This window comes from Pagrus pagrus (assembly GCF_965226575.1).
Source record: "Pagrus pagrus genome assembly, chromosome: 1".
Lineage (NCBI taxonomy): Eukaryota > Metazoa > Chordata > Actinopteri > Spariformes > Sparidae > Pagrus > Pagrus pagrus.
Genome location: NC_140185.1, coordinates 10,091,123 through 10,158,567, shown reverse-complemented (window position 1 = coordinate 10,158,567; position 67,445 = coordinate 10,091,123). Strand labels below are relative to the sequence as shown.

Sequence of the window (67,445 nt, the reverse complement as noted above, 5' to 3'; positions counted from 1 at the left end):
AATATCAGAATTTTTTCTCAAAAACTGAATTTTTGAGAACATTTTGAATTCTGCTCTCATGGGAACAACTGGAGTCAATGGAAGAGTGGCATTTTTAAACATCAAATTTTCTCTTATGAAGCAAAACACTTTAAGTTAAAAACAAATCACCAACATTTCCATGCTGTCAAGATGCAATTTATGTATTATCAGATTTTTGTTCAGGTAACAGAATTTCTGACATTTTGACCATTTTTGAAATCTGCCTTGACAACAGCTGCCCGGACAGTGACTCCCTGAGTCGACAAATGAAGCCACACAGCAGGTCTCACTTCCAGCCAATTAGCTCAGTGAGTTAGGAGCTGGTGCTTGGTGTCAGGGGTTGTGGGTTCAAGACCCAGCAAGGATGATGATGATGACAGATCAAAATATCAGATGTCCTCAACATGAAACACAAGCCCATTGTCCTGACGGTGGCATCGCAGCAAGCCTCTAAATTAAATAAAAACAAATAGCTTGGACTGGACCATGGATGAAAGCTAACCAAATTTTGCACAAAGGTCCAGTCTCATGCCAGATTACCTCAGCTGTAAACCCAAGCCAATAGTCCTGATGGTGGTGCTACAGCAAGCGTCTAAAGTTCAAAACTTTGAAAAATCATAACAAATCAACCATACTTGCTGCAGCTTCAGAACTCAATATTGAAGAAACTTTTGTACATTTAAACCTATTAAAAATCATGAAGTACATCACTCAGTTTTTTTTCAAAAACTGTAAAACTTCTTAAACCTATTTCCTCTCTCCTCCTTTGATTTATGAAAAATTGAGCATCAAAAACTGAATTTTTCACAGCATTTTAAATTTTTCTTTCATGTGAACAATTGGAGTCAATGCAGTAATGACACAGCTAAACATCAGTTATTCACTTATGGAGCAAATCAATCATTTTTAAAAACAAATTACCAACATCTCCATGCTGTCTAGATGCAATATGTGTAGGAGACCGGATCAGTGATCTAGTTCAGTGAGTGGGAAAAATATATATAAAAAAATCACAGCAAAACAAAGATTAAATCAAGAGAGCAGTATTTCAAACCAATCTTTTTGGGGGGCATTTTTGCCTATATGGATAATACAGTGAAAGACAGGAAATGTGGAGGCAGAGATTTTTTTTAATTTTTACAGTGGTTACAAATATGCCTGCATGACAGTGTATAGCTTACTCACTTTGTGAAGCCTCACATGATCTGTCACTAGCCAGTTAACTAAGTGAGATAGAAGATGGACTTAGGTGTCAAAGGTTGTAAGTTCAAGCCTCAACTAATGCAAAATGAACATTATGATGTCAACTGTCTGTCTTCCTGTTCTACACTTTGTTGCTCAGCCTCAGAGTTGCCTAAATTTGCCAAAAATAGCCCGGACCCGACCCATCGCTGCGCAGCAGCTATAATTTCAACATGTTTCTCCCCGGTGTCCTCCTGTTAATCTAAACATGTACACACTGACTGTTTATAATCATATGGATGCTGTTATAATGTGTTGTGATGAGATCCTGACCCACCAAACATCCTGGAAAGTGACAAAGTTATGTTTTTCGCTTAATTACATAATTACATAATCGCCATCAGTAAACTGGACGCTGTCTGACTATTTTGCTCGCAGGGGGGGAGGCTGTTTTCTCTGGGGAAGTTCACTTAAGTCTCGGTGGAGGGCTGACGTCGTGCGACAAACAGTTGGTGAGTTAAAGTTTTTTGCTGGGGACAGACGCCGTTTTTCGGGCAGAAATGTGACGAAGAGTCGGTAGGACCGACAGGCTTTTTCCTGTAACGTTGCTTTGTGGGACATTTCTCTATATTTTGTTGAGTGATCTGTACAGTTATCAGACAGTGAACACCATCAGACTGACACGCCCTCGCTCCGCACCGCTGGCTTATCCATTCACACTGGTTCGGTTCACCAATAATGCACCTCTGATACTACCTCCGAAGGTGCATCAGAGGCGGAGGGAAATTTCACCCCTCACCGCATCTGAAACTTTGACACAGAGGCGGATGCGGAGAATTGGTGCAGGATCCCTGCATGCAAACGGCAGTGTGAATGGGGCTACTGTCACAAAAGCAACACACACTAATCACGGCGAGAGTTTTCACCGCCGCGGTCGTGGGAGAAATCGGGCAAGGAGGGGACGTGGGGGCGGCAGAGGGGGTCATCAAAATAGGGCTGTAATTGATGATGATGGCTGGGAATATTTGAGAAGTGAGGAGGTGTTCCATAAATGGATCAGGGACTTTGATGAGCCTGTGGGGTATCGTGGAGACAAGGATCTCACAGATGCTAGTGCATGTGATTTCCTGTCTGTTTTTGGATGAGGATTTCTGGAACCTCATCACAAATGAAACCAACAGATATGCTCACCAGTACCTTGACACACACCAAATTCAGCCGAACTCCAGATTTCATGGCTGGTATGATGTCACCATCCCTGAGATGAAAGCCTTTATCTCACTTCATTTGTGCATGGGGCTTGTTGAAAAACCTGAGATTGAGGACTACTGGGCAGGATTTGGCCAAGTTACACACCTGGCTTTGGCAAAGTGATGACAAGGAACAGATTTGAGATTATCCTTTCTTTCCTCCACTTTGCATGTAGCATCCCCGGCTAAATGATGGTCGAACTCTCAAACTGATGGTTTACACTCATTTATTCCTTGGACCGTATTCAATATAAACACACCGTAAGAGCTATGAAAGAAGAAAATAAAATACAGTTACCTTTAATTGAAATTACTTTTAACTTCTTTTATCCCATAAACAATCATGTAAGTTGACTCTCCTTTTATCTATTTTAATAAACTCATTGTAGACTCACAGGTTTTACTCCATGAATTTAAATATATATTTTAACTGCTACGATTGATGTTACAATCATGAAGGAAAATTCACATTTTAACTGAAGGACAACCTCCCATAGAGTGCAATATAAAACAATATTTAACATGAAATTAGCATTTTTTAACCGTTCGTTTTTAACTCAAACAGTTTTTAACCTTAGCAGACCTCACATAAAACAGACAAAATACATCTTGTTGCATTAATAAAACAACCTACGAGTTAGCTTATAGCTTCATCTCATTTCCAATACAGACCGGCAGCTTGGCCGTTGCTAATAGTAGTTACCGTTAACCACAACACGTTCTATACATAAAAAATATCTACGGCAACCAAACTCAAGCCGGACATAAATATGGCATGAAAAGGTAACAAAACAAACCTTGTGCCCCTTATTAGCCAGGTGCTAGGGCGTTTCATGTAAGTTAGGCACACTTTAGCATTGAAGACACTTTTCCTATTGCCGTTAAAGTCCGAAGCACCGGATGTGTACGAGTTCTAGGCGAGACGCTTTCAAAATAAAAGCACTGAATGTAACGTCTGCTTAATATATAAAAAATAAAAGCCTGGCTTTAAAGAATGTTAATAAGTAAACATAAAAACACATAGAAATACTACACTCATATTAAAGGTCATTTACATTGCAAATAATGATGAGCAAGTTGAGAGGGGTCAGCCAGGCTATGACAAATTATGCAAAGTGCGTCCAGTACTTGATACGGTCATCCCCCGTTTTTCAGCCATGCATGGTCCACTCAAGGAACTTTCCCTGGATGAAATGACCATGGCATTCAAGGGGAGGTCAACCTTGAAACTGTACAATCCAAAAAAAAAAAAAAAAAACATAAATATGGCTACAAGGCATTTGTATTGAGTGAAGCTAGCTCAGACTATGTTTTACAGTGGTCCATGTACACAGGACACACAGCAGATGAGGATGATCATCTCGGTGCGGCCCATTGTATTGTCCATCAGCTGATGGCTCCATACATTGGAAAAGGGCATGAGGTGTATATGGATAGCTACTACACATCACCAGCCTTAGCTAACGAGTTAGCAGCTAATGGAACTGGACTGTGTGGGACAGTGAACTGCAACAGGGAGGGGAGATGAGCCTGTGTTCATGCGGCATGGCAAATTGCTGGCTTGTGCATGGCATGACACAAAGTGTCTCACCATGCTGACATCAGTTCATGGGAACACGTGCTCAGAAACTATTCGTTCAAAGGCAAATGCGACTGGTTCTCACGACATCAAGAAACCAGAGTGCGTTGACAGTTACAACTCCTTTATGGGGGGAGTTGATACAGCTGATCAGCACATGAAAACATACCTCTTTCAACACCGATCCAGGAAATGGTACAACTGCATTATCAACGCGGTTCTTAGTATCAGTGTGGTCAATGCCCACATCATCTGCAGTCGGTGTAGTCCTGGCCCACACAAACCAATGAAGGCCTTCGTCCAGGACATTGTAACTGCTTTACTTGAGGGTTACTCCAAGAAGGAAGGCAAGAAGGGAGGAAGGCCTTCAATGGAAGAGGGAGAAATGCCACAGCGGCTCACTGATCGCACTGGCTCCACAATACTGATGATCGTCCAGATTGTGTAGTTTGCTCAGATCGCACCCGTCTTAAGGGGCGATGCCAGACACAGTTCAGGTGCAGTCAGTGTGGAGTAGGTCTGTGTGCCGTGCTTTGCAACGAGAGATACCACACACTGAAAAACCCCAAACAATGCCATCTTGATAGATGTATATATGTTCAAATTTACTCCTATTGACTTCCTGTTCATTTACTTTGATGTCTGTTGACATAACACATGTTTTAGATTTCATTTTGTTTTAGGGAGCAAGGAGCGAACGGAGGAGTTCATCAGGGTCAGAGGTCAGAACGACCACTTATTTACAGGGGCGAAGCATTCGGCCGCTGTTGGATGGAGGTAAGGCAATAATAAATAGCCCATTTGTCAGTGTCCTGATGTCACATTTTGTAAATCTTTGCATCCCTGTGTTAATGTGATCCTGTGTTTACCTTTTCTCTGGCTTCTCTCTGTGTTTAGAACAATTCTGGAAAAAATGGGCCTGCAGGGGAAGGTCGAGCCCCAACAGGCAAAAAAAATGGGACAATCTAAAAAAAAAATACAAAGTAGGTGCAGGTGTGAATGATGATGTGGAAACTACATTTTATTTGTTTTACCCATGCAAGTTAATAAATACTTTGCTGAGAATTGCTGACGTGATTGATTTCCACTGCCTTAAGATTGTAAATATCCAGGGACAGGAGAGGGGGTCAGCGGGAACTCCACCACTGCTACTTGGCCCCGGTTTGTCCTCATGGATGAGGTTTTAGGACAGAGGGCTTCCATCCCGCCCCCCCCCCCCTCCACCAGCCAAATTGCCTCCATGCCTGAGGACACACCAGGGCAAAGTGCCGCGGTTGACCAGACGGTTGACCGCGGTGACCAGGAGGATGAGGAGGAGAGCCAGCCACGGCCCAGTAGAAAGAGGAGGAAGGAGGATGAACTCCTTGAGCTCATCAGGGAGGATGTGAGGCTGCAGAGGGAGGCAGAGGAGAGGAGGGAGCGAGAGAGCAGAGAGAGGATGGACAGGCTGTTCTCTCTGCTCGAGAGGATGGCGGATCGCTTAATTTATTTTGTTTGGTCATCACTGTTCATTTATTTTGTTCATTTGAGTTCTATTTGTTCACTTCAATCATTGTTTATATGTTATTTCATTAATTAAAATATTGTCACTTGTCACACGTTGTCTATTCCATTTAGTATTCACAATGTTTATAATATGAACGTAATATTTACAAGTCAAAACATCAAACCTTTCTTCTTTCACTTTCTGTCCCATATTGCACCTTCAACATACTAAATATAGTTGTTATTCACCAATGGGTTAGTGTTAATTTTGTAATGCTGATAATTCAATAGATTTGACACACATTTTGTAGTAGACCGGATGGCTCCTATTGGTCAATTTCTTTTCAGTTTTGCAGGCGCTAGAGAGAATGGATTTATTTGGTTCCTTTTACTCTTCACATTGTGTAGGTCGTACTATTGGACCATAACCACCATCTAAATAATGTTAATAATAATGACAAATCTTTCAAATCGTAGACCATAGCTTTAATTGAAACTTAAACATAAAAACATTAAACAATTATCAACCAAATCATTTAGAGCAATAGGCTGAGCAGGAGTCCCTGGCAGTGATGCTGGGCTGGATGGGATGCCGCAATAAAGACCCTGGTGTCAGTGGGACATCATCTGGGGTGGTATTCAGGGTGTTTGGGGGTGTAGTCTCCACTGTCCACCACATCGTCCATCAACAGAGTTTGCAGGGCTGACTCGATCGATGGCTGCCATGTCACTAAGAATTTTTCCAAGAAAGAGGCAAGAATTATGATTTCATAATGTGATCATAATAATAATAATAATAATAAATAATTACAACAAACAAACTATCTACCAAACACTTTAAATGGGAATAATGCCTTTAAGATTATTTTACTTGTCAACTAAAGATAGTCGTGGTCGGGGATCACCTCCTCCAGGGCAGACACCTCCGCAGACAGCTGGTCCCGCCATGGAGCACCACTGGCTGCCTCCAACACGTTCTCCCCCTCATCCTCCGGCATGACGTCCTGCAGCTCATCTTCTGGGGGCATGATGTCACCTGCCCCCAGGCAGATGTTGTGCAGGACCGCACATGCTGTTATGACCTGAAATGAAAGAGAATATTCATCAATTTTGATTTAGTGTGCTGTACAATGTAGGAAATAATAAAAATAAAGAAAAACCATTGAATGAGAAGGTGTTTCCAAACTTTTGACTGGTATTGTATGTTTTTTCAAAATGACCAGAAACAGAGGTCCCCTCTTAGATAGTGGAGAAATTTAGTGCCCTGTTAGCAATATTGACGTGTACGTGTGTGTGTGAGTATACATTTGAAAATTGAATGCATTCACTGACGATAGTGAAGATAGTATAGACATAACATATTTATTTATGAATGAAACTACCAAAATTATAATTATTTTGGATTCAGGAGAAGCCAGACATTTAGGTGGACATCATGTGCAGCGCTGAAGACAGTTCCTGCAGTCTTGTCACCTTTGTATGTAGTGACACATATTTAATGCCATATTTGGTAATTTAATTAATTGCCAAACGTGTTTATAATTATTGTATGCTCCACCAAATCCCAATATAAAATGAAATGGGACCAAAGGAACACTTGTATTATAACCCAATTTTGAGACTTTATATTGTAGAAGGCCCCTAATTTAAAGGGCTTTATTTGTTTCTTTCTTTAAGTCCAAAAAAATGAAACTATACAATGCATAATAAGAAAGAGTGTGAATGAGAATTGCCTGAAAACCATCCATTGGCTTGAAAAGTTGCATTCTCCAGGCAGTGATTACAAGAAATAGAAGCAGTTATATATATATAAATTAAATTCAGAACAGAGTAAAAGACTGGGACAGTATTTGTCAATAATTCATCCCATAAACACCCTGATTATGAATCGGACAACATCACACTCACACACTCATTAATTTGCACAAACACTGTTGTGAACAGTGTAAGAACATACTCTCTGGCGATATGATTTAAAGATAACCCAAGACAGGAAAGAAAACTGAAAACAAACAAACAAATAATTACACAAAAGGAAAACAAGCAATATTCATAAAAAGGTCTTTAGACTTGAGGTTGAGAGAAGATGCAGACAGGACCTAATTTATGTTGGAAAACCATATGGAAAGTATTGTCTGGATAGAAGAAGTGATATATTGGTTTAATATAGTGTATTTTACTAAATAAACTTGTGCTTAATAAAGTTATTACAAGTGATTGATTACTAACTTATTAAAAGCTGGCCCAGGAGTTTGGACTGTTACCAGATATCTACTTTCTGTTAACTGTACTGACCTCATAAAACAACACTCCCTCACTATCAGGCTATGATTAAAGGTCCTTAGGTTCAAGACTGAGCTACTAGTTAACTCACTTTTCTTGTGTGACACATAATGAAGTGAGATCCTTTCACGTTGGGTGGAAACATTTAGCAGGTCTCTGTGACCACTAACCACTGCATGTGACATCTGGAGCCAGTGCTGCTAAATGCAGCATGACTTTAGTTGCCGTCTGCGTGAGAGGAACCTGGTTAACAGTCTCATGACCGACCATGCATAAAAATAACGTGTTTATGATTATCGCCACATGGTAACAGCTATAAAAGATATGAGGGATTTTCCCACCGTGGGATATCAGTGTCATAAAGTAAATGAGGACCTGACTGTTTATATACTAAACAGAGATTTTCCATATATACATTTTAATCATCTTGACACCAGTCGCACAAACAAAACACTGACCTTTATTTTTAGAATGTAAAGGAAGAATAAAATCAGGGTGATGCGGTTATGCTAAAAAAAGACAGACTTAGATATTGAAAGTAAAGCAGAAACAATATATTTTGATCTTCTTACACTCCATCAACAGTTTGTTGAAGGGTATTATTTAATTGCTCTGAGGATTTCTTTTTCAAAGGTACATTTTTCACTTCAAAATCATGTTTTGACCCTTATGATCAGATTTTGAATGCTTAAAGTAGATCCTGGCACGTTTGAGAATACATAGCTGCTATATGTTTTTCCATTGGCTGCAAACTCGTTTTGATTTTATGTGTTTGGTTACAACAATTATTAAATTGTGAACGTCTTATTTGCAGTACATTGGTGTTTTCTTTGTAGGACAATGACGCCACCAAGCATAAATGATTTCTTCTGCAGGACGACATGCAATAAAATCCATTTTATCTGATCTTTTTTTCTAAATGGTTTGATGAAGATCTGAGTATTATGATCAGATATGAGCCGGCAGCCTGCAGCAGGTCAGTCAATCATTGCAGAATTGTAAATGAAAGACCATAAATGAACAACAAGATGAATCCGAGATGAAGGTACACGATGACCAATATGTGAACTCTGACAGTACTCTTCTCGTTATGCATTCATTACTGGAGCTGCTGGAAATTCTCCCTGCCGGCTGTCCTTGTCATCTGTGCATGTCTGTGTACTGTTTATGATTATTCAGAGGAACGCAGAATTAATTCCCTGAAGTTGTTTTCTCCTTTTTTAATCACTCTGTCAGGACATTAAAACCATGTGACTACTTATAGAAACAGTGCTGGCTGTGGAAAGCAATGATGGTACATGTATCATTAACATAATGTGTCATTTTCATGTAGTGTTGGTGAAAGATAGTAATATTTAATTTAATTAGGACACAAAGGCTGCAGGTGCTACTTTGGGATGCACCTCCATGAAATCTAACTCCCTGAGGAACAAATACTGCGACGCAACAAGTGGATTCATGATCTCTGAATGATTCATTTATTCAGTTGCTCTCTCTTGGTTATAGATGATGCTGCAGTAATCTCACTGTCTTACATTTTCTAATGGAAATCAGGTCATTAAACCTATGAGTACAAAGAGAGATCAGGAGGAGGGAGCTCAACTCATTAAATAAACATGATGCTCTCCATGTGAGATGATACTCTTTTAGATTGAACTGCAAATCAGGTCATTATTTATGTTGTATTGTCTTCACATCATTGGTCTTCACTTGTCGACGCCAGTGGGTAGAAGTCTGCCTATGTTAAGCTAAAACTGCTGCTTTTTACTGACGAGAAAGACATCGAACAAATCTGAAGTCTTCTCAAAAGTTTTTTAAAATCTATAGCTACGCTGAGTTCCTGGGATCGAAACTACAACAGGAGAGTGCATCAGCAGACTGACCTACATGAAGAGTCAGTTTACTTCACTTTCATCTCCACCCTTTCTCTTCCAGGAAAAAACAAACCCAGGAAACTAAGTGGGAGGACAAGCACCAACACCGTGAGTCATCTGTCACAACGTTACCATGACGACAGTCTCCCGGGTCCAACTGCACCCACAGGTCGTGGGAGAGAAGATACCAAAATTTGTTTATTTCCCTTAAAGGGTAAGTTCCCCCAAAACTGACGATTCAGTCATTAAGTACGCCAGATGGAAAGTCGGGTGAAGTTTTGTTAGTGCACAAAACATTCCTGGAGCTTCACAGCAGAATAGCGTTGCAGCATTCTCCTAAACAACTGAAGTAGCTGGGGACTTGTTTTAAAACACAAAAAACAAAAGAAATTCATTTGAAATGGCTCCATACAATTCATCTGGCGTCTTCAGAGGCCCCAAGATCCCAAATTGATTTTAAAAGACATCATTTACACCCTCGGTGTGCGATCGAGCTGGCGCACCCACTAAAGTTGGCATGCGTGCTCGAAATGTTTTCTGGACAACAAAACTTCCCCTGACTTTCCATCAGCATGTGGGACACTGAATTTTCATTTTCATTTTTGGGTGAACTGTTCCTTTAAGGAGGCTAAGGTAAGGTAAGGTAAGGTAGCATAGTGAAACATCCTCTTTGGGACAGTTTTGGATTGGAATTGGCATTATTTTCATAATTGGATGATATTGATGTTTATGCTTCCATCATGTGTAGTATTAGTGTAAAATGGATATTAGTTGCATATACTGTAAATGTCACTCCCCTTTCCTGTCTGCCTCCTCGCCTTGATTCCAGGAACCCAAAGGAACTATGTTGTCCGACTTTATTGCAATATCCTGATGAAATAAACAATAAATATCTGCGCACAGCCCAAAATTATACTAAAAGACTACACCTACCCCAACCACAGGCTGCTGCCGTACAGTACCACCAGACTACAGAGCAGCTTCATTCCTGAAGCTGTGAAACTCCTCAGTTCATGCTAAGCACTCCTGAGCATGAAAATTGATTTCTGATTATTTCTTATGTAGCATAAAGGGACTTCAACACATTTAGTTCTACAACCCTGTTGTTATAAAATGACTATTAAATGAACCTGTTAATCTCTGAACTTTTTAATTAGACAACTGTATGCATATTTGTGTACTATATTTGAATGTATCCAATACAATTAATATATCAAGCAGGCAGTAAAAGACATGTGGCGAAGCCTGCTGTCTATGGATTACAATAAAATGAAATGTATCAAAACATATGGAGGGACCACAAGAGTTATGGGAATAATAATAAAGTATCCCATCACTAAATAAAAATAAGCATTAAGTAATTAATTTGCAAACACATTTCTTGATTCTGAATGTGCAATTAGTTATTAATTAGTCAGATAACTGACTCTTGTGATCCTCCATGGAGGTAAACTATCTGCAAAACATGATCACCATGAGACACACACAGGACCTCTTCCTCTCTCTGATGTCTAGTATCAGTCAGGAGTTTCTGCCCCCTATTGGCTTTTCTTTGTTATTGCACTTGTCCCAAATCACTGATATTTTCAAACACCAGGTGGTGCCACTCACTCACCAGTCAATCCCCCTTAATCAACTCTTTGACACACATTCATGACTTTAAATGTGCTCTGCTTGATAAGTTGATGCTTTACAGAACTTGTACATGTATCTTTCAGAGATATATGTACATTATGATAATATTTGGAAGAACAGGAGCCTCTTTACTGAAGAGAACCGGTTGGTTGGTTTGGTTTGATCTTGTTATACAGTACACAGCCTCTGTTTTGAATAGTTGTTTATCCATAAATATTTACTAACCAGATCCATTATGAAAGACTAATTAACCACCACATCTCCAGTAATCACAGTACGGCACCACAGAGAGCATTTCAAAGCCCGCCATTGTTTTCGCAGCGCTTCTAATAATTATTTTTCCACTCCGAACAGGGATTGCACTGGCAGACTCACTTGGCAGAATGTGTTTGACATTATGAGGCTGAGACAACTTACTATTTTTAACACTAAAGGAAGGGAAATTAATGCTGCAGTGCTGCTTTGGCTGCTCTGAAATAGAGATGGCTGTTATTTCTGTTAAGCTGCGATGCACATTTAATACATTAGGGCTGTTCATGGCTCGTTATACATCTTCCCTTATCTCAAATTTGAGAGAAGTAACAATACACCATCACTGATCTGTCAGCTTTTGGAGATAATAAGACCAGAGGTTCAGTCTAAGAAGGATTAAATCAAACAGGCTGTCACAGACTCACTTCTTCTCAAGGTTTGTTTTCTGTCCAGGGCGATTACATCAGCCGGTCAGGTATGAGACTGTGTGTGGAGGTCACTGTCATTACTCTTCTTCTCCTGATAACATGTCTGCCCTCACCTTGAGAGGCTCCAGCAGAGGGAGGATAGCAGGGCAGTGAGTTCAGCTGAATATTACTGAGGACCAAGGGCGTCACTTTGTTGTTGGGAAGTGGTGGTGACATGAGGGCTCGGATGAAAAACAAGGCGGTCTTCAACGTACAGTATGTAATTTATGGACAGTATGAAGTCAGAGTATATATTTATACTGAGGGAAAAAATGCATAGTGCCACGTTAAAATTCATTTTGTCTGTTAACATTTCTCGGTGCAAGCTATTTTGTCTGCGGACATGCAGTGTCCCGAGTGTAAATGATACCAATGCTGAGGACTTTTATTTCTTTCTTCCTTAAAGCTTCTACAGAAACTTTTAGTTTTGGTTGATCCTAGCAGAAACCTTTGCACAGAAGTAGTGGTGTCACGATATTTGCAATATTCACAATGATGTCAAAAAGTTCAATATTGACATCGTTAATAATAAACATACGATAATATCATCTGAATAATCCAGCGGAGATGTTCAACCTTGTGTATCATTTGTTTTTGAGTTCATCTGTTTGCCTTTTCACAAGTAGTTGAGTGTAATTGTTCTTTTCTGTACACTTTATTATTTTAAGTTATGGTTTCAGACTCTCTCCACCTCCCTACACTCATATTCTGACTGTAATGTATTTGCCAGAAAAGAGACAAAACACACAATAAGATTAGATTAGATAGATCTATAGATATTCTTATTGTGAATTTGTTTGGCGATGATAATCATGAAAATCTGATATTGTGACAAGAAAAGATGACGATGGTGAAAAACAGTTAGCAACGTTATTTTTTAATGCTGTAGCAGCAGACTACAGAGCAGCTTTTTAATCTGATGATTTATCCAGCCTGGATAAGTTTGAATCCGACCCTGTGACATGTATGAAGGATAACTATTATGAGAATAAGAATGAGAATAACAAAACCTTCATCGTCATTGTACATGTACCATGAGATTCAGCGTGCCGTACCAAAGCTAGAAGAAGGAATAAATATAAAATACAGAGAATAGAAAATATGAATATGAACAGAACGGTCTTGTTTGAGACTGTGTGATAACCAGTTAAAAGTTCCTTTTAGTACGTTTATAATGAGGGCGTTCCCTCTAAAATAAACACATAAGCAGAGGCATAGTGTCGTATCAGATGAATGATTTACTCACACCCTTTGCTTGGCTGTTTGTGAATTCAGTACAAGGGCCCTTCTCTTTTTCTCCTCTCTCTTGTAATCTGTGAGCCTTTGTTTACCAAGCATGAGGTCATAACAGCGAAGGACTGCAGAGAGCTCCGTTCAGAGCAGCACTGACTCACAGTGAGACTGAGGTGAGCTTACCTGTTCACAGAACAAAGCCCCTGTGTAACAGCTGGCAGCGTCCAGAGAGATGGTGTTTGGGAGATAAACACTGATATGTAACCATGGTGACTTCACAGATAAATATGTCAGTGCAAACATTTTCCTTTGTTCTTTTTTGTAAAAGGGATGAGTTCATATCAGTGAATGTTCAACATCTGCTGCCTGTTTTTGCATCACGTCCCGTTCATGTGGAGGCAAGTCGACTCTGCTGTTGGAGTTGGTCCAGAGATGTTTAATCCTCGTCTGCATCCCCGCAGGGACAGGACTACAGCTAATCCCACCTCCTGACCAGCAGCTGCTTCACATCACAGCTGATCGGACCGTCCACGCCAAAGTGCAGAGGAGAGTATCATCCATGTCTTATTCAGTTACCGGTAGATATGATGTTTTGTTTATTATGTGCTGGTGCTTTTGCTTTAACAGGCTGCTTGATGTTATAAATAACTAGGCTCAGTGTTTGTAGCATGTGAGCTAGGTTTGAGATGCTCCAAGAATATCTCCTTTAAAGGAACAGTACACCCAAAAGGGAAAATTTAGGCATTATCTACGCACCCTGGAAAGTCAGGTGAAGTTTCATAAGCATTTCTGGAGCTTCGCAACAAAACAGCATTGCAGCATTCTCCTAAACAACTGCAGTAGATGGGGACTTGTTTTAAAATGTAAACAAAAACAAACTGAAATATAACATAAAATGGCTCCGTACAGTTTACAAGTTTCTGTAAAGCCCTGAGATCCCAAATTGATTTGAAAAGACATTATTTACACACGTTATAAGGTTAAAATTAAATGAAAAGTGCCTTTTTAATAAGTTTAGATCACATCCACGCTCACAATTTGCACCTATTTAACAATATATGCCAACAAAATGCACAAAAAATTAATTTGTTTGTATTCATATGTCATATTTTAAGGACACTGTGTTCTCTGGTTTTGCCTCTGATGTCCTCTGGCTGCTCTGCCTGAACCTCTGTGATTCTCCTGATGGACAGATGGCTTTACATGTTGCTAAAGTCGCTGCTAACTGTAGCAGTCCTATTGCTGACTGGGCCCCCGGGTTTCCAGGAGCCAAACCCAGTTAGAAAACCACCCTAGTACTGTATTCCCTGTCATGAAATTGTCAGCCGTTGGTCTTGGATGCTGCGTTAGATCTCGCTCGTGTTTGGCCAGCCCTCTGATCACGTAATCGTTCATGTTCACTCAGAACTCCCAGTGGTTCAGGTCAAACACGACCTGACCGTTTTTTTAGGGAGACACGTTAATATGCAGAAGCAAAGTTCACTCTTTAAACTTTAAAGATCTAAGGGTTTCTGGAGACTTGGATTATGCAGGACGAGCTGCATGGAGCCATTTTGCTTGCTTGTTTACATTTTAAAACAAGTCCCCATCTACTTCAGTTGTTAAGGAGAATGCTGCAACGCTGTTTTGTTGTGAGGTTGTGAAACTTCACCTGAATTTCCATCCACAGGCGTGAAAAGACAATGAACACATGTAGATTTTGGGTGAACTGTTCCTTTAAGGCTTCATGGCTTACCAGAGACTCCCCTTGTTTCTTAAAGCTAAACATAACATCCTATTTATGACTCTGGACATCACCCTTTAATAAAGACCTGCACTATAAGCTGTTATAGTCCATTTTTTGTGCCTGCGGAGGCGTAGAGTTTATTATTAGTGCTGGTCTGAGGGAACAGTCAGACTGTACTAACATGAGCACATAGTTTACTGTCAGATAATGACTCTACGTTTGGATTCTCCTTTGAAATGAAATGACGCCTTTTAGTGATTAGCAGAGATGACAAAAACCTGCTGTTCTTGTCTCCCTATTCTCGTAGAGTGGAAACACTTGAGTCATTCACACACACACACACACACACACACACACACACACACACACACACACAACCCCCCTCTGCCAGCAGTGCAGAGTTTTCTCTGACAGCAGCTCACCGCAGCGCTCTGGCACAGGAAGCCCAGAGAGGGATGGAGTCATATCGTTACATCATCTCTCAGGCATGTGCAAACAATCTGAAAAACTGGATCTCATTAAAGGGTGCATACGTACACCAGCGAGAGCACCTCCCAAACCAAAGAGGCCTGTCTATCATACATTAAGATACTGTTTGAACTTAAGATGCAGCCAGAACCAGATTTAAATCTGCACTGCAGGAGTTACACACAGTTTTTTTTACCTCATGCTCAGTCGACCACCTTGGTCCAGACTGAAATGTCTTGTGGGTTCATGGTCTTGGGGATGAAGCCTGCTGACTCTGGTAATCCTCTGACTTTTCCTCTTGCGTCATCTTTAGGTCGCATTTTTAATTTGTTCCGTACTTTGGTTTATGACCAGACACTCATAAAACTAATGTATCTGCAACAGCCTATTTTATTTCTTCATAACTATCTAGTGGCCACTGTAAATGAACTTTAAACTTCTAATGAGCTAAGATAGTGAACTGAACATTCGGCCTAGAGCTCACCTGCTGAACCTCAGCAGTCAGGACCTCGATGTAAACGTCAGCGTGGCTGCAGACTCAAGTCTGTTCTTGTTTTAAACTCTCTCACCCTGTCAGACCTTCTGGGGGAACATCATCAGCTGTGAATGTTTGCTATGCAGAGAAGAAGAGTTCAAATCTATTATACTGTCAGCAACTCCTGAGCCTGTTCTTCAGGTGCAGATGAGACACTCTGCTGTAGCAATCTAGCAGATGCACCGGGCCGAAGTTTGCTTCTCATTTCCTTGAGTGTCTGCAGGCGTGGCACAAAACTCTCTGTGGGCTTCTCTCCAAATCCATTTATTCTAGCATCTTCACATGAGCACCCAGTCCTCCATTTCCCCCAGTGTGACGCCCCTGTCTGCAAGATACACCCCTCACCTTATTTAAGGGAGGATAGTGATCAGATGTTGTAGTTATTGGTCAAATACAACTGTATACTGTCAATAAACTGTAAACGGCCTTGTGTTTATTTTGTCTTTATCTTATACTTCATGTCCTTTTTGCCTCCTATATAAATTAATATTAAGATACACTGTTGTGCTCTCAGATCAGATGGAGTCAGCTCCAGTAAATATCTTATAATTTCACTGATATTTCTTTCTGAGCTTTGTGATCTCACAGAAATCCCACCTCAGAACCGCCCCTACGATCTCTCCTTCAGTACCAGGAGCTGACTGTGTGATGAGTTGCTGTTTTAGTGAACCAGATGCTAAAATACAGACTGCAGCCGCAGACTCAATGAAAAACCTCACATCTGCACAAGTGAACATCAACCAAAGTGTCAGGCAGAGTTATGAATACGCCCAGAAACAACTGAAATATTGAAGCTAGCTAGATAGCTTGAAATTTCATTACAAAATTGCATGACAAAAACTTCTCAGCACGAGGTCCACTTAGTTACATCTTTATGGAGCCTTCAGTCACATTTGCTGGAGCGATGTTTGCTACTTTGTCAACAACTGAGGAGAGGAAACTGGTTCAATAGTCTATATGAACATATAAATAAGTTTAAAGGATTAAATTTACAAACAAAACAAAGAGAAATCCAAAGAGTATGTAAAAACATTTATTGTTGAGGATGTTTTATATTCAGCAGTGCATTTTACCAGTTTATTGTGATTTTACATATTCCTTATGTGGAGTATACACCTGGGTTTTGAGTTAAGGTACAAAAAAACATCTCAGCGACGACCTGTGCAGATTTATGTGGTACACAAGTCAAAGTGTGTGTTCTGTGTGCACTTTGAATTTGAGATGGCATTTTACAATTAATATACATACAGTATTATGAATCACAGAATATTCTCAATAACAAGCCCGAGCACAGAAGCAGTTTTCCACTTTAGCTGACCGTCACAGGAATGTAAAAACAAAAAGGAATACTCGCAGATGGCAGAAGTACACAGATATAAAAACCCCAAAGTACTGAACTCAGCCGTACAGCTCTTGTCCGGAGGAATGTGAGGCTGTTAAGATGAAAGAGCATTTTTTGGTCGACAGAAACATGATGCTCACAAGCGAAGACTTCATGCCAGTATATTGTTCCTATTACACATAAACAGTATTTACAAGTTTCAAGTAACTCCTGAATAAGTCCTTTTACACGTTTCTCGAGCAGGTTAGTGTACCTATGGAAGTTCAGTTTGAGGCACACACAGCATGTTGTCATCTGTTACATAATGAATGACATGCTACCGCTGAAAGCCTAGTGAAAGTGTTGGTGTGAGGGAGTGAAGGAAAGTAACATGTACAATCTGTAAATGACTTTCTATCTGGGAGAGGTCGCTCATAGAAACATTTCACAAGTAACTGCAACCGCAGAAGTTTCACACAAACTGTTTGCCAACTCTTCCTCACATCTCAGTGAACGACTTTTTGCTATAAACGGCCCACAATAATGAAGCAAAATTTTACGTCATGATGTAAAAAATGTCTAGATCACTGTCGTCCTTGACCAGATCTGTACTATGAGGAAGCTAAAACCTGAATCAATAACCACAAAGTTCAATAGTGATGCTGCAAGCTCTGCATTTGTTAGTCTTTGGCATGGTAAAGAATCAGAGAAATCACTTATAAGAGCAGATCACAGCCTCTTCAGTCTACACTGGGGTTTATATCCTGTTCCTTTTTACAGCAATAATCCCACTTTTACTTGAAACCGGATATAAGTAATCAGAATAACCAAAATCTGAATTTAAACTTTATGAAAACAAGATATTTAAACAGTAAAGTAATATAAAACATTATGCACTGATACTTACAGCAATAAATTCATAAAAGGGCGTGAGCCAGCATCTGGTCTTGAGCTGACTACGGCATGAGATCAGCACACATTTAACTGTTAGACACACCAGGCAGACAGTCAGCCGGGCTTTTACAAGGCAACTCCAATAAACAACACCTGCAAACCAACATGCAGATGGAATGTACAACAGTGATCAGGAGCCTCATGACAAGATACTTTGTATGTCTGAAAATCTTATCTCAGTTAAGGTTACATTTAGGAACTTATCTTATAGGATCTCATCCCATCTGATTTTAGCTATTACAGAACCGTCCTAAGTGAATAATTAGTTTGGATGGCACAGACCAAGTCCTAAATTTAAAATAACTGCCAAAAATGGCAGCACTGACAGTGAAGACGGGGAACAACAGAACACTAAAATATTATAATTGAAAGGCTATTTAAACCGTAACTGTTGGAGAAGCTGACACTGTTGTTACGCTGTCGGGAAAGCTAACTGTGATGTCTGCCTGTTGTAGAAGCTAACACTGATGTTAGCCTGTTAGCTTCCAATTTCCAGGGTAAGATAGGACAAGCCGTTAGGGTTTTGTCTGTAATGAGGCCCCTGATCAGCAACATTAGAAACGAGGGTTAGCGGGTTATTAAACGGTGACTTATGTTACCTTTTGTTATCTTACAGTCAGACAAGTTTTACTGGCTAGTAGTTGTGGCTGTATGCTATCCCCATTTTTCAAATCACATATTCTGCTGGGTCAATACAGGAACTCCTCTGGAAGCTTCAGCCTCAACAGCAAACTATCATGGTCGAGGGTACAGGTGTTTATCAACGTTAGTTACTGTTTTACACAAAGCTGTTATTGTTGTTTCTGATACTTGGTAATGTTCGTGTTTACGTCACAGGATTATAGCATAGTACAAAAGGAAAAAAAGCAAGTAAAAAGTCTGGACAGATCAAATAAAGGCTCAAAAAAAGGAAAAAGGAGCAGCTGAAATGAAATGACTAAAAACTAATCAGATTTACACCTTCAATAAACAACAACATAATAATAATAAACATAAGTATGGACATGTGTATGGGAGAGGGCTATTCCAGTTATTTCCCTTCTTCTCAGATGTATGTTCTGGTTGAGCGCGCCTTGCCCCATAGTTTGGCACAAGACTAAAGTTTCCACACAGTGAGATGAGACCAGGGCATTGGCTGAAATTATTCCACACGTTGAGATGAAACAACAGGATTGGCTGGGAGACGTGTCGGGCTCCGTCCCTACAGGTCGCCTTCCACTCGCCTCTTGCGGACTAGAGAAGAAACAAAGGATTAAAGAGAGCCAAAAGCACAAATTCTGGCAGAGTGAAGACTTGAAGAATGAACTGCAAACATGCTACACAGCCTTCAACCTGCACAGGCTTGTTAGTTCAACATGAAAACACTACGTGAGTCATCATGAGCTGTGCGGTCAAAGTTTAGATCCATTTCAACAGCATGTGTCAGCGTGAACAGAAAACAAGAAGTGAGATGTCGTCACTCTCACACTGTGTCAATCCCAATACTGTTAATGCAGTGAATCCTTCATTCAAACACTGACACACTCGTAGTCACACCCATGCATCACACCTGTGCTACCGCGACTCTGACAGGACGAGGAGCTAAAAGAGAGGAGAGGTCGTCACTGTGGACTGACGTCTTACGGAAAATGTCATGATTCACTCTCCCAAAGAGGCAGATATCAGGTGGAAGGAAATGTGATGGGCAAATAATCATCCAGTGTGTGTGTATGTGTGTGTGTGTGTGTCATACCCAGGTCGTTGTTCTTGGTGATAGCTGCAGCAGCTCTGGAGCGAGGTCCTTGCTGGGTGAAGTGGTAGCCAAACTTCACTATGCTGTTGTTCTCTTCCAACATTTTGGCTATCTCCATCTCTATGGTGGTGCCCAGCTGCTGCCTCTGAAACACACACAAACACACAGGTCAACATCTGAACATCAGAGTCACGGCTTCACTGTGATTTGTAGGAAGAACTCTATAACACTCGGGCTTGGACCACAGATGTCAGGTTTCATTTCTTTTCCACTACTGGAAACGCTCAGCTGGTCTTTTATGTTTTCATTCAGGCAGTGGTTTGTGTTGGTTGGCATTTTCTTCAGCTGCACGTTGCACAAACATTTTCTGCTACTTTAGGCAGCGTGAAACCACTTTATTTAAAGGTGCAAAGACTTCCCCAGACATTACTTCCCTGTCATCATCTACAGTGACCCTGAATCATGACAGGAATTACAAAAAAAACAAAACAAGTGAAAACAGTGAAAAAAACCCCACTTATTATTATTTCATCATAATCATTATTTTCACAGGACTGTTTCTGAACTATGAAACCTCTGATCCAGGGCTCCAGAACCATCCCAATTAACCTCCAAACTGTACTCAGCTAAAGTACTTCAGTCATTTATTTATGTTAACACTTTAAAATTCAGTTAATTGTTTTAACGCTTCATGTTGCTCGGAACAGATACTCTCAGTCCTGTTATCTTTTAATAAAAATCAAAAATTGTAAGCCCTCGATGTTGTGTTTTCCCAGAGGTATTGAACATGGTAACAAATAGGTAGTCTTCAAAGTAGTTAGAAATTCCAGTATCCTGACAACTGTAGTAACTACAGCCTGCATTCACTACGCAATAGTTATTCACACTGTACAAACATACAGACATTTCGTCCCGGGTGAAGATCTCTATCTGTCCCAAACACATTTTCTATCACGGAATAACAGGGGAACGATGGCTTATCTGATTATTTCAGATCGTGGCGTGTGTCACAAATCATCTGGTACCTGGTTGTCAATCTTGATCTCTGTGAGCATGTCGTTGTCTCTCAATGCGTCGACCAAAGCCTGAACCCCCGCCCCGGTGATGAAGTTGGACTCCAGGTTCAAACTTCGCACTGTCTTGTTGGCCCGCAGCATGTCACTGAATGCCTGGGAGGAGGAACGAGGAAAGAAAGCAAAGATTTAAAAACGCAAAGATGTAAGTTATGAACAGAGCTATTAAAAAGCACATGAGCCACACTGTCTCACCACAGCGACTGGGTCGTTACTCCGTGTTGCTGCCATGCTGAACTTCTTGACGTGCGTGTTGCTCTCCATGGCTTTGGCGATGTCCTTCAGCGTGGGAATTGGAATGTTCTGAAAAAGCAACAGACACACTGCCATTGGTCCGGAGATACACACCAGCATATACACACACTCTATACACACTTGTGTTTCCGTGTACCTTGATGTTGTTGAGGTTGACCTCTGTTAAGGAGCTGTCGTTGCTCTTTATCCTCTGCAGAGTGTCTTCTACGTTGGTGGGATTTGGAGGCTCATCAAACACTGGGTTCATCTTCTCCCCTTTGATCACATCTAGGAAACACACACCGGCAGACATCAAGCCGTTGATCCTTTTGGGACATTTGAATGAACAGATTTATTTCTGTGATTGTACTTACTGTTGTAACCCTCTTTACTTCCAGTCCCATCGTATGTCTGAGTACTGGTGACCAGCGTGTGAACACCCAGGATCGCTGCAAGATAAAGCAAACCACAAACTGAGTAGCTGAATCATACGTTTGTTCTCCAAGGTAAAAAAAAATAAAAAAATACACCATTAAGTGAAAGAATAACTAAATCTAGAGGTCGAGGAGACAAGGGGTGTTATTTGTCCTCCTCATCATCACACACAGTAAAGGACGGAGCCTTGTGAAAGACACCAGGAATCAGTGGTGTGTTTGTGTTTTACACTGACTACATTTACATCCACTGTTGTTTTCTACTATTATTCAGAGTAAGACAGTCGTCCTCCTGGATTTACATTCTTCACTTATATTTTATATAATCTACTTGTATCAGGTATCCTGTCAATGAAATCTGTATACTCTGTGATTTTGTTGTTCTCTTCTGTAGACGCAACATTTACTGAATGTCTGTCAGTCCTGGGAGAGGGATCCCTCCTCTGTGGCTCTTCCTGAGGTTTCTTCCATTGTTTTTCCTGCTACAAGGTTTTTTTTTTCTGTGGAGAGTGTGACGAGGGTTTAAGGATGTAAGATCTAAGGACAGAGGATGTGGTTTACTGTACAAAATTCTGCAAAATTGCAGAAGAGGCTCCAGCTGTTCCACTTTTCCGTATTTTGACGTGATAAACATGTAAGGACATGTTAATCTAAACATATATGGCTGCATGTACACAGGAATATTAGTGGAGCATTTATTTTCATTAGCCAAGTGAGCCAAGTGAAGAATACTGTCTTTTTTATGAATAAGGGCAAGAAACTGAATATTTTGTGCATGTCAACGCAGTCATCGTGTGTACAGCAGACACAGAAACTCTCATACAGAGTTGTGTTTTTAAGCCTTCCTTCATTCTTACCTGCTAGATCACACAGTTCTGTATCTGTGGCGCTGGACAGGGCTTCCTCCAACTCTGGATCGAGGGTTGTGACTTCGTCCTGGCGTGCTTCTATTGGTTTCTGCTTTGGAACAAATACTTTACCTGTGGAGGCAGAAGGAACAGACGATGAGGAAAGGAGCGAAGGGGATGATTCAGCCCTCATAAAACGGGAAGGCAATACTTCATCAGCACAGACAGAAGAAACAGGTACATGCAAGCCGAGTGAAGGTTTTATGAGATGTTACACAACCCCCACCTTCTATAAAAAATGTCCAACTGTTGGTTAATGTGACTCGTTATTCTCACATTAAGACCATTTCTATTCTGTGCTTGTGCCACAGTCATAAGACTGCATCACTGCCAAGTGCTGTGTGACTGCGTGTGTGCCTACAAGCAAATGGAGCCATCCCAAGACAAAGCAGCTGTATCATTAATATTCACACGTAGGTTTGGAAATAACACCAACACTTATCAGGGCTCCAGTCACAACACACTTAAATGTATTTTTGACATCAGACGACTCACTTCACAGCAGGACCTTGAGATAGTCATCACTCTCCTTTACTCTACAGCTTTCATCTCTTGTTTTCAGTGATTTCTACAGTGTGTGACTTGGCTTGTTTACTTAAACCCATTAAATGATTGTAATTGTAATGCACAGGGAATCAGAGCATATTAAGTTGTAGAAGCGCATTTTCACTTTTACTGTATTTACTCTCGTTAGTCAGTGTTGCATAGGGCTACAACTTAATATTTCAATTATCAATTAATCTGCTGATTAGTTTCACGCTTAATCGTTTAATCTAGAGCTCGACCAAAACTACATTTTTGAGGCCAATGCTGATCCTGATATTAGGAAGTAAAAAACTGTCAGTAACGATGTATCGGGTGATACGCACACATTTTTAGCAGAGATCCCTCAAATGTGGTTATCAAACACACTGTAAAATATCCTGTTACATTTTTTTGTCAGTTTAACAATAAAATCTATCAGTGCACTGAAACAGTAAACTTTGCTCTGAGTTTAACAGTTACAAACGATCCCAAGCATCTTTTTCTACATTATAATCTCTACAAAAAAGTTCTCATATTGGACAACATATAGGCCAACACCGATATATCTGTGATAGGGGGCGACCGATATGTTTTTTTCAGGGCCAATATAATATATATAACTGGAACTGATATACATTTACAGGAAATATACAAATCGTAATAGAGAATAACCAGTAATGGAGCATCACCAACTACAATTTACTCAAATTGTTTACCTCAAAATGTATTTGATTACTTTAGCTACTAGTTACTTAACATTCAGATTATCCAGTGCTGATTGGCTATTACTCGTGACATCAGATAGTGTTGGTGACCACTAACAGGGAGAGGATGCTGCATCAGAGCCAAAGTACTGCATTTTAAATGTATTTATTTTAACGGGAACCAGACACAAAAACACCAAAATGCTGAAGATCAGCCCTTATAATCACTCTACCCCTAATCTGTGACAGGCCAAGATTGGCCAATAATATTGGCTGGCTGATATACCGATCAGACTCTAGAAATGACGTAAAGAATGTATTGATTATTGAAATTAATTTTCTTCGATGAACTAATTGTCTTAGCTCTAGTGTCCACCCATTGTGTGTGAATGTTGTTAAAAAAACAAAATATTTTGAAATTCTTATCTTAAAATGATGTTAATGTTTCTAACAATGTGGTGACATCTGAACAACAGGCACATGCTGTTTAAATACGTCTGGGCCTCCTGCTATTTTACACAACATTCCCCAACCATCAGCGGCTCAGACTAGCTGATCTCAGTCCAGACGTGACTGTCTGACAACTATGGTATTTCCATGGTAACCCATCTGAAGGAAGAAACGGAAAGAGCGAAGGAAGTCACGGAACAATGACTGGAGTCTAATCTAAACTGCACTGCTGGGGCAACAAACACTGGCACTGGACGGGTCGACGATCCAGTGGGTGCCATTCACTGCCTCTCTGATGCTGCCTGTCTGCTGCAACAAAAACACCCTGAGAGCTGGCCCTGCCTCCTTCCCTCCTTCTAACTCAGTGAAGCCAGTCAAATTGTTCAAACTGGTCCCTAGTGGGGGGCTCTGGCACTTCCTGAAAGCCAGTAAACAGTAAATACAGTCATCAGGCAGCATCCTGTGCCTGCCAGTCCCTCTGGAGCGACATTTAGCCCCTCAGAAGGAAAGAGAAGTCAGAGCCAAAGTCCTGTCTGTATGATCCGAGAGGGGCATAAATCATGGACTAAATGAGGAAAACACATTAGGGTACAACAATGTAGAAACGCTGACGGAAAACGGGCACGTCAGTCGCGCAGTGCCTGCCTGTAACACGAGTATCAGATGCAGAAAACGCTGAGTGTGAAGGGTTTTAACTTGACACTCATGATTTCCAGGAGAAGCCTGAACATATTTCATGCAAGCAACGCCTTGAGCGTGTTTAATTCAATGTGACAAATCATTCATCATCTGCATTCGTCTGATGCGGCTTTAGATAACATATTAAATGGCGTAATGAGGCAATGCATGCTGATAGTACTGTGAAGGACTTGGGAGTGGGATCATGGGAGTTGCGGTCTTCAGTGCTAAACGACCACTGGCGATGAAAATCTCTCTAAGTGACTAAGGTAGAAATGTTAATGCACAAGGTATGTTTAAAGTTTTATGTTATGTTCAGTCACGTTCATTGACTTCCTTCCTCACTCTGATGTTTTCTGTCTGGCGTTAACACGGAAGTTATAGACGACCAAATGAAACCCACTGCTGCCCTGAATAGTATTTTGGATTTCTCTGGGTTTGAACTTTGAACAAAGTTGGAAACATTTGAGATAATTTAAGTACACAACTCAAAATATACAACTAGAACACCACTCATTAGAGCACACACCTCTGCCAAAAATCTAACTTTGGTGTGCAATGTGAATGTGTTATCAGGATTTACTCCCAGGCTCATTAACTCTGCAGGAGTCACAGGTATTTATCGTCTCCTGCTCGGCTCGGCTGTGATGTGAACACGCTACTATAATCTCCTTTTTTCAGGTGTGATGCTGTGATGTGTGTTGAAATTAAGACTGCTGGCTTTTTTGTATCTTTCTATCCGTTTCTGTCGAGCAGCGCTTAAACATCATTCAGTTGGCGCCAAGTTTGAAAGAGAAACTGATTAAGACCTTTTCAAAACAAGTTTACCATCCTCTGGATGTAGTCTGATGAAGTGTATGATTTGCTGCCGTTTTTCTAGTGCGTACGTGACAACAAACGAAACACACAAGGGGAAAAAACAGAAAGACAAACTCATCAACTGGCAATGTCAAAAAAGTTAACTGTCGATTATTAGCAGGTTCAGAATAATTCCGGTGTAAAAGTGGTATTTAGATATCAGCCACCTAAATAATTGTTTTTCATCAAGATTCATGCAACAACAACAACAACAACAGACACGGGTGAAAACATAACCTCCTTGTCTTTAGGCATTTCAATGCAAAAAGGTTACATGCTATATGTTTTATGGTATGTTTAAATTGTTAAAGCACTTCATATACTGAATACTGGAGTTGGGTGGTACAGACCTGCTGCTTGTTTGTATGTTTTCATGCAACAGCCTCACCCTCCACTGTTAACCTTAAGAAACATGTTCAGACTTCAACTGAAGCACGGCCTTGAACGCTCCAACGAGAGTAATAATTTATTCTCTGCTCTGTGCCCATTTCAAACCTCAACTGAACCCCACTGAACATGCCAGCAATACTGTGCACCTCTAACAATACTAACATCACCACCGTCTTCTTTCTAGACCTTCTTAATGTTGACAACCCCTGAAGGAAAAGATACAAAAGATGGATTATAGAAAAGTAATAAGACAGACTGGCCCAATATGAGAGTATTTAAAGTGGTTAAAAGGCTGCAGTGGTTGCCAGGGCAGCAGGTTGTTTTCCTCTGAGAGGAGACACACACACTCATGACCACATTATCTGTCAGCAGGGGGTGAATATAACAAGGGGAGAACCAGCTACATTCCACAGAACCACCATAGTGAGTAGAGTTTTCCATGTTGTCACAGGGCACACACACACACACACACACACACACACACACACACACACACACACACACACACACACACACACACACACACTCGCATGCAGACGCAGAGGGAGTATAATTTCTAACAGGCCAGGGCTGGGTCAGAGGGAAGATGTCAGTTCCATATTTCCTCTGTAGTGAGGGAGCAGCTTTCAGTTCTCTGGAGATCACAACAATAGGAATTTCCCTGGATGCAGTAATGTTTCTACTCCACTCACTTTTATTTTTTTCTGTCCTGCTGTCACATAAAGCATCTCCCTTTTCTCTCTTCTCGAAAGGGATTAAGATAACCACAAGTACAGTATGCTTTAAACCCTGTTTCAACAAAACTGGTTTCTCTCAAGAAGATCGGGTCATTTCAGTTTGACAGCAACATTAATCCGATCTGGATCATCAGTGGGAGTTTATCAAATGTGGAATGTAAAATAAATAGGAAGGCTAGTTATCTGTGAGTGCTGGAGTCTTGTTAATTTTTTATTTCACATTCCTGCCACCATCAGCTGTGTTGTGACAAGAATCCCCTGACAATTTTATTCCCCTTTGGTTTGACAACTCTGTGATATCACAGACTGTTGTAATGGTGATCCATCCCACACTACACTCCTTCAATGCCAATACTACAGGCACAGCTGCTGAAAGCTTGATTATATAACTGTGTGAGTATCACACACAACCACGTTTATTTTTATAGCATGAGGCCTTCTTTGTGTAGACAAAAGGTCTACAGCTGGACTCAGATGGACACATCTTTAACACGTGGACCGTCAGGATATTTGTTGATTGACATTTCATTCAATGAGCAAAGCCAAACAAGAAAACATCTATGCCAATTTGAGAATTCACTTCCATTCAAATAAGGCACATGTGCACTGATTTGCATAGTTTTGTCTAAGAAAAACTTCAACCTTGAACTCAGTCAGTCAGCCATTGTTCATTTACTGTGTGTACTGTTATAAGCAACATTTAAATCATATAACTACGTTTCATTTTACTTATTCTACTTCATCTTCATATTGTGAATATTTTTGGAAGATATTTCAATTGCTATATGATTCACAGTTAGTGGGAATGATAATTTTTGCATCACAATTCACTGAAAAAACTATTAAAATCCCGATGGTGTGACAATAGTTTGGGTCTATACCGAACAAACATGTTTTCTTACATCTGATTTGTAGGGTATTGCTCTTGTCCATATAGTAATTTCAATAACATTTTGATTAATTGTTCAGCTCTATTACAGTTTCAAAACGTATTAAAACATAGGAGAAAAAAACAAAATCACAGCATTAGACCCTGTGTAATATGCAGTTTTGTGGCAGCTAATGACATTATGGTTACCGGTTGTCACAGCAACACAACACGCTCACTGGAAGTTTTTCAAGAGCTCAGGAGTCAGAAAAATAGTATCTGTCAGAGCGAGACGTGGAAAGATTTGACACAATCTTTTTTTACTCGGTATTTCGACAAAAAAGGCCTGGAGCACACCGACTGACTTGCAGCCTTTTGTTACGCAACAGTACTTGTTTCACTCGTTTCAAATCCTGATACAGCCATCATCAATACGGTCTGACAGGACCCACACTGAGCCGACCAACAAAACTAAAATCCGACTCAAAAACTACGTGGCTAATGGCTAAATGTAAAGGTTTTGGCTGCTTGTGGAAGACAGATATCCATCACTGTCTGATAGCACATTCACTGTGGTACTGCATGTTTCCAGCATCATATATGTATGACTGATCTGGCTCACTAACCGACAAGAAACTTAAATCCACCAAACGTCAATACACAAATTACAAACAAATAGATTCAAGACAGTTAATCCTGACTTTGCCTGCTGCTTTGACTCCCTGCCTCCTCTCCCCTGGTACAAACACACCTCCCCCTCACTGCTGTATGTTGCATAAGAGCAGACATGCATTAATAATATGTGCAAAGACAGCGGAGTGGTAATTACTGCTGTGTGTGTGAACTGCTGAGACACACTCAAACACACACAGACACACCTCGGTTCTTCATCCCCTGAGAAATGCATTACTAACATGTGATAGCAACACTTTAAACATTCTTATTGGAGTTTCCTTTCCAGCATTTTAATGGCAATATTTTACCTTACTGGGTTTTCTCAGTTGGAAAGCACTTTGTGACATCGCCTGTGTTGATCTGTGTTGATCTGTGTTTCACCTCGAAGAACTGAGGTTAATTTAAGCTCAAAAACCCTAAGGTTAATAGGCAATGGAGAACTGTTATCCTTCTACTTTTTCCATTGTGATTTGAAGTCATGAGAAGTTTTAAATATAGTTAATATTCAAGTTTGAATGACTCTCTGTTTGGTGCTCTATCATGGACAGTTGTAGACAAACACACTCACCTTTTTTCTCTCCAGTGAAGGGCACTACATCCTCTCTGTCCTTGTACTCCATGGCTTCCTTCTCCAGGTATTTGAGGAGGCCATCCCTGTTGAATGATCCTGTTGCTTGCTTAGTTGTCTGGTCCTTCTGACGTAAACCCGCTGGGAGAAGAGCATTCTGAGGAGATGAGTTGAGGAGACTTGTTAGACCTGTCAGTATTTGTGTACTTGTACTTGTGTACTACAGTCTAAAAAAGCTGCCTGTATACTCCAAATGTTGGCAAATTTTCAAACCTTCCAGTGCCGCCAGTAAATGCCAGAATATTGCTTGTACATGAACATGAACTAGTTTAAGTGGAAACATGTAAATCAAAACCTCATGGCTTAAAAGACCTGACAAAAAAAGTAACCAACTTTGCACCAGTTGTTACAGGTGGGACGTAGTGAATGAGGACGCGTGAAAAGATATCTATACGGAAATATTAATATGTCTGATCCCAAACATTTCTGTTCAAGGATTGATTCCAATATCAAAAGATCGACATCTTAACTCAGTAATTTGGGGTAAATGTGTGTTTTATCACCGGGATGTAGTCTAAATAATACCTAGTTGATAGGAACTACTTCTCCTTCCACCTGACGTAGTATGGCGCCACAGAGAGTTGGCATTTATGTTGGCTAACCACAAACGCAGTCATGTGTGGAGCTTTTACAGTTCTAAGAACAGCAGCGACACTGTATGTGATCTGTGGGAGGACTGTTAGGTACTGTGGCAACACCACAAACCTTGTTGAGAGTCTGAGATTTAATCACAATACAGAATGTGATGAGGTTATGCAGCGAAGGTCTAAAGAAGAGGAGAAGAAAGGTTCTGCTAACCTTGAATCGCCGAGTATTTTGGACTGGCAGGCATTATGCAGGTACAGAGAGATTGTAGGTACAACTAGGTAAGACTACAAAATGCAGTTTTGTTAAGCTTTAATTCAAAGTATCAGTATTATCTTGGTATCGGCGATACAAGCCTGGGTTTTACTTGGTATCGGAAGGAAACTCGTGGCAGCACACATCACTAGCGAACAACAGCTATTGACGCAATATGCTTCTTTTTTGTGGACAAATTAAATTTTACTTCATCTATTAAATGACTTGGGATCCAGAAATGACTAGTTCTCCCACTGTTGCTGCACGTATCCTGTGGGTCACCATGTAGAGTTATTTGTCTCGCTTGGTTGAGATGGAATTTAAATAAAACACCCAGGCGCCTGGAGGGGAGGTGGGGGTTCATTATTCTCTTTAGCTCTACTCACAAATAAACACACAAACACTTGGCAGCCTGCTGACAGAGTTACTGCAGCTCAGACTCCCCCTGTTTCCCCAATCACAGAGGCTGGGGACTGGGAGGTGTGGTTGAGGGGTACAAAGGAAAAATCCACCCTTGGATCTGAACTTGTTCCATTCAGTGCATTCCAGGAAGTTCAGCTGATGTGATGACGTGGTACAATATTATTTTTCATGGATTCATTTCCCTTAATCTGCCTCAACTGTGTCCACTTTCTACAAATCACTGGACTTGCTACAACCTCGACAGGAAGCATGAGCAGGTGTCAGTATGCAGGTTAAACTAGGTGTATTTTTTGCGAAAACTGTGTAAGATTGTGGTTCTCTTTTGCAAAATATTACAATGTCACAGTGCACTTAACCTCTGACCTTTTGGATATCAAATGTCAAAATATCAGCATTTTATCATATTAGACATTCGTATCGTCTTTGAGTCATAGTAGACATTTGTATCGTGCCTCCAGAGGAAGCATGTAAGTAGGTAATCTGATCGATTACCTCCAAGGACTTTATATTACATCTGGACACAACTTTGGAGGCGGAGCCTTATTCAATCCTGTGAAAGCTGCTCAGTGGCGTTTTGAATGCAAAAAAACTTGACTTCCCGGCTATGAAAATACCCGGATCTTCCATGTTGTAAGGCCCATAGAACATGCGTCTTTTTGGGCTGCAGTGCATCATGTGACAATGTAATTACCCAGTTTGGCCACTATGAAAACTGGCTTCAAAGCCGGGTGCTCTTCTAAGTTTCTAGTTTCTTTCTTAGTTCTTAGTGGCTAAGAGGCATTATGGGTGATGTAGGCACATAGTTTTGAAAAGGAGGCCACTGGTCTAGCATTGCACTCCTTTAACACTGTTGGACTCATGATGGACACTTTAAAGAAGTATTTATTAAAATCGATACAGAAGAACCTGATATATCACACTTCTTATTCCTTTCTTAAAAGCTGTTGCCTACATTACCCACAATGCAACTTTGCAGCTTCCTCTGGAGCCACAAAAGGCTTTATACTACTTTTTACACATATGCAGTAGTACTCCCCAAGATCTGTAAACACACTTTAATGTGTAACGAGTTACCCTTTAAGGAAATTAACTGCAAAGACTTAATGACTTTCCATGAGTGCATTAGATGCATAGACTCTCTTATTTTTAAATTAGAAATTTTCCAGTGAATCCTTTTTCCACAGGAACTGCCTCCCACTAAAGAGCCCAGCCCTCACTGAGTACTGACCTCAGGGTCCATCTCCTCGAGGGCCGTCTCCAGCTGTTTGAGCTCCTCCGCCGACAGCTTGTTGAGGATTTCATCTTCGTCGAGATCCTTGTACTTGTCCAGGTCCTTCTTGTACGACAACGCCATGGTGCTGGCTATAGCTCGCTAAGCAACACTGAACAGCAGACCACAGCCACAGTTTCTTCTCGTGCTCACTGCTCCAGACCAGGGAGAGGCTACCTGAAGGCACAGAAACATAAATACATAAATAAACACTCGTGATGATGGGGCATGAGATTCCTTTTTCATGTAGCTGAATAAAACAGTCAGGTTATTACATCTAAACTCAGATTAGACAATGTTTATCTCATCCCTGGGAAACAATAGTCGATCACAGCTGGGCTGGATAATGGGGGCTTGCAATGATGCAACACACACACACACACACACACACACACACACACACACACACACAGCTGGAACAAAGAAAGAACTTTCTCAGGCTCAGATAAATCATCTGACCGCTCCCTTGAGGATCACCGACAGCTCTTTGCGAACGTCAACTTTGTAATACATGAAGAACTTTTAAAATGAAACAAAAGAAGCATTTTTTAAAAGGCCTGAAAATAAAGCAAACTATAACAGTGGCAGGAAATACTCCTGGGTAAACTATTAGGTAGATGTATATGTAAGAAAACAACACCAGAGTTAAGATTAAATAAAGCTCAGATTAGTGAATGAGTTAGAGAGTGTGTGTGTCCTGTCAAACTAAATGAAGAGCTTCAGCCTTCAGTTCCCGCTCCCACGCCACAGTCCGAACACAGAATGACCTCATGATTTCCAGATTCCCTGCAGGACTCCACAGATGGTCTCAGTCCTAATCACACACACACACTTAAAACTCTCCTTTCCTTGAATGGCTTGCTCACACTATTCTCAACAAAAGCTCATTCGCAGGAAAGACAAAAAGCTGAATGTTTGTGAAAGACAAAATAGGAACAAATATCACATCATTCGAATCAGAGTCATGTCAGTTGTAAAATACGGCACCATCTCTAAACTTGTTAACAGCAGTGTTTAATTTCTCCAGACAAAGATTCTTTAAACATTTAGTGCCCTCTCCCCGGTGCTGCCTGACTGATTTCTCCAGTTCAGAGGAATTCCCTGAAGAGTCTGACAGTGTCTCTCACACTGTTCAGCTCTTTCTCTCCACAATCCAGGCTCTGTCCTGGACTAATTCTTTCCTTCACCTCCTCCATTAGTGGAGTTTAACTACTCACATTTATTTCTGAGATGATGATGAGAGTCACAGCAGGGACATTCACAAGCCTGAGTGCCCGCAATGAAGCCTGACTCAAATGTCAGCATGAACGACTTTAATAAAAGCGTATGAATATAATTGATCTACAATAATAATATCACTCGTAATGTTCTACTGTACAGTAACTCAATCAGATACTGGAAAACAGAGGCAGTGCAGTAAAGTCTAGTGTAGTGACACTGCAGGGTATTATCACAGCTAACTGGGTGGAAAGTAGATCAGCCATTTAAGCTAAATCGATTAGTTGTCAACTATTTAATTGACATTAACACTAATTAATGTTACATCACTATGGATGTATGAGCATTTTTAGTCAGGCTTCATTGTATTTTGTGACCACAGCATTCTTTACTGGCTTTTTATTTAAGAGTTGCTGCTGTTTGAAATAGAAATTATACTAATTAATATTTAAAAAATCAACAGAAAGTCAGGTCAAAATGCAGTTTTTATTTAAAAAGAAATATATTGAAAACTCTCAATTAAATGAACGTTAATTTATATGTAAATGGTGTAATGCTCCCTGTCCCACTTTTACTGTAGATTAGTCCATCGCCACTTTGGAAAAATAAACTCTTTTGAGAGTAAGAACAGAAACACTGAGTGTAGTGGAGTTTTTAAGGTTACAAAGCCGTGACATTTCAAACAGCTGTTAATAGTGAAATCAGTTAAATGCCGCATCCCTGGTTTGGCCATTATAATAGACCCAACAACTAATCCAATAATTGAGAAAATTGACCATTAATCGACATGTAAATAAGTGTCAGTTGCTACTATTTACATGCTAGACATGTAAGGTGGTGAGGCAATACAAATGGACATCAAAATCTGGCCTTTAAATAGGAAAGGAAAGAGGAAAATCCTAAAAATCACATAGAGGTGAAATCAATATTTGGAAGGAAGCATGAACAGAGCATTAAACTGGAGAACCAAAACAGTTGTGGTATCATCGTACTTCTGCTCTTGAATAAACAATAAAACAATCAATCAGTAGGGTAGCTCCCCCTTTGTTGGTGGTCTGACACATTCAGACTCATTAAAGTTATTGTTTTTTCTGTTAGCCTCATCATTAACAGGAAGGTAGCTTAGTGTGTGCCCTCCAAAATATATAAATAATCAAATTAAAATCACAAACGTGCGACATCTAGTCAACTAACGGCTTGAACTAACAACTACTTGTCAACTTGGAAAGACTGTAGTCGGGGCAGTCCTACACAATAGGTCCAAATAAGTTTCGACTTAAACAACATTATATCTGAGAGATTGAAAAAGTCCCATGAATCTGTATCATATGGAAGTCATTCTGTGTGTTGTGTCCACAACAGCAATCTGGAACGGCACCAGGATTATTTTCTCATGATGTCATTACAAGCCCTTACTTGCATGTTTTTGGAAAGGGAGATCTTTGATCATCAACAACTGAGATGTTCAAGGACATACAAAACATCTGATGGCGTTACTGTGATTGTGACGGTAACCAGGCTTTACAGCCTGCCAGGTTTCCACAACCTTGAAACATCATAGAAAATTAACTTTGATGTATTCTGCCAAAAAACTTGCATGTCTAGGCTGAACTTTACTTCAACACCAGTCAAATATTTGCTAGCCAGTCAGAACATATGGAAATATATGAAGTTTGATGTATGTCTTTCTTTGTCCTAATTAAGGTGAAATTACCCACACTAATTATATGATGTCCTGCAGGCAACAGGATGACATTTCTGGACAGGATTTTGAAAAAGCTGAGACCCCATTCTGGGATAAGCCTTAAGTCACTCACACACACACACACACACACATACAGTATAATGCTCTTATGACAAGATAAGCTCAAAATAACACCATTCATCACCATTATGAATCATCCTACTTTCTCAAAAACATTTTATAATTGAGCACATCTTAAACAACAACCACTGTTCAGAGTCAGTGAGGTCTTCAGTACTTGAGTTTGCAGACAGGAGAGTAATGGGGCATGCAGACAGGGATAATGATGGCGATGGGTGGGCTCAGGCCGGAGCAGAGACACTGAGAGGATCCATTAGTCCAATCTGATTGATTCCTTTCTCCTTCTCCTCTCTGCTAATCCTTCAAGACAACAACAGATGGCTCAGAGCCAATAATACTGCAAACCTGTCGGCACGCTACACTCACCTTACACTTTCCTGCCCTGACCCCTGCACTCAGGCTACTGTTGGGCACATAAACATATTATTGAGGACTGCACAAGGACAGATTTAAGATCACCTGACAGGCTACATGTTTACCACTTAGTTTCCAGTCTGAAAGATCAAGTGATAAACACTTGGCTGATTAAGCCAAGGCTGTAAGATGTAAGACCACATTTAAACCAAGCCTTAATAGAAAAATATCATTATCATTACTATTACTAATACTGTTTAAATCTGAGCATTTGGACACAGTTGGCCAACTTTCTTATCTTAGATTTTACAGTCGTCTTTTTATGCTTATATTTATCACTAAAATAATTTGATTGCCGTTTTATTTTCTGCCTTTTCTCCCTTGGATTTTATTATCACTAAATCAAATTGTATTCTTCAGAGTGTGCATAACCTCAAATTATTTTTAATGCGGACTACTGTGCTCATCGCTGAACAGATCATTTACAACTAGATCACAAGAAAGACGTTGAACACAGTTACACTGTGGATACGTTTATGAACAGCTTCCTTTCTGTTATATAGGGGGAGGGGGGTAGTAGTAGTAGTTAAAATAGGCCTAAAAACTCTTAAAATGGCACTGAACATAATTGATTACTTTACGTTACACTATGTTGACAAACAAATATTGTTATTTCATCACAGATAGGACAAACATCTTCTATTACTGGACATACTTTGTGTGAAGAAGATTCAAACAACCTTAAACATCATAAATCATAGGGTCCCCCGATATAAAGGATAAATAAATGGTGGGCATCTGATCTCCTTGTTCTTCAGTTGGGAATCCATTGTATCTACATCTGACTTTGGCTTTTTTTTTGTGGGTGATACAATAGGCAAGCCAAGCCTTCAGTCATGGCGACAGGCTTAAGATTTTGTTGCAATTCAAAACAAATCAGGAAATCATTATAGAACTGCACAACATCTGGCTTTTTCAAGTCACTCGTGAGGAAATTCATGATAATCCCAATTCACAACTAACCCAATAATCTAAATTCACCATGATCAATTTATCCTGCGTGTTTTTCTCCTGATCTGTAATGAAATCTTGTACCCTTCCATCCCTTGATGTGACATCTGCTGGGGTCTTTACCAAACAAACATGTTTTCTTACATCTGGAGAACAAGATTCATAGGCCAGGACGTCTCTGCAGCACTACAGTACCTCATTATGACGCTGTTTGTCACGCATTTTAAGTCTCAAAAATACTGTAGCTTCTGCGATTTGCATATTGCAATTATGATAGTATTTTGATTAATTGTGCCTCCTTAAGGGGAAGTGAAACATAAAATATCAGTTTCTATATGAGCCACCATTACCCGTATTAAACCGTCGCCCTGTTTTGAAATGTCAAATGTCAAATGGTGAGGCTTCATCTTCTCTCAAAAAAGAAAATGATGCTGTAAGACAAAATGCAAGACTTTCCCAGCCATTATGTATACGATGCAAAATCAGACGCCATCCCAGATATCTCTGACTGCTATTATATAACTCTCAGCAGCTGGAAAAAAAACATAGTAAGTTTATCTCCAGTTGTTAGTATCCAGGTTGCCTGGTGCTATTTCAGATCTCACAGGCAGAACCTGGATGAATAGTAACTTGCAGCTCAGACATGAACAGGAAGCCCTGATGGTTATTACATTATTATAGAGCACCACCCACAAAAAAGACTATAGTTAGAATGACCCAGCTGGGCTACCCATGGGACAAGTCTGCACTTCCTCCTCCCACCTACTCTGCTTCACTTGTATTCTACCATTATGCTTCTCCACCCTGTTATTACTCAGTTCTCCTTCATCCTTTTTGAGTTTAGCCTCCTAAGGTGCCTGTAGGTGTCGGAAATGATAGAAAACAGATGGAAGGAGACGGAGATAGCAACGGAAGCCCTGATCATTCTGTCACTATGATATTTTCATTGTAATATAAACAGGTCAAAGAGAGGAAAGAAGTGTCAGTGTGTTTAAGTAGTTATGGTGCGGATGCTTGACTTTGTATGCGTGCATTAAATTAGACCGAAAGTCAAAATAGAACTGTGTCTGAAAAAGAAAACAATCAACAGTTATTCTGTTCATTCACTCAAATATTTCTGTACCTCCCTCAGAGACCTGGCCAGGGTCGTACAGGAAGTGGGGTGTTTCTCAAACAAACATGCATGATTTGTACACTCCCCCGTTTTAGCCGCACACTCCATTATTATATAATGGGAAGCGCTTTCAAGGAGTGACTTTCAGCTCAGCAAGGGCTATATTGTGAAAAGTACAGGTTCAAGAAAGGCTCCTACTTTCCCCTCTTCGTAAAACAGAAAAGAAGTAATGACAAGTCACCATTCGCAGAGGGTGAAACCTGGCACTCACAGCCAGGTTTCACTCTCCAGTGGAAAGGTATGCAGGTTAAACAAATCAAGAGCCTGTTTATCTGCAATACGGTACTGCAGTAGGTGCTACAGTCTGCCGTATCACCAAAAATGCCTTGTCAGCCATCACCACATCACTGCTCTCGGTTGCAATACCTGCTTTACAGCTTCAGGAGGGCCACCTGAAAAACACACTTCCCTGAGCAGAAGCAGACGTCCTCCTTAGTACTTGGACCACACCCTTCATTCACCACTGAGCCCTTTGTGAACACACACACACACACACACACACACACACACACACACAAACAAACTCTAAGATTAGCTCTTGAACAAGGAGTGTGTCCATAGATTTACTGATAAAATGACCTTGCACCTATCTCACAAACTAGTACTGCTGCTCAAACCACAGCCTTTCCCCCTAGACCTGCAACCACACTGCTGTGAGTCATCCAACAAAAATACGTCCTTAAAAACAATGAATCTCTTGTGTTAGAGCAAACAGACAATCACTGACGGGGTTGATGGACTGTTTTTGTGAGATGTGCTGTCAGACTGACAGGGATGGGCAGATGAGATTAAATCAGACCCGCATTGTAAATACAATTAGCAACACCCATACACAATAAAACAAGAACCATTGACCTAACAGGTAATCAAAAGGTATGTAGCACTACCATAAAGTAACACATGATATTGTACTCATACTCTTATATATATTAAGGTCCTTTGGTGTTACTCAGCTGTCCTGACTGAAGGAGTTTCATCCATCTCCTGTGTGGTCATAGCGGGCTACGGAACGGCGTTAGCTAACTCGCTCATGACATGTTTATGATTACCACGCTGACAGTAAACAGCCTGATAATGATTATCGTAGCCCAGCGAAAGATAGCATACTCTAGCTACGAAATAGTTAAAGCCAGACCAAGAGGTTTACGGGACCACACTTTAGCAACTTAGCTACATTTGTCGGATGCAGTAACACCATGCGAAATAGCCTGATGACATGTAGCAGCTAACATGCTAACCTTTGCAGGTGACTCAAGTTGCTAGCCGTTTAAGCTAAACCAGCACATATGGAAGTGACAGTGTGTAAAACAGTACGGCTAACGTGAACTGAATTGACAAACTAGTTCCAACCCGCCCCAAAAAACAAGTTTCTTACCTGAGGCTAACGGGACCTAACTAAGGAAGCTCCAAATATCGCCAGTCCTCCCAATGAATGCGATGTCTTCACTGCTTGATTTCTCACTCAGCCCAAGGGCGGTAACACAGGAAGAGCGAGCTAGTGCGCTCTCTGAGTGACGTCTGGTTGAACCAATAGACGGAGGGTCTGCCAGGCGAGAGCCAATGGCGTTAATTGGTCCACCCCTTTCAGCGAGAAGAGCCAATCAGATGAGATATAGGGAAGGAAAAATAAAATAGAATAAGATAAGATGAGATAAGATAAGATGAAATAAAATAAAATAAAATAAAATAAAATAAAATAAAATGAAATAAAATAAAATAAAATAAAATATGTATTGCATTAATATAATATATTATTGTTTATAATCAGTACATATTTTACAATATAAAATATCATAATTATTATAACAAAATATAACATTTTTACTTATGTTTTACTTATTTATTTATTATTGTTTTTTATTGATGCTTCCGTTTTTTGCTATCCCTTTAGTTGCTGTAATAATGCAAATTTCTCTATTGTGGAACTAATGAAGGACAACCTAATTTCTTATTTTTAAAAATAAAATGTATCTACTGGTCACTAAATAAATAAAATAAAATAAAGCAAAAATATATATTGCCATAATATAATGTACTATTTTTCATAATTAGTACATATTTTATCATATAAAAAGTATAATCATAATATTCTAATAAAATATACTTTTTTAACTTATCTATTATTATTGTTTTCTATTGAAGCTTCTCTTTTTTTGCTATTCCCTTTGCTGTTGTAATAATGTAAATGTCCCTGTTGTGGGACTAATAAAGGATAACCTTATCTCTTATTTTAATAGAATAAATCAAAATGTATCTACTGGTCACTAGTTTCGTCCAATATATTTTCACTGTCTAAGAAATAGCCTTATCTGCACCCTGGGCAAATCTATTGCCAACAACACTTATTCAGGTCATTGACATAGAGCTGAATGATTACATCACTCCTACTAATCATGATAAATATGTATGACATCTCCATGAGCAAACTCCATCTGCTGTTGGAGGAAATGAGGGCCACTTGAAAGCCCCTGTAAAAGCCGGGAAGTGGACCTTGAGCTTAGATTATTTTTCTGTCAAACTACTGCAGCTATACAGTTTGATTTACATCAAAGCAAAGCTTAAGAGCACACTATGGATAAGTCAAGTCTAGTGAGGTTGTTTTAGACTTTATAGCACAAAAAACAGATATGCCTCAGAGCAACAGCACAGGGATGGACAGGGTGTATACAGATGAGACAGAAATGGCAAAGGTAGAATTTTATGAACCATGAGAAATAAAAATATATAAGAAATAGGATGATAGTAATTAAGAATTAAGTGCAAACATTGTATTGTTATATTGATAAAAATGTTAAGTGCATTAAGTTGAGCTGTTTCGGGCAAAATGTAAAAGTGTTTGTAGTGAAGTCTTTGGATCAATGAAGCTCACAGAAATATATCATGGAGACCTGGACAGACTCACAAAGACAGATTTGTCTGTCTTGTGTCTCCGGCACACACAAAGCACATTCTGTACAGTGAAAACCTTACCTTGCCCTGGACTGTATAGAGAAAGGAGAAAGCTCATCCTCCCTTTACTACACTGTGTTACACAATAGTGGAGGTTGAATTTCATGTCTCTCTGGGTTCACACAATATGTGCACTGTAACGAGATGCCCTGCACGTAACACTGAAACTTTGGCGAGAGAGGTGGCTGCTGAAACATACAACATGTCAGCAGCCTGTTGCTGAAATCAGATGAATGATAGTAATCAGCTGAAGTCTAAAGGCTGAAATGTACCGAGAGGATGACGACTTTTCTGCTGTTTTAACCAGTTTCACACAGTAGATATACGTCCACACATCAATACATATCTACTGAAGGTTAAGGTATACTGCAGGGTGAGAGCACTTCTAAATCAACATGGTGTATCTTCTGTGGTGTCTGGAGATAAACCAGGTCCTGCAAACCTCAAGAATAAACAGGCATAGCTAATGGATGTATGGCTGGTAGCTGGTTCAGGGGGCTGTTTAGAGACAAACGCACTGGAATATGGTGGGCATATGACGGACATTTACAGCTCGGTCTTCCATGCCTGTAGGAAAAAGGAGACTCATTTTATTAGTAGCTGCCATGTGAAACACCAGTAAAAGCTGAGCTTACATCCACAGTCATATGGCTCCCAGAACTGACACTTGACGAGTGGAAAGATTTAAGAATATACCAAGGAAAGACAGGAAGACATTTACAATAAATCTACAGTGGCTATGATTTGCAATAAAAGACTCAAAAACTGTAATATTCCTGTTGGAACGGTTGTACTTTAAGCACAATATGACTTAATGAGGGAGGATGGAGCACTCAGACCCTTTACTTCAGTAAAAGTAGGGATATCATAGTCTAAGAATACTTGATTACAAGTAAAAGTCTAGAAATTAAAATGTCATCTAAAATCTGCATTAAAACCCTCGAAAAATGTAATATTCTTGTTTGAACAGTTATACTTGCAAGAAGAAGTACTGTGTACTTTGCTTCAGTAAAATTGGGGATACCATAGTCTAAAAATACACAATTACAATTGAAAGTCCAGAAATAAAAATGTTACTTATGTGAAAAAATACAGAAGTATTTAAGTACTTATTGCATTAAATATAAAAGTACTCATTATACAGAATGGCTACTTTCACCAAGTTGTTTTTATAGAATATTAAATTGTTCTTCTGTTTTTATTTTTGTTTTTATTTTTATCACAAAAAAACATGTTTTTGTTTTCATGTTGTCAATGTGGAGCCAATTTTAGATGCATTGTATGCTACTGGGCAGTTTAGTTATAAAGTAATACATAAGTAACTAGTAACTTAAAGTGTAGTAAAAAGTACAATATTCAACTTTGAAATAAGCGGAAGAGGCATAAAATGGAAATACTCAAGTCAAGTACAAGTATGTCAAAATTGTACTTAAGTGCAGTTCTTGAGTAAATGTACTTAGTTACTTTCTACCACTTCTTGTTAAGTTTAGCCTTCTTGCAAGTCTGTCATCAGGAACTCATTTATAGATTATCTTTTTTTAAATATCAAAGATTGTTTCACACATGGGACACAAGATGTTTATCTTTATAACTTTATTTCTCCTATTACATCTGAGCAGCTACATTTGGCTACTTAATTATTTTGCATTAAAAATAACCTATTAAAACAAGATATAATGTATCAAACATAAAATAATTAATCAGTAGTATTTTGTGTTGAGACACCCAGAGCTCCAGACGCCACACACCCTGAGTTAACGTGGTGTACAGCGCCTCCTTGTGGCCGACAGCGCTCACTGCAGCAGCGTGTCAGCCTCGACTTGAACCCGGAAACAAAGCTTCTCCTTCCTGTCGTCACATTTTACTACAGTTTGGAAGAAATGGCGGACATGGATGAATTGTTCGGGAGTGATGGGGACAGCGACAATGAACAGCGAGGTAATGTTGTCGCTCTGCCGCCGAAAGCCTCATTTGTTTATGATTTAAGTTAAGTTAGCTTGCCCATTAGTTAGCTTGTCCTGATGTGAAGGGCTTAAAATTAGCTTAGCCCGACCGGTGATCGGGAAAAGTGGACCCTGCACGTTATGTTCCACTGATTTATTTTCCTCAAAAGCATGAACAGGATGTTTTCCAGCTTTGTTAGAAACTAGTTTAAGTTTGCTCTATTCTTCATTTAGTTAATACTTAGTATTTGTGTTAGCTAGCTAGTGTAAACAAGCTAACGTTAGCTAAAACTGCATGCCCATGAAAGCGATGAAACTCTTTGTTTTTGATCGGTTAGCTGAGCTGGAAGTCGGTTTAGTCAGTGATTGCAATAACACGAGTGTTTCCAAGCACATGTTCTCATCAGACAGGCGGTTAAAAAAAATACTCGAAGTGATTAACTTGCGTTTTGAGATTTTATTTAGCTGTTCACCAACCTCTGCATCATTGTCACAGCATGAAATTGCTTTAATTTTACACAACCAAGCAGCTAAAAAGCATCTATTCATTCAAACATTCTCTCTGCAGCCATCCTAAAGTATCAATCAAATCTCATCCTATAGAAAAAACAGTTTCAGCTGTAAAGTGTTAATTCAGTAGTCTCTTAATGTGCACTTTCACAATATTTAAGTCATTCACGGTGTGCATTGGGGTGGACCACATGGGCAAAATCATTTGTCACAGTATATGTAGTGTTTAGCATTGATATACACACTCAGTGGCCAGTGTATTAGATGCATGTGTAAAATCTAAAGCAATGCAATACTACAGCTTCTACAAGATGAAAATGTTCAGTATTGATTAGCACCATCAGAGAGGTATTAATGTGACTGTATGTGTGTCAGTAAGGTTGTATTTTGCAGTGATGTTGTCAATATAATGCAGGACAAGAACGTGTAATGTGAGAACAAATCTAAACCTCATCCACAAACTCACTGGACATTCAGATCAAAGTGTTATGTGATATAATCCCTTGTAGTTTTACACTGTGGGGAAAATCATTTTTGACTTTATCACAAGATCAGATTCCTTAAATTGATGAAACATTTTAGTTTGAAAGGTTCTGATGGTTGACAGAAATACAACAACAACAACAACGAGTACATTAATAAATCAATCTGGGAGACATTTAACAAGAAAAGTAAAGTAATCCATTATGATCACTAAGGCTTACTCTGAGGTTAGGAGAGAAATGTACCTCCATTCTTATGAGAAAATGAGCTACCAGTGAACGAGTGTGTCATTTTTTTTAAGCAGATGTAGACTGATTATCAGGGCCTGTCAGAACTTTGCTGATTAAAATGAATTGATTTAAAAATGCAATACTTTGGCTCTGATTCAGCATCCTCTCTCTGGCTGTAGTCTCCCTCAATGTACTGCCCACAACACTCGAATAATCTGAATCTGCAAAGTACTACATTTTGACACCAAGATTTTTACTGTAGACGTATGTCGGCTCCGAGTGTTAGTTATTAGTCACCTTGATTGTTAACAACCTGTACCCGTATTGGCCCTTAAAAACATATTAGTTGATTTCTAGTTGTAAGTGGAGTGATTGGTAATTAAGAACAACGTGAGAGCAATTATGACAAACTGTAATGTCCTCATATGTTTCACTTGGCAACAACAACATCCACCTGCTGTGAACGGATGAACTGAACTTTGTGCCATAAGACAAACAGTCCACTTTGTTGTGTTTCAGAGTCGGGCTCTGGCTCCGGATCAGACTCGGAGCAGGAGAGACCCCGATCCGCCAGCAACGCCTCAGGCAGCGGCAGCGGCAGCGACAGCGAGAGGGAACGGGGTGATGATGATGAAGAGGAAGGCCAAGAGGGGGGGAAACCCAGTATAAACAAGGTGTGTGCAAGTGTGTGGGTGGAAGCGGTGACAACAGTCATGCATGCTTTGCTAGCCAGCCTGATGCCCTTGAAAATAATCACATAGTCATGTCATATTTATAATGTTGATATGTGCGTTAAGTTAAACAAACTCACCTTTCCTTCCTCCTAATAGGAGCTGTTTGGTGACGACAGCGAAGATGAGCAGCACAGTCAACACAGCGGCAGCGATAACCAGTCTGAACGCTCAGGGAACCAATCGGACGCCAGCATGCACTCAGACCAGGGCGACAACGATCACTCTGATGCGGAGCAGCACAGTGGCTCAGAGCACGGCCATCGAGACGAGGATGAAGACGAGGAGGACGGGGGCCGCCGGTCAGACGGAGGAAGCCCGGCCGGCAGCGGGATGTCCGGAGGAGGGAGCCCTCACTCTGAGAGGGGCAGCGTCCGCTCAGACAGAAGGTACTCCAGCACAGGAGAGATGGAATTTTAAAGATGCACTGATGTGTTACAGAACAGGATGACATCCTTTTTTTCCCGTTGTCAACAAACAACAGTCTTATAACAAGTTATTTAGATTATCTCTGTGTTTTTCCTCTGCTAGTCTTTCTTGGCGTGTGCTTTCTGCGCATGTAAATGCATAGTGACGTACATTTCTCTATTTATAAAGATGGCGGCTTCTATGGTGAACTGGTCTACTGTGGAGTTTTTAATACAAACTCTTTGAGAACTGAACATAATAAGATCGTTTGAAATACTGACTGAAACAAAGGAGGAAGAGGAATCGTATTTGCATGTCACACAGCTGTTCCAATTAAATTTTTTGTTGCGTGTAAACACACCAGACCCTGTTAATACCATCCCATGTAAACGGCTGAACCGAGGTCTTCAGTCGGAACGATGAAATATTGTCCGTGTAAACACAGCTGGTGTGTGTTTTGGTCTTTTCAAGGGATTTATTGACAGCAATAAAAACCCTTAAACTACACGTGCCACAAATTGTGCAGCCAACACCCCAAAACCCAAAGATGATGTATAGATATAAAGGAATCAAGCGGTGAATCAGTTCAAATATCGATTAATATTCTTCTGATCAACTAATCATTCTATTCACTCATTGTTTCAGCAAAATTAACTTGTTTCTTCATCTTGGAAGATGAAAACAAAACAACTTTATCGTTCATTGTTTTAAACCACAGTGCCGCGCACAGTGATCCTGGGACTCCTCAGTCGGGACCGGGCACCCCTCACTCTGAGGCTGAAGGTTCTGGCAGAGAGATCCAGTCAGATGATGAGAAGTGGGAAGGAGGGGTGAAGAGTGACCAGTCGGAGGATGAGGAGGAGAAACGCCGTTACTCGGATGAAGAAAGGGAGAACTCTGATGACGAGGGCCCGAGGAACAGGAAGTCAGGTACCCCAGTGGAAAATATTATTCACGAGCTGTATCATGAGCAGGCTGTGTGTGTTAATATTCTCACATCAGATTTTGTGGAAGAGGATTCGGGCCGTATGTGAAAATTTTATCCCGAGCTCTGAGGTTAATCTCAGAACTCTGAGATTAAATGAGATTAATCTTTCTCTTAGACTTTTTGCACGTGATAGTGAGCCTTTTTGACTTAATGTAAGATGTGTTCACGTGTGTAAAACCTTTTATACCAAACAGCCACGGGAAGATTAAACTGTTTTTGTTGTGATTTTATTTTTCAGAGTCTGCAAAGGGCAGCGACAGTGAGGATGATTTCCTCAGACAGAAAACCAAAGCAAAAGCCGCTTCTGATTCAGATTCAGACAGCGATATCGGAAGAAAGAAACGTAAGAAACAGATGCTTTTACTGCATATTTATTAAAATCAGAGTTTTATTTGATTAGGTGCAGCTGAGTTCTGTGTACTTAAAAGTCGTCTGTACTGTTCCACAGCGAAGGCGTCAGCAGCAGCGGCAGACGACCTGTTTGGCGAGGCTGACGACATCTCTTCAGACAGTGATGCAGAGAAGCCTCCGACCCCGGGACAGCCCCTGGTATCTGTCTGACCTCTCACTCTCTTTCTCTGTCCTCCACTCATCATCGAGCCTCTTTTAATTGTGCCGAGTCCTTTTTACAAGAGTTCCCAAATCTCTTTTTCTCAGAGCCTCTCACTAAGCCTCTCTGAGCTGATCCCTATTATCAAGGGTCATTGAATCATACAGCTTTTAAAAAAAAAAAAATGTCTTCCTCTCTTTGTGTGTGTGTGTGTGTGTGTGTGTGTGTAGGATACAGAGGATGGGATGGAGGGGGAGCAGGCTGAAGAGGAGCCCGCACCCGAAACTCGCATTGAAGTAGAGATCCCAAAAGTCAGCACGGACCTGGGATCTGACCTTTATTTTGTCAAGCTGCCCAACTTCCTGTCTGTGGAGCCCAGGTCAGAACCTTGGCACTGAAATATTATAATCAGATATCGCACCTTAAGTATGATATCTGATCTTATTTGGAAAAGATAAAGAAATTACCAGAAAAAGATTAGGGAAGGCACCTTTTCAAAGCCTTACTGCAGCGATTAATGTCGAGATAATTATCTGCTGCTGGTGAGGAGAATTGTAAGAGCTTATACTTAAACATACAACAAATAACTTCTAACTAGTTATGCACCACGTGTAAAAGTAAAAGATGTTAAAAGGTAACCACTGTAACATTTACATAATTTTTACTGGAAACTATTTGACTGTTATTTAAAGATCGACATCGATACCTTGTGTTATTGTGTTATTTCCAGGCACCGGTAATAACAAGGGAAAAAACTATGCAAAATATTATTTAAAGACAAAACCATAGACGCTAATGAATATTTGAATATCTGAAAACCATGACCCATCCCTCGTCACATTGTCAGTGGCTGCCGTGTCATTGCCAGCTGCCTGATCAGTACTGTGCATGTGCAACTGTCAAGAGAGGTGAGGAAGAAGTGAGATGTCCCACTATTTTCCATCATCAGCTCCAGAAAATCATTGTCTGATTCAGAAGGTCATTAAGACTTTGTTAAAACAAATTTAACATCTTCTGGATGTAGTCTGATGAGGTTTATGACATGCTGCTTTCTACTGTTTCCTGTTTTCCAGTGCATTTATGATAATGGTCGTGACACACGAGGAAAAAAAAAACAGAAAGACAAACTCATAGCCAGGCAGTGGGAAAGTAGTCAATCACCACATTTTAAAACCTGCATATACATGCTAATGTTTGTGGAAATAAGGTGTTAGTAGTAATAATAAATCTTACATAGGTAAAAATAGATGCACTACCTCACTATCCTGCAATCAGCCTGGGTTAAAATATATATACATATATATTGTATATACATTGTATGTATTAAAAAATTAGTTAGATCAGGATCTTGATGACAGGAGTTGGTGGCGCTCCTATCATTTTGTCCACAGGTGGCGCCAGAATCAACTAAAATGAAAGTTCTCTAAAGCAGCTTTAAGTTTTCTTTGTAGTCTGAAGCTAAATGTGTTGGGTCTGAATGAATAAAAGCCTCTGTGTCACTCAAGTAGAATATGTATTTGTATTTTAATTGAATCTATCTTTACAGACCGTTTGATCCTCAGTACTATGAAGATGAATTTGAGGATGAAGAAATGTTGGATGAAGAGGGACGGACCAGGCTCAAACTGAAGGTATGCAGTCCAGCTTGTCTGCATATAAGATGGTGTATGTAGTTGTCTGTGTAAAAAATCCTGCATGCGATGCTTGTCAGTACACTTAGAAGTGATTTTGTTTGTGTGATCTGTGTTTATTCTTCCTCTCCCACAGGTGGAAAATACAATTCGGTGGAGAGCCAAGAAAGACGAGGAGGGAAATGAAACACGAGAGAGCAACGCACGCATCGTCAAATGGTCTGACGGAAGGTGTGTGTCTGAATGTTGGGTTTATTACACGCTGTGCAGGATGTGCTCTGTACCATCCGTGCTTTTAACCGCCTTTTTTCCTGCCGCAGCATGTCCCTCCACCTGGGGAATGAAGTGTTCGATGTTTACAAAGCGCCTCTCCAGGGAGACCACAACCACCTGTTCATCCGTCAGGGCACTGGACTGCAGGGACAGGCTGTGTTCAAAACCAAACTCACATTCAGGTAACATGCCATTGTTGTGCTGGTGACAGGCCGCTATTAACATCCGAGTCTCACACAGGCTTGAGGCAAAAACCTCTGAGTTTCCAGGGAGACTCGTCCTCTGTCTGGCTCCCTGACAGCCGTCCCTGCACTAAATAAGCCCCAGGCTGCCTCTAATTCCAAACAACAACAATAGCAGCTTTCATTCAAACTCCATTCAGAAATGTACTCTATGCTGTAAGTCCCTGGATCACCTTATGCAAGCTGCCCAGGTTTCTCCGCGTAAGAAATATGTAAGCCTCTTAGCGCCCCCAAGTCCACCTGGATGTTCTGTCTTCTCAGACCACATGGGTCTAGTAGGACACTGGCCAAAGCTGCTTTAATGCACAACAGCCCTCCACGCTCCTGGACAGGACTTGTTCAGATTGAGTCTTATCATCACAGCAGAGTTTTGATTAGGATTAGGGCCGTCGCTGCTCAGGGTTCAAATGGATAGGACTCATGGTTTTTCTTTTAAAGAGGAGCATTAGGTAACTTCACAAAATCATTCATGCCAGATAGAGACAGAGTTCAGACTTTTCTGACAGAGAGGAGATTTTAAAATTAGAGACTTTGATCTGAAAGCAAAACAAACCTTCATACACTGCCACGTTTTCATGCTTCTGTAAGATTTAAATCACTAATCAGAGGGAAGGGTGACTGGTTCTACTATTATATGCGTTATATACATATGCAGAGCTTTTTAGGAAGCCAGCAAGGCTAGCTGACAGGCTAACCTCAACAGTTAAAAACACCTACCTGGTGAACAGTAACTACATTGTGCTAGTGAAGAATGTTTAAAGGAATTATTTAATAAAACGCACTGGGGAAATATGTACAGTCACCCAAAATCTAGTTTTGCATAATCAGACTTTTTGACACAGCGCTGTAAAAAGGTCTGCCTGCACCCATTATCATTCTGCAATAGGGGGAAAAATGCTCTAGCAAAACAATCACAATCATCTTGGGTGGCACTAAACCTAGGTTGCACTGTCGGTGACCAAGTTAGCGTCACAGTAACTTGCCATTGATAGTGTGTAGGTTGCTAGCTCTGAGGTTGTTGTTTTTTTGGAAAACATTGATTTTGGAACATTAGCACACAGCCCGTCTAATCATAACCCTCTAATAGGCACCAGTGGCCAGCTTATACCCACAGTCTACATACAGTGAGTCAGACTTCCTTAAATGTGACACTGGTGGTCTTCTGTGTTTCCAGGCCCCACTCCACAGACAGCGCCACCCACAGGAAGATGACCCTGTCCCTGGCTGACCGTTGCTCCAAGACACAAAAGATCAGAATCCTTCCCATGGCGGGAAGAGATCCTGAGTCGCATCGCAACGAAATGATCAAGGTAACACTCTCACGCTCTCTGTCCATCTGTTCTGTTTTTATTTCCTCAGTCTGGTCTGAGAATAATTTCGTTACCACAGAGATCACAAAAGGGTCACACTAGGCCAGTTGTTGACAAGCGTCATGCCCAGTTACATAAAGACATAACCTGACATGCTTACATAACGAGGTCACAAAGGGCCAGTGGAATGGAAATATGTCAGCAAGTGTGGCGGTGGGCGGGTGGGTGTGTATCACTGCAAACAAGAAGTGCCGATAGCACAGTTTACAGTTTCACTGTGCTCAGCGAACACTTGAGCAGGTGTGACTGTACCTGATGGATCAACTTAGAAACACAAATCTTCCCTTTACCCACATGCTTTAAAATACATGCTTATTATTGTGGCTGTGAATTGAGGATACCAGTGCCATTATCGATTCTGCTGATCCTGTTTATTTGAAGTTGAGCTGGATGCAGCCGGAGAGCTAGCTGTAGCAACAACACAGCATTAGCTTTCATTTAGATTTACATAGTCCAAGAAAAAAATCTGCAAGCCTGCCTGTATGTTGTTAATGTTATTATAACACAGTATTTACTTTTGGTTTGGAGTGTCAGATGTCAAACACATGGCATTCCTGGAATTTAAACCCATGTTGTATTGAAAGATCACTTGAAATTGTCATTTTACACAGTACTACTTGCAATGTTGCCATTCTTCGTGAACTGAAGCCACGCTGTGCACTATGTCTTCCTTTCAGCTATAAATCCTTGTTGCAAGTTTCCAGGGGCGTAGATGCATGAGTTTAATATCATTATGTAGCAGTCACATTGTGTAGTACTGGCTATCTTTTTTATTTTGGCTGAATTTCAATCCCTCTGGATTGATTGCAGTAGATTCAGATCACCTGTGTGCAGGATGTGGAGACTGGCTCCTAATTAATGAGTGAAAGCAGCTTTGGGCTTTCCCCTCTCAGCCAGTCGGGGTGTGTCGACGCCCTTTATGTGAAGGCTTAAGAGAGGTGGGGAATGGCCCCTATGTCGGACTCATTCCATTCTGAGTCTGTCCCCCGCACGCCGCAGACACCAATCCCCAAAGACTGTCAGCCAGAACTCTATTCACTTTAGACTCCATTTAGATTTCTTTACTGCCCCGTTCTTTGTAGTTGAGGCAAATTGTGTGTTTGCTTTCAAAACCCCAATTGAGTGACCAGCAACAGTCACCCTTCAACTAGGCTACCTGCATCAGGGCCAGGCTTATTCGTGCAAGTGTGTTGAGTGCCTTTCAAATTGCCTGACGCCCGCAGGTTTTCTTTTGTTTGTTTATCTCAACTGTATTCCTTGAAACCTGAGCCCTGCTATACACCTTCAGTTTTCCCATTTTACTCCATTGGGGACTTGAAAGGTTGCAAAAGCATATTTCAGTTTCATTATCACCTGAAGAGGCATTTGTTGATTATCCAAGTATTTGGCATTATACATATATATTTTTTGTTTATATTTTAATATGGGTTGGGGCTGGATTGGGGCATTTTTACTGGCAGTGCTGCAGTTATTTTGTATCACGATTGTCAGAAAAACACACCAGCATAGACACAGACTGAGTTTAAAAGCCGCCTTTCAAAAGGTGGCAAAAGGTGAAACGTCTTCAAGAAACTGGAACACGTCCGGTTGCCAACGACACAACACTTAGAATCATAAAAAGATGATTTTATTGTATGTAAGCTATGCGTGATGCACAGTTTTCTACCCAGAAGTTACAAACATTGTGAGTCGGTCTATTGATAAAAGGAAGTCCAATCCATCACAATCAGAGTCATATGATTTGGATGGATTTGACAATTTGGAACTTATAATCATCACTATAAATATCATTGTAGTCAGACAGTCATCAGGTTGATCTGTAACCTAACCACGTGTAGCAGCTGATCATGTAAAAAAACAACAACAACCTTAATAAATACGACTACACGTGACCTTCCTCACCATTTGCACTTGTACTTGCCAGCTGCATTTGTTTTGGTATTAAAGAACAACAGAAGGTTAAGCAATTTGTTCTTTCTTGTTTGTTTTTCATTGGACTCAATTATGATTTCAAAGAGCCAACAAAGCAGCTTTTTCTTCAAAAGTACAGCTTATTCAGTTAGGGGATGACTTGAAATGGTTTTGGCGAACTAGTACGAGCCAATTGGCAGCCGAGGCTGAGAGACGGAGGACGCCAAATATTGATACTGAAAAGAAAATGTGTTTTCTTTGACAAAGGATTATAATGTTTATGGTTTCTGTTTACGCCGATGATATATGATTGCCGCATCTGTCAGACCGGTGCGACAGTCCTGCCTCTTGTCCATATTTTGACACTGAACTCCTTGGTTTGGTGCTCCCATTGTAGCTCGGTAAACAGATTAACATGGCAGCTGTTCACTTCTGTCGGATTTACAGTGTATTTTCATAAGTAGATACATCACGTGCTCTCGTAACATCCTGAGTTTGCCCCAACTCTCCCTTTTCTTTCCTTTCTCCACCTTGAGCTGTCTTTGTAAGATGGATAGAGAACTTTATTATTCTGAGTAGGAAATTGCTTTGTTACAGCCGTCATGTTCCATCAATCACAAAACAATAAGCAGGATAAGGGCACTCGAGGAGGCAGATAAGCAACAAAGTACGGTAAAAAGAGACAGGAGCTAAAACAGAGCATTTCAGACAGAGGGGGGACACAGAGCTGCAGCACTGGACATTATGAGAAAACTGATGGTTTTTTTAGTTCATATGTGGCAAAAGTCAGAGGCAAGTTCCTCACGTGTAAAAACGTGCTTGATAAATAAATTTGATTGTTATTCGGATACATACAAATAAATAATTGTAGCCCAAAAATGAAGCAGTGAGCCTCATTTTTGGTCAAAAAATGTATTTGACTAAAGACAAAACTGACAAATCCAAAGCCCCAGAAGTTAGAAGTTAGAGAAGTTATGAATAAAATCCGCCATTCCCCCACTGCATTCAGTACCAGTATTAAAATTACCATCTAGAAACAAACTGTCAAACTTTAATCCAGTGCTCAGAATAATTCCTTCCCACTGTGGTGTCCCTGCTTGGCAGAAAGAGGAGGAGCGGCTGCGAGCTTCTATCCGCAGAGAGTCGCAGCAGAGGAGGATGAGGGAGAAGCAGCACCAGAGAGGCCTGAGCAGCAGCTACCTGGAGCCGGACCGCTACGATGACGAGGAGGAGGGCGAGGAAGCTATCAGCCTGGCAGCCATCAAGAGCAAATACAAGGGAGGAGGAGGCCTGAGAGGTGAGGATGAGAGGATATTTACCACAGACACTTTTTATTCTCAGTAACACGTTATAAGAAGTCAGAAGTTTAATGAACGTTTTCCTTTTTTCTCTCTATTCAACACAGAGGAGCGAGCGAGGATCTACTCATCAGACAGTGATGAAGGCTCCGACGACGATAAGGCCCAGAGGCTAATGAAGGCCAAGAAGCTAGACAGTGATGAGGTAGGTGTAGTATCCTGCTGCACAGACAGGGGGCAGCGTGATGCAGGACAGTGTGGAGGTTAAAGAGCCAACATTACCCCCATGTGAACTGAACAGGACAGGAAATACAAGTCCTTGTAAAGAACATACTATTTGAGGACAGAAATAAATGTAATGTGGTGAAGCCAGAAATGAGAATGCAGCTGTGACATGACAAACTGAATGTACCGAGAGGCTGAACACGATGTCTGCTGCAGTCAGCACTTGACTTCATATATCAGTGTCATCTCTTTTTTTTATGTGCAGGAGGGTGAGGGATCAGGCAAGAGAAAGGCAGAGGACGAGGAAGAAACATCCACCAAGAAGGCCAAGAAGTATGTCATCAGCGACGAAGAGGAGGAGGAGGAAGAGGAGGAAGAGGACGACGAATAATTAACTTTTTTTTTTTATCATTCCACTGTATTATCAGTGCTCGGCCCACATGGCATATAAACAGCCATATTTTGTTTTGTAGATTTTCTTATGACCTGCGTGTGTGTGTGTGTCGGTGTGGATGAGTGTTTGTGTGTTTGCTTGTTTATGTTGTGTACAGCAGAGGTGAGAAATAAAGAGATGGTTGTCTTATGTAACCAAAGCTTCCCCTTTATCTTTTTTTTTTTTTTTTTTAAACATAGTGATTCATGTGTATGAATCACTCTGTTGTGAGATTATGAAACGTAGTGCTTAGTCTAGTTTCCAAACACAAAGAAGGTTAATGGGATAACTGTTGTAGGTTGATTTCAGATTAAATTGGGTAAACGGCGACGCCTGCCACTCACTCATTCACTCACTCTCACAACAAAACGCAGCATTCACTGATGATTTACCCGTGTGCCAGTTTAGTTTTGAAGTTCATGCAGTTCATGTGGTTGGAAAAAAAAAAGTGCCCTCGAGGAAGAAGCGGAGAGGGCAGTTGGGGGACTGGCGTTGAAAGAACCAACTAAACCCACCTGACATGGCGAGAGATTAGGGGATTTGGGTATTGAGATGAAGGAGCTGTGAGAGGAGGTCCTGCCCAGAGGGAAGGGAAGGAGTCGAGCATAGTTAGGAATAAAAACATCCACATCTAGAGGACAATGCTGTATGGCAAACACATATTTAAGATATGTGTCAAAGACTATTAAACTTAAAGGTAGAATCAGTTGGATTTGTCCCAGCTGTTCCTAAACGCACCACAAAGATAGTTGATTGTTGAGTCTCATTTCCAGGATGTCAAATAGCCACATGCTGAGGGCTGCAGGGTCTCTGCAGATACAAGACACTAACACGCCTTTTCTCCCTCTCCAGTCTCCCTCTCTGTCTGTCTCTGTCTTACGTCTTCTACCTCGTTTCGTCTCACTATGTCTGCCATGTGTGATGTGCACTGATAGATTCAAATAAGTCTTGTGATTTTGGACGACGGCGAGCAATGATGCAAAAATAAAAAATAATCCGTTACTCCCCTCAAATGCATGCAAACGAACGGGTTGACTGATGTGGCTTCTTAAGGGCCAATATTGATCACGATTATTAGAAATCAGGGAGACTAAAAAACGACACTTGGGACGGAAATTAATGTGCCATAAAAATGAAACTGTCTCAAAAATTTGAACAATCAGTGATGGAATAAACAAAGTACAATTTACTCAAGTACTGCTCTTTGTACTTTTACTGAGAATATGGAGTATTTCCATATTCTGCTACTTCACACTTCCTCTCCACTACATCAATACGATAACTTAGGTTACATGTTATTTTGCAGATTCAAATTATTCAGTGTTTATAGGCTGCATCAGAGCCAAAGTAGCACACTTTTCATATTAGTTTATTTTATCGGCAATCTGACAGAAACATCACTGATACCAATAATTGGAAAAATGCTGAAAATTGACCCGATAACTGGCCAAGGTCAATAATCGGTCTACTCTCAATTGAAACTAAAGTAACGACCTGTTTTAAAAAATGTAAGGAGTAGAAAGTACAGATGTGTGTTCAAATGTAGGGAGGAAAAGTCTAAAGTTGTCAGAAAAATAGATACTCAAGTCAAGTACAGATACTTACTGAACACTCAGTACAGTAACAAAGTATTTGTACCTCGTTACTTGCCACCTCTGCCAGAGTCAAATAGTATAACACAAAACAAACTGCATGATATGATTATGAAATATTTAAAAATAGAAGGTGAAGTTCCCTCAGCGGCATTTCAGTCTTGTTTGGTGCGTCAGTTGTTAGAAACTGAGGTAAGGTGAGTTATTGAGACTTGATCCCTTTTGTGTGAGAGGGGAATGTAGAGAACAACTGTTCCTGTTACTGATTCAAGTTCATCAGGCTGAATGACGCACAGTGTCACACACACACACACACACACACACACACACACACACACACACACACAAGCGTTAAACCTGGTTCCCAGAGATAGATAACAACCCTCAAACCCGACCTCTCCTCCTGCCCTGTCCAGGCAGAACTGGCTGCAGCCACCCAGAATACAAAACTGGTAAAACACTAAGTGATTAAGTAAGAGTTACATAAATTGGCTGCATTCTCTCTCCGGGCAACGGACCCTCTGTGCCACACACACACACACACACAGCTTTGACGTGGACACCGACAACTCAGTACAGGGAGACGCACCAAAGACTGCCTGAGTGCTGTTCACACGGGTGTGAGAGAGGTTCGGGCAGGACAGCAGTGTTTGGAATCAGACAGCAGTTCATGATGAAGCCGCTCGGTTGAAATGAGGCGATTGTGCAGCTCAACCACTCATTGCTGAGGGCGAATTGCACCCATTACCTTCTCTATTATTGTCTCAGAACAGGCCTGTGTGTGTGTTTGCAGGTGTTTGTACATGTATGAGCAGAAACCAGCCCCTCCTCTGTAAGCTATATATAGTCTACTCTGCTATGAATGTTTAACGCTGCTCATGCAAACAGTTTGTGTCTTTGTTGCCTTGAAAGCGAAGGTGTCGTCAGTAGTGGTGTGCTGCGTTATCTCAGACTGCAGTGGGTTATGTAAACCCAATTCCACACAGTAAGGAGTGGGAAAGGGAGGGGAGGGGGAGGCACTGCTACACACAGTCAGCGCTGACTGATGGGGGATGAGACAGAGGGGGAGGGCTGCAGCATTTCCCCCTGTTTTTGTTCGTTCTCCCCCTTCATCTCCTCTTTCTCTCTGTATCACTTGTTTCTCCCAGACATCCCGTCTTCCCAGCGTCACCGTCCAGCCCGGACCTGGACTCTGTAACGTCATTTCTTCTGTAGAGAAAGAAAGCTCAGACAGTGACAGTGACAGAGACGGAGCAGAGTCGAGAGGAGAGGGTGTGTTTTGTAATCCTACAGCCTTGCAGACACACACTGAAAAACTCTTGAGTCATTCGGGGGTAACTTGGCCACTGTTCCGCCTATTCTGCCCGAGGGGAGACAGCGGCTTCGCTAGTTTCAGGCCAGGAGCTGCTTGAAGTGTACAGAGATGTCTGAGCCCTGGTTAAGCTGAGTGCCTGTACCTCTATACCACACCTGTTTTTGATTGGATGCTCAGACACTAAGTTTGGTGCCGGATTGTGAGATTCTTGCACACCATTTCAAGACACTGTTTTTTTACCTCCATCCAGTCTGGGGACAGAAAATATTACTCTCTGCGCCGTATCTGTTTAGTCAGTCTCTGAGCTCTCCTCCCGTCAGTAAACAGTTCCGGATCAGAACAGTGGCTCTTGCCCCCCGGCTCCACCCGGCCCCTCACACAACACTAATAAACATCTTTTATTGTGTTTTGATAGAGAGCCCCCTGGTGGCAAAGTTTACATATTGTAGGTTTAAGTAAACTTTTTAATGCAGGACTTTTACTTGTAACAGAGTATTTTTACACTGCAGTATCGGTACTTTTACTCACATCAAACATCTGAAAACTTCTTCCACTACTGTGTTTACTAACAGGGTTTATTCTCTTCAACCTTTTTTTTTCCACTTTTCTTCTTCTTTCTCTCTTTAGATTGAGGATATTTGCTTGATTTTGAACTTTTCTCCTCGTTTTGGGTGAAAACCTCTTTATGTTGTGTGTAATTTATTGTCTGTCATGCATATTTTTTTGTTATATTTTCATATTTTGTTTTGTCTCATTAATATACAGCAATGTTTTTAAAATACCATAAAAAATGGCGTTCAAACTAAAGCTTCGCTCCCTGCAGAGTTTCTTCAGAGAGGAAGTGGAGTCAACTGAAAATGGATGCTGTGTTATGTTTGGAGGGTTATTGTTTGGCTCTATTTATTTTTTTCTCTCCTGGAATCAGAGGAAATCACAAACCTTTTGCACTAAACGTCAAGAGAATACAGATTTAAGGAGGAATCATTGCAGCTAAATATATTACAAAGTCTTTTTTTCTTAATTTAATTCAGTTAATTCTACAAACTACCTCAACAACAGCGTAAAAACTCTGTGTACCCTGACTGTATTTCAGAGCTCGGTGCCCTTTAGCCCTGTCTCAGTATGTCCCTTCCCCCTGCTGGTGCTTATATAAGAGGCTAATAAATAAAATAGAAACACAATACTCTACTCTCACCACGGGATCCTCAAACATTCACACATGACACTGGCTCAGAGACTGCAGCGAGGGTCTTAGCAGGAACATTTTCCCTTACGCACAAGCAGGTGTGCATTATTTCACACACGCTTTTACACACAAACACGACTTTAACAATTCAGTTATTTTTCCTTCCGACCTCAGCGATTTGGGTCAGCCTGTTCTGCCGAAGGACCGGCGCTTAATCTGCAAAACAACGGGTTACCTTCAACTGTGAGCGGCTCTGTGCACAGATTACACTTGAGCTTTTCCAAAAACAGACACAGAGAAAAAAAACAAGCAAGGTGACACTGAGAGCCAGACTCACTCTTCTGCCTCATTAAACACAGAAACTGCTTTGTCCCCCAAATGCACCCTTAATAACTGCATCATTATCTACTGCATCTGTGATCTATCTACCCTGCATTATGTTTAATAGTTCATATTCTGATTTCATTCTAATCCAATGCATAGATAAAAACCCTGTTTGGTTTGTGACACTGTGAGCTCACGGGGATGGTGATTACAGGCTTGGTGGTTTGGTTTCCTTTTTAAAGGTTTGACCTGTGTTCAGCGGTCCATGTGGACAACATTTTTTGAGTCCAGGTTCAGACAAACCCAAGCACATGAAATGGGTTTGTTCACAGTGCTGCAAAGTCATTAAGTACATTTAAGTCGGCACTTAAACGCACAACAAGGAACTTTTAACTGGTTATGAAACAGTCTTAATACTGATGCCTCTGTATGACCTACATAAGTAAACAAGACCGTCAGAGAGAAGACTGGTCGGTTAATGCCTGCCACTGGGTCAGATTCCTCCTGAAGTCATGTTTGTGATTCCACCGGCCCAATGCTCACTTTTGACCCGTTCCCCCGAGACCTACGCAGCCTCCTGTTGGCTTCTCTTCAGATTGTCTCCCCGTCTTATCTAACCCATTGTTCCGATTTTTTATTAAATATTTGAATTACTATAAAGTACCCTGGAATGTAAAAGGGTTCTCCATGGAACCCCCTGGATGGGTTCTAGATGAAACCCTTGGAATATAAAAGGGTTCTCTGTGGAACCACCTTAGTGGATTCTCATTGGCACCCTTAGAAGGTGAAAAGGTTCTCGATAAGAGTGCAGAGTTATGGGGGAACCATTACACCATTGAAACGTTCTCTGTAGAGCCTCTGTAGGGGATTTCTGGGTGCACCTTCACAGCTGGTTCTAGGTAAAACTCTTTATGTTAGGTTCTCAGTAGAACCCTCTGAAGGGGTTCCAGGTCGAACCTTTATAAAAGGGGCGACCAGGAACCAAAGAGGAACCTCCTATGGGGACAAGCTGAAGAACCATTTGTAGTTCTAGTTATCCCTTGTATTTCTAAAAGTGTAGACCAGTGGCAACTACATTACCCAGAATGCAACTTAACCACTGCTTCACATCACTGGAGGAAATGTATCAATGCATGTGTAGAACTGGTTGAGTTTCCCTTTAAGTGAAGAAACGGGACACTTCCTCCGTCCTGGGCTGGTTGAGAAATGGTTAACAGAGGACGTGTGATTACACACAGAGCAGACGGTGATGTGACACAGTTCCTGACCCCAGCATCATGCCTGCATCTTGTGTAAACAGCTTGACATGTGGGATATTACAGAACATCAGGTTTGGCATAAAAGGGTCCTAAATAGGTCAGCTCCTTGTTAGCAGAACATGGGTTATGGGCTGTAAAACTGGCATGATTGTAAAACGTTTACACTGCAGTAAGCCACATACAGTAATGTCAGTAAATTGCCTGGAATATCTGCAACCTTTCTCCAGAGTTTAGGAGGTCAAAGAGTGTCTGATTACCAGACCTGATCAACCCCTAACAGACGGGTTTCTCCGCATTTTTCAGGCTGAAGTAAATACTGGTTGCACAGTGTGAAGGCTGCCAAAAAGTGATTGGTTTCCTAAAAACCTCACTTCCTCTATGGTATTCAGTCTGCCACCAGGCTGGGTCTTACCCAGAAAAAAGCCCCTAAGACGGAAGACAAGGGGCTTGAGAAATGGCCCAAAAGAGAGCAGGAGATGGTAAAAAGGTGCTGAGGTCAGGTGTGGGCAGAGAGCTCACTCAGTTTCCCCTGGCTTGTGGTATTTCAGAGCCTGGTGCGACTCACAGCACAGTACACCCCACTTCTGACCTTCAGTTATCTAACCAGCCTGCCTGCAGCAAGACAAGCAAACTGTCTCTCTCTCCCTCTCTGTTTTTTTAATCTCTCCTCACAATCTTATTCGTCTGTCGTCTACCCCCTGCCTCTCCACCCTAGTTAGATAAGCCTAAGCATTTAGAGCAGGATAATAGACGACTAATGTACCGTCTTTGCATTCGCGCAGACTTTGGTTGAATAATCAATTTAGTTTAATTGATTCCTGATTGCCTGGAAACCAGCTTCACTTTCGGCCTAACTACTTTTGTTTTTTTATGGATAGATGTTTATTAACACTTTCTATGAAGACGAAATCTGTGGAGTATTATGGGAGCATTCAAAGTGTAATTTCTGCAATCTATGGATATGTTGAAACTTTACATTTCTTTGTGTTTATGTAATTTTCAATTTTAAGTTGTAACAACACATAAAAACCACTTGGTTAGGGTTAAGAAAAGATGATGTCTGATGTCTTTTTGTCGCGATAAAAACTCTTTAAACTTTAAACTTTAAAATATCCAGTTGTTCATAGTATTTAAATGCTGTCTTGAACTGAGCTCACTGGCTTGCCGGCCTACAACATGCCAATGATGCTACATACACTAATAAGACCCAGTTAGGAAGCAAACATGGGCGTCCTCATCATCATCATTTCCAACAATCTCAATTTCTGCCGGGGAGAAAGGAGTTCTTCTGTAGGTCAGCTTCAATGACCTAAATGTGAAGAAAAAGCTTTGTTTTAGGAAATACAGATGCAAGATACACTGTAATTTATTCATCATTATACAGCATACTGAAATAAAAGTTTGTAAACTCCTTCATGCTACACAAATTACAGAACATTCATACAGTTATTTATATACAAATAAACACGTAGTGCATCTTTTGAATCTGTGTCAGGGTGAATGTCAGCTGCAGCAACAAGGTGGTGATGATAATGTGGTCGGCATCTTCATATTTAAAGTGCGACACCTGGGAAACTCTGTCCATCAACTTTGGCTGTGTACGAGCACCAAGCATCGATATTAGTCCACCTCTCCTCGTCCAGCCGTAGTCCTGCACTCTGTTGTTTCAGAACACGGTCCGCCCGTCGAGTGCAACAGCTTGATCTGAGATGTCGCGTTGGAGACAGGTCTCTGATTTCACCTTGTTTGGCCGGCCTGAGTCCCATTTTGTCAATTTCCTTTTAGCCAGGAGCAGCCTTAAACCATGCTGGATTAGCATGGCTCTTGCACTGACTCTCTTCCTCCCTGGGGTTGTCGAGCTGGTCAGGTAGGATGGTTGAAAAGCGCTGTGAGCTGTAGGTTCGCTGCCATTAGTCCAAAACGCCTGCTTTCTTCTCCAGAGATGATGACAGTATTTCTGCCATAAGGACTACATGTTTCAGCAACAAAACGAAAAAATGACAATTAGAAAGTAACACTATGGTAAAAAAGGTAACGTTTTATCTGTCGCAGCTGAACTGACGTCCCAACAGTTTTTAGTACATAAGTAGAGGTCTTGATGTGAATACAACACTGAAACACATCTGAAGAGATCTGAATCAGTTACGTGTTGCAAGAAAGGCAAGTTCACATTGGATTTGATACAGTGGCGCTCCTCTGAAACACATTTTAAACTATAAAGTATCACAGCAAATCTTAAGGTTTTTCATCCTCCCTGATCACACAGTCCCCGGGGAAACATTATACCCCCTTTGGGACACTTTCATTAAGATGACTGCTTTGATTAGTTGATGACTGACGACCTGGCCTCTGTTGTCTGTCTCCCCTCTGGAGTCTGTAGTTATGAAATCAGGCTGTGAGACTGCTGCTGCAGAGAGAGAGAGAGGCTTTCTGCTGAAGCTATCACCTTTTCCACACTCAAAACAGACCCCAGACGGAGAGGGAATTATAAAATGTGGTTATGATGAAGTGTGTGTGTGTGTGTGTGTGTGTGTGTGTGTGTGTGTGTGTGTGTGTGTAAACCTTTCACCCATTCCCATCTGTAGTCTCCAGGTAACAGTTGCTTTCAGTTCATTACCTGTTTCCCCACCCTGACTCCCTGTATGTCTGCTGCTGCAGTGCACAATCAACACTACAGTCAGCCATCTTTTCCTACATATAAATACATCCCCATGTTGTGTTTGCTAACTTTGGGAGCCTCTGTGAATTTGTACATTATGTTTCTGGTGTTCAGGAACTGTAACTGTAAGGTGAACAGCATGCCGTAGGCTGCTGGTTATGTAATAGTCTATATGGTGGAGAAGCATTGAAAGCAGAGCTCAACAGCTTTAGTCATGTTGGGACTGTACAGCGACTTGTCTCGTTGCAAATCCGAGTTACCCCTGAGGCCTGACTGGAGCTGCGTGTCAGCCCTCAGGTCCCTGAACTCTCTGTACTTCCCGTTCCCGTCTTCCGTCTTTCATTGCCCTGTGGTTTCTCTAGAACTCGTCACCATCGTAACCCTTATCACTCTTCGCCCTGCTCCCTCACTCTTGTTGGAGTCGGTAAATAAACTGGCAAGGAGATCAGAGATCTCACCCGTGTGCAACATAGACACGTCCACTTGTCCATCCGCCCCTTTTCCATGACTGTAAATCATTATCACCATGGACACTTCCACAAATAGAGCATCAGTTAAATGAAAACGCCCAGTGCATTAGAGAGGAGTCACACACTCTCTCTCGCTTATATCATACCTGGAGTGAGGGGACAATTGCCTGCTGGGTAGCCTCTTTTTGTGGCCCCTCACATGTTCAGTCTGACCTACTTACAGTCCTCTGTTACTGTGACACAGCAAATAAGTACAAACACAAAATGGTTGGATGGTTGAAAAGTCCAAACTGGGTCAAGTCTGGAGTAGAATTTGGAGAACAAAGATAAAGTTGTTCAAAGTTCGAATTCCTTGTAAGCATTAGTGGACTATTAGGGTCCATGTGTTTGCATTATTAACCATGTAAACACTTATTTTGATCGCTTCTATCTGGTTGGGATAAATATATTCTTCTTGCGCATGCTCGCTCCAAAGTGGCACAAAATTACAGCAGGTAACAACACTGGTCTGTGGCTCACACAACTTATTTGTCGGAGGTCTTAAAGGTGCAATTTGTAAGAACTGGCCACCTGTCGAACTGATTATCTAAACAACTCCAAACATAGCCGCTAAGTGCTGCTAACTGTCATAATATACTGGATATCATAATACTGTCAGCATCATCATTGGAGAAGAAAGCGGGTGTTTTGGATTAAGACCAGCAGACTTTGAGACCATCACGGCCCGCGGCATCTTTTAACCATCCTGTTTGGACCGCCCCAGGGAGGTAGAGAGGCAGAATAAGAGCCATGCTAATCCATCTTGGTTTAAGGCTGCTCCTGGCTAATGTCTGGTCATAGGAGAAGGAAATGGACAAACTGGGACTCAGGCTGGCCAGAAAACTTGAAATCAGAGACTGTCATGCCCACAGAGACCTGTCTCCACAACACCATCTCAGATCGGGCAGAGTGCAGGACTAATGCAGGACACTTTAATGTTGTGTTAATGTTCATATTATTGTTTATTGTGTTCTGTCTGAATGTTTGGACAAGATGTATTTTGATGCTTTGGCAACATTGTTATTGAAACTTTCATGCCAATAAAGCCCCTTTGAATTGAATTGAATTGAATTGACTACAGCTGGACGACGAGAGGTGGACTCTGTGTTCATAAGATCGATTCTTGGTGCTCACACACAGTCAAACTTGATGGACAGTGTTTCCGAGATGTCAAACTTTAGATATGAAGATGCCACATTATCATCAGCATCTTATTGCTGTTTACTTTCACCCTGACAGATTCAAAAGATGCACTACGTGTTCATATATATTTGTATATAACTTTTGTAACAAACTTTCATTTCGTTATGCATCCTGTGTGTAGTATAATGACAAATAAATTACCTTGTACCTTGTTACTGCTGCTAACTGTAGCTGCCATTAGCAAGTCAGCTGAGCTAACCATGCAGTAAGCAGTCATATTAGCTGACACGGCCTGGACTGGTGGCTCGGTGCACTGGGGGAGTGTTGGTGTTTTTTACTATTGGATTACCACTTTTTGGGGTGCAAAATGGCTTGAGCCTAGCCGGTTAGCATGCTAATTTCAATAGATATGTCTGCAACAACATCGCCTTTATGGGATTGTATGTCTAATTTTTCAACCATGTAAATTGCTACAAATGGTTATATAGAGCATGTGTGAGATTGTTTTCTTTCAAGACAGTAACAGCTGTGATTGTCCTAATAAACCCAATTTGTTCCATAACAGCTGACCTGTGGATGACTACTGGGGGTGAAACCTCTGGTAAAGCTTTAATCAGTTAAGAGGATTGATCCGTGAGGTAACCCTCCTCTTTGGTGCAGGGATTTTCTCTTTCAACATCATATCAACAACCACAGCTCAGCCCAGTGAGATGCGCGCACACACACACACACACACACACACACACACACACACACACACACAAGAAGAGACCTTAACGTTGAAGTAATCAAATCATCGTTACCTGCCTTAACCTGAGACAAGCAGGCAATGACAGCATGTTGTACGCTGCTAAGTGTAAAATCCCTTGAGGCAAATTTGCGCAATTCCACCCATGACAATCACTGACAGGGATATTTCAGAACATGTTTTCTAACATTTGGAAAAAACATGCACTCAAATCCAAAATGTATGGAAGGATTAAGGATGATTCAATTGTAAGACATCAATGAAAAGAGTAGCTTGTGCAAACTGACTTCAAAAACCACAAACTTTAAATTTAAATGGACCACGTTTTGATCCTAGTTGGAACCATTTTTGATGGTTCTTCAAGGCACCTTTGGGGATTCTTTATAGAACCTCTTGCGAAAGGGTTCTTTGTGGAACCAGAAATGTTTCTTCTATGGCATCGCTCCCAAGAACCATCTATGGTTCCATTTACCACTTTATTTTTCTGCAGTGTGTAATCCAACCAATCTAAAAGCATGAAATCCCCCAAATTAGATACATTATTGTAGATTTAACTCCCAAATATTATCATGATGTAATCAAACCCTAATGATATCGGCACCACCAATATCATGAAAATATTATAATTTGTTTAAAGCGTTCATCACCATGAGTTTTTATATTTGATTAAAGTTTATTGTGAAGACTTTTTTTTTAATGCAGCATTGATGCAAGACCTTCAATTGTACTGGAATATCTTCCATTGTGGCACTGTTTGCAGAGTACATAACAGGCAAGGTGAAATGAATGAATGAGGGACTGACTGACTGACTGAATTAAGAAATGTCAGCAGGCTGTGTTACATGCTGGGAGGTCTAGTCCCTGTCTTAGTGAGGAATCCCCACAGCACGCCTGAAGGGGAAGAGCAGCACATTCTGTCGATGCCTCAGATTCTCCACCAGAGCCAAAGACTTCCTCACACTCTCCAAACTTAAACCCTCTACCTCATCCACTCCTCGGTCATCTGGGTGAAAATAGCTCACCCGGGTGTTAATTCTTTCATCTATGGCTGTTAAAATGGACACACATGACCATCTATGGTCTGCTGTTTTCATTTGTCCTCATCCCTCTTACATGTACCGTTCTCATTTCCTCTTTAATTATTGATCCCTTCATGATGATGCAGGCAAGATGACGTGCTGCAGGTCACCTCCCCGTTTAACCTCTCATCTGTGCTGGTGATGTGATGCAGATGGAGAGCTGGTAAAAATAGTCAGCTCCATATTGGCTCTTAGAAAAGATGTTATGAAATTGAGAGCCCCACCGTTCATCCCATTCATCTATCCTCTCTCCTCCTAAATCTATTCCTCACTCAGTTCTATATTTTTCATGCTTGTTTTCAGACAGCATCATGTCACCTTGGGACTGCAGCTAACAAAACCCAGCACCTCCCCTCCTTGGCCCGTCACCAGATTAATCAGATAGACCACATTCTTGTTGGCCATGACATGTCTCCTTGGTTAAAACCCTCCTCCTCCCCCTCATGAAACCCTCTCATTAGTTTCCCCGGGCCTTTCTGTCTTTTCTGTTTCACTGCGTTACTGTCTGGATTTCTTTTGTTGTCGACCTGTCTGACAGGCGCTCGGTAATTCACTTTATTCCTCAGAATAACTCGCCTCTCCCAGTTCTTATGGTATGTAGGCTAAAGGTTCTCAAGGAGAGTTAAAGCAGGGCTGCAGTAGGAGCTGGGGGGCCACGTAGCCGTGGGAGAGAGAGGATTACACTGTCTGCTGTATCAGCACATGTGGGAACATATGTTCTCAGAGGGGAGAGGGGAGCGAGTCTCACAGATTTACTTTTCATTTCACTGCCACTGTCACATGTACTGTATGTCTTGTTGTTTTATCGTTGGGATGATAAAGGTGTTAACACATTAGAAAAACTCAGTGTTGGCTCAGCTGAATGTCCGTATTGCATGTTTCTGCAAACCACAAGTATGTTAAATTTGTATGTTTCATACTTTACGTAATCATATCAACATTTCAACACGTTCACTTTCCCAACTCATGAAATACTGCAGCTTGGTCAGTAGCTTTAAGCTTCAAACTATGACGCTCAATCCACCCCTCTTGTGTCAGTTTTGCACAGGAATGTCACATTCAAATTAGCAATAAAACACAATATGCACATTCCAGTTAGCTTTTAAAATAAAGTTTGCTGACAAACAGTTCACATATTATGACTTTTGGACTCTTACTAATGTTGTCAAATGGTGGCACTTTGGTTAGGTCTAGGAAAACATCATACTTTGGATCTAAATAACTGTGTTCAGTCCTGTAAGTTACTTTGTAACATAAATGGCATGAATTTTTGACAAGACGTCAGGACAATTTCAAGCTGCGTTTGCGGCGACAGAACCAGGTAAGCCAAATCACAATCATTCCTGAACCTAGCCAAGTGGTTTTTGAGCCTAAACTTAACCAGACGCACAAGCGCTGTCACATCATAAAATTAAAAGATGTAACCTGAGGAAACAACGGTTGTTGCAGAGTGAATTTCCATCTTTTCGGGCGGGTTGGGATGGCAGCCGACCAGACCTACAACCCCAAAGCATCAGTATTTGTCGAGTTGGGAACGAGACTCAAAAATCAACTTTTAAACACAGTTCCTTCCAGTATGCACAGTGATGATGATGATGATACAATTTCTAATTAAACAACAGTTCAGTTTTAAGTATTGATTGCAGTTAAACTTTGTGATGTAGTGTTAATGAAATTGTATTATTTAATTATATAATTATTGTTTCTTTAAGGCAGAATTGTTTCAGAGGAGAAAGTAAAAATGTGGTACTGTTTAAAACTATTCAGACATTTGTTTTCACAAAACTACAACAACAACTTCCTTAAACTTGAACCAGATCCAAACCACTGACAGCTGAATCTCTGTGTAACGCTGTCTTGGCATGAAGAGTTTGTGCTGGAGGAAAAGAAATGGAGAGAGGATGAGGTGAAATCAGGGAACAAGAACATCGCACATTGGTACAAAAACACTATGTGCTGAGGTTTGAAGTTGTTCAGGTTATTTTCAGTTGGGGATTTGGGGATTAAGTGCCTTGCTCAAAGGCATGATATTAGTAGCTGTAAGCATTTCGGTTGTTTTGCTCAATTTTCTTAGATTACATAAGCAGCAAGTACAGTGTTGCATGAATAAAACAAGAATGGCTCCATTGACAGTGTTTTACCTCATGAGCAGAGGCAGGAAACACTGACAAAGACCTACTTG

General features: G+C 40.9%; 2 protein-coding genes across 2 annotated transcripts; one reads left to right on the top strand and one right to left on the bottom strand.

Annotated features, from left to right (window-relative positions):
- Positions 1 to 17,007: 17,007 nt before the first annotated feature.
- tmod2 (tropomodulin 2) lies at positions 17,008 to 38,763 on the bottom strand. The gene is made up of 10 exons (XM_084361175.1): positions 38,650 to 38,763; positions 31,651 to 31,869; positions 29,100 to 29,256; positions 22,596 to 22,718; positions 21,679 to 21,753; positions 21,462 to 21,592; positions 21,266 to 21,373; positions 21,023 to 21,166; positions 19,998 to 20,142; positions 17,008 to 19,498 (listed from the first exon to the last, which is right to left on the bottom strand). The coding sequence occupies exons 2-10, from the start codon at positions 31,774 to 31,776 to the stop codon at positions 19,467 to 19,469; spliced, it is 1,041 nt and encodes a 346-aa protein (XP_084217301.1). The 5' UTR covers positions 31,777 to 31,869; positions 38,650 to 38,763; the 3' UTR covers positions 17,008 to 19,466.
- A 3,280-nt stretch (positions 38,764 to 42,043) lies between these two features.
- On the top strand, positions 42,044 to 53,638 carry leo1 (LEO1 homolog, Paf1/RNA polymerase II complex component). Its single transcript, XM_084354702.1, has 14 exons — positions 42,044 to 42,161; positions 43,909 to 44,063; positions 44,220 to 44,509; positions 45,247 to 45,458; positions 45,755 to 45,859; positions 45,965 to 46,065; positions 46,297 to 46,445; positions 47,613 to 47,697; positions 47,834 to 47,928; positions 48,018 to 48,152; positions 49,387 to 49,522; positions 52,598 to 52,790; positions 52,899 to 52,996; positions 53,282 to 53,638. The coding sequence occupies exons 1-14, from the start codon at positions 42,104 to 42,106 to the stop codon at positions 53,405 to 53,407; spliced, it is 1,938 nt and encodes a 645-aa protein (XP_084210828.1). The 5' UTR covers positions 42,044 to 42,103; the 3' UTR covers positions 53,408 to 53,638.
- The last annotated feature ends 13,807 nt before the right edge of the window (positions 53,639 to 67,445 follow it).

What these genes read in the sequence shown, in the direction of transcription:
- tmod2 (XM_084361175.1), bottom strand. Translation starts at nt 31,776, where the DNA reads ATGGCGTTGTCGTACAAGAAGGACCTGGACAAGTACAAGGATCTCGAC. An exon ending in TCGAGGAGATGGACCCTGAG is followed by an intron (nt 29,257 to 31,650) that starts GTCAGTACTCAG and finishes TCATCTCCTCAG; the next exon opens with AATGCTCTTCTCCCAGCGGG. An exon ending in AAGTAAAGAGGGTTACAACA is followed by an intron (nt 21,593 to 21,678) that starts GTAAGTACAATC and finishes TGTGTTTCCTAG; the next exon opens with ATGTGATCAAAGGGGAGAAG.
- leo1 (XM_084354702.1), top strand. Translation starts at nt 42,104, where the DNA reads ATGGCGGACATGGATGAATTGTTCGGGAGTGATGGGGACAGCGACAAT. An exon ending in GGGAGGAGGAGGCCTGAGAG is followed by an intron (nt 52,791 to 52,898) that starts GTGAGGATGAGA and finishes TATTCAACACAG; the next exon opens with AGGAGCGAGCGAGGATCTAC. An exon ending in AGAAGCTAGACAGTGATGAG is followed by an intron (nt 52,997 to 53,281) that starts GTAGGTGTAGTA and finishes TTTTATGTGCAG; the next exon opens with GAGGGTGAGGGATCAGGCAA.